This window comes from Drosophila innubila (assembly GCF_004354385.1).
Source record: "Drosophila innubila isolate TH190305 chromosome 2R unlocalized genomic scaffold, UK_Dinn_1.0 1_C_2R, whole genome shotgun sequence".
Taxonomy (NCBI): Eukaryota; Metazoa; Arthropoda; class Insecta; order Diptera; family Drosophilidae; genus Drosophila; species Drosophila innubila.
Window position 1 is genome coordinate 16,920,318 of NW_022995374.1, and position 72,089 is coordinate 16,992,406.

General features: G+C 37.5%; 1 protein-coding gene across 1 annotated transcript; it reads right to left on the reverse strand.

Moving 5' to 3' along the window:
• Positions 1-34,259: 34,259 nt before the first annotated feature.
• On the reverse strand, positions 34,260-35,340 carry LOC117784281 (suppressor-of-stellate-like protein). The gene is made up of 3 exons (XM_034621977.1): positions 35,313-35,340; positions 34,698-35,243; positions 34,260-34,640 (listed from the first exon to the last, which is right to left on the reverse strand). The coding sequence occupies exons 1-3, from the start codon at positions 35,321-35,323 to the stop codon at positions 34,460-34,462; spliced, it is 738 nt and encodes a 245-aa protein (XP_034477868.1). The 5' UTR covers positions 35,324-35,340; the 3' UTR covers positions 34,260-34,459.
• Positions 35,341-72,089: the final 36,749 nt, after the last annotated feature.

Consider the following 72,089-nt stretch of genomic DNA (forward strand, 5'->3'; position numbering starts at 1 on the left):
AAAGTCAATTCGAATTAAACAACGCATTTGATTGCCATAAAAACGGACGACCGTCCATATTTATGGCCCAGACTCGACTTGAATTTGCGACTTGCAAGCTCAGCAAATGCAGTTGTCTGTTGTCCGTTGTCAGTTGCACGTTGCACGTTTGGTGTCACAGTTGTTGTATTTGTTTTCCCTTGAGTTGAACGTGGACACACCCCAAAACAAATAAATAAAATTGAAATAATTGTTCGCAGAGGAAAAAAAAAAAGAAAAACCGACAAACGGAAAATTAGTCAAGGCGGGCCTTGAAAATGTTGGAAAAAAGATTTGAAATAAAAAATGAGAAATAAATGGAAACATGAAACATAGAGTCATAGAATCAGGCGGCATTTCAATTAGCTGTCTGATGTTTGTCCAGCAATTAGGTGTGTTAAACTTGGCTAAAATGATTTTAATCGCTGTGTGTTCTAACTTAGATACTCTTAGACAGGCAGCATGAAACATGCACTATTTGTTTGATTAAAAGACCCAGATATGACAATTTTAATTAAGGTTAATTTCGCGCTCGATTCGTACAACAGTTTACTGTTTTGAAACTTGAGTAGCATAGTCGGTATATCTTTCTTTTTGGAAGAGTCTTATTTAAAAATAATTATTATTTTATTTTCAATACAAGAAATATTCAAATAAAATAGCTGATCAATTAAAATATTTTAAATAAATATAATTTTGCCAGCAAATATATATAACACAATTAAAAATTGCATATTTAAAATATTACTTCTGTTAAATAATTTTACAGGGTATTTTGGCAAGCTGAATTAAGCTGAATGCTCACAGTATTCTTGGTTTGTTTTGTTTGTGTTCTCCTGTTTATCTGAAATTGCAAATCGAATGCGATGCATTCATTGGAAGAAGGGCTGGCCATGCCCCCATGCCCCCATGCCCCCATGCCCCCATGCCCCCCATGCCCCCATGCCCCCATGCCCCATGCACTTTGTGTGGCTGTGTGAAAAGGTCAAAGCATTCGATTAACTTTAATTTGCGCGGCTTCGAACTTGTGTGTGTATCTGTGTGTATGTTAGCGGTCCATTGTTTGCAGCAGTTGATTTAGTTAGCAGAACCGTTGATGTGTTGCCATAGTTAACAAAGTTCAGGTGTGTCGCTGGAAGGCGGCGTGAAAGCCAAACCTTCTGCTGGTTTCGGGCCAATAGCATTTGTGGCGCATCTTTTGTGCCAACACATAGACGTATTACAATGACCTGAGCTGCGCTTTGATTTATGCCGTGTCAAAGTTCAGGACAAGAAAGAGAGAGATAGAGAGAGACAGTGAACAGTGTGGCCAAAAATAAAAACTTTGCTGTAGACCGTGTTAACAAAATGCTAATTGCTGTTAGTCAAGGCACGCGTCGGCAGCTGAAAACTTGGCCAAAATGTCACTAGCAACGGTGAACAGCAGACATAATTGTTAGCCAAATTTGGACTTGCAAGTGACGGGTTTTTCTCAAGTCGAAGTGGAAGTTGAATTCGGAGTTGAAGTCGAAGTCGAAGTCGGAGCTGAAGTGCACTGTGGGCACCGCTCATAAAATATACATAATTGATACTGCAAGGCAGTAATCGAATGTGGTTCCACGTTGCCAGATTGCCAGACTGCCAGTTAGTCAATTCGTCAGTTAGTCAGTTAGTCAGCTTAAGAGTCAGTCGACGCTCTCTGTCAGTTAGTTGAAATTAATTTGCACAGTCGAGCAAAATAATTTACAGTCTCGCAAAGCCAATCACTTGAATCCCCCCACCCCCTCGTCAGCTCCTCTTCCCACGAGTGGCGGCTCAGCACTGCAGGCAGAAATGTGGGCAGGTTTTATGGCTGCAGATACGTTTTTTTATGCACCTCAGCCACGTGACATATCACGAAATTCTGTTAACAGCATTTGTAATGGCCCAAACGACCAAGAAGGCCGAAAAGTCGGAGACGACAGACTGCCGCCCCACTGGAAGCTGTCAATTAGTTGTAGCTACATCACTCGGACACGGTCTACTGCAATTCTTTTTATATCTTGGCCAAAACCAATTGACAAACTCTGCAAAAATATTTAATTTTATTTTGTTTGCCAACTGCTTGGCTAAAAGATGCCGACAAGTTTTGATTGTTTCTTGCTAATTTTAATAGCAATTACGTAATTAATTTATTATGTTGTTTTTAATTTGTTAGTTATCGAATTAGAAATGATTATATAATTTGATTCTTAATTTTAAAATATAGTTTTAGATATTTTTATAATGATTGTATTAAAAGACTGCCCAAATTTGTATCTTATAGTCTTTATTTTAAATGGCATCAAATTTTATTAAAGAAATAGTTTTTAAGAAGACTATTTCCTTATTTTGCTTAAAATAATGTTAAATTCATTTGTGAATTATTCAGTTAAATTGATAAAACATGCTTGGGACATGTTTCGCATTGATTATGGCAAATGTTTCCATTTGATTATTAATAATAAATAAAGGTGGCTGTGGCACAGTCATAAAGAATCGCTACTATTTTGAGATAGCGAGTTGAACGTGTTGCAAGCAGCTTCCCTCAGATAACACTTGCTCTTGGCAGAGTTACAAATACTTGTGGCACAGCTATACATATACATACACACATATTTACTGATTGCAGCCAGGTTGCAACGTTGCGTTGCATTGCAGTCACAAATCTTGTTGGCAAAAGACCGCCCGCAAAATGCAAATATCTACGCAACATGCAACTAGGACGGCAGCATTCAGCATTCAGCTGCAAGTTGCAACTTGCGGCAGAGTGGCAGACTGGCAGTTGGAAGTGGAGGCTGCGTCGGCGACATTCATTCCTCATTTGATCTTTATCGCCTAGCAACATGCAACATGCAACATGCGGCATTGCATCTGCGCTGCTCCCATTGACTGTCGACTGATTGTAATCAAGATTGGCTCTTTGCATGCGCCCGCCCGACTGCCAAACCGATTTGTGGCATGAAAACTGTTTCGCTGCGTTTCGTTTATGTGTGCGACATTTCAAGGTTTACCATTTTTTTCCATACCAACTCGTTTCGCCCGACTTTGGGAGCCTGGGGGCATAAACACCGACACCGCCCCACCCTGCACCACCGTGCAACACTTTTGCGCAATTTGCAATTTGTGAGCTTTTAATTTCCACTCGCTCCACTCATTAGTGTGTCATGTTCCAGATGGTCAGACAGCCCCTAAAGAAACCCAATCGGTTTCAGGGACGACTCTGTTCGAGATAAGGTCAACTTATAATATAATACTCAACCGTTAGGCGAAACTTAAGCTTTTCAATCTGGATAATTGATTTCAATCAGCGTTGGCTTCAGAACAGTTAGAGTAAGTATTAAAAAGAGTATGAGTGTGCTGAATTCCTTATATTTTATCCGAAAATTTCACAAACAATGACTGCATTTTACTATTTATTGATCTGCTTGATTGTGTTTCAATACGACTTGTATCAATGTCTATCTAGCAGTTACTATATTTCTTTAAATGTTGCTTTTAATCTTACTGTTTTTGTAACAATATATATATTTTCTATTCCAAGCATAATTGTAATATTTCCAATTTATTACTTTTCCCATACATGTATCTACTTGATTATCCAACTATGCATATTTGTTTTTACAGTCAAAGCTTTTAATTAAAATTAAAAATATTTATGATATCGCAAAAATAAGCAGCTATCGATTGATTATCATATCGTTTAAATTGTTTTATTTATGGCATAGAAATACGATTTAATATAAGTTATTTTTTTTTCAATTTTAACTTTTTTTTTTTTAGACAACAAAATCTTAATCAACTTGAGTTAGAACATGTATTCAAATTTTTTGAATGGTCAGGTAAAGTGAAGCTCCACAATTTGCGACATTTGGAAGTGTTGTGCTTGTTGTTGCTGCTGTTGTTGGTGTTCTGTTCGTGTTCGTGTTGTAGTTGTTCTTAGTGTCTTCAAGAAGTGTTCAAAGTTGACTTTTCGACTAGACAATATGACAATGGATGGGTGTAAATCATGTTTGCATTGCTGCTGTCTAGTTGCCTGCCTCCGACTTGACTTGTGGTCAATGACTTGCACATAATGTCTACCCCAATGACAGCAACAACAGCAGCCGCAACAACAACACCAATTGCTATGGGGCATTTGCAAACAATGACATTATGCTGACGTTTATTAATCGCATTTACAGAATTAATGTCGTGACATTTTCGGTTTAATGTACTTGTAATAAATAAATGCGGCGTTTAGTAAGAAAAATCAATAGACAGTGCTGCAAAATGTGTTGTTGCTGTAGGTTTTTTTTGGTGGTCAGCATATTTTAGTGGTAACCAAATAAAATTGTGTAATGCTACTTTGCATATTACAAATGAGCTCAGATTTAACATGAGTCGTTATACCCTACAGAAGAGTATGATAGCTCTGTCGTTAAATATGAGAAATACAAATATAGTACATATAATGTAATATACATGTTGTTAATCAATATGACTTTCATTATTTAAAATAGGCTTGCCTATAAATTTAATTAATTAATTTAAAAAAAAAATAATAATATTCATATTAAAGTGTATTAAGCATTCGGCATCCTATATAAAATTCTCCGTCTTGCTTAACTTTTGAGCTGCACATTAAATAAAGAAATTATTTGCATAACTTGACAATTCATTTAAAATGCCAACCCCCTTTGACCGCATTATTAAATTTAAAATAAAGATAGGATGGCAAATTGAAAGCTTAAATTTAATAATTATTGTAAGCAAACTCAAAATGTTTTGACTAAAAAAAATACAAAATGTCTCTGAAGCTAAATGTAAATAGAAAGAGAGTATTTAATCGGAAAAACTAAATCATAGTTTATAATGCTAAAAATAAAAAAAGCTAATTTACACTAAAATACAACAATTAAGTAATTCCACAATAAGGTATCTATAAAGTGTATGACCAATGAAATAAGATTCTACAAATATTCGATATTTTAAAAATTAAATGTTAATTATAAGAAAATGTTATTTATGCAATAACTTTACCAACTATAAAATGTGTCAGCTAAATTACTTAGTAATTGTCGTTTAGTTTTGCCAACATTGACATGACCCTTTGCCGCACTTTGTTGCATTCCACACAGCTTGCCACACATGAAGACAAGTACTTTAATAGTTTTGCACAAGATCTCGCCTCCTCAGCTCTTTAACTTCCCTTTACTTGCAACTTGGCATTTTCCATTAGAGTTTAGTTTTAAGAGCTTTGCGGACATTGTCTTATATCGATTACAGACTTTAACCGCAGCTATTAAATGGCAATCAGGCATTTGATGAGCTGTCAAAACGCCGCTTGACATTACGAGTACCCCTCGATGCCATTAAATAGGTGTGTTCTGAGTGCAACACAGGCCAATCCCAGCAATTCCACTCCATTGCATCTGATTCAGAGTTGAAAGCTATGTAGTTTCGATCGTAAATTCACTTTCGCCAAAAAAAATACAACAACAGCAACAACAAATATGCAGATAGAGTGAAATATGGCAAATTGCCCAAATGGCCAGCAACTTTGTGCCATTTTCAGTTTTCATAAGGCCAAAGAAAAAAGTACTGACACATAAATGTTAAATTGCACTAGTGGAATTGACTTGACTGGAAGATTCCCAGTAATTAGTCGTTAAAACGCATTCTTTTTTGAATAAAAAAAGGTCTTGTACATTTTTTACAAAAATATCGAGCTTAAATACTATTTCTGTTAAAAATAACATGGATTGCGAGAGAATTTTTCATATAATGACTTCAATTGAATTTTAACTTTCTTCAGAGAATTTAAAAAATATTTACACTTTCTTTTACTGAAGTCTGTAGGACACGTTTATCCTGTACAGGGTATATTTAAAAAATTGAAAATATAAAAACAGAGAAAATGCGCAAACTTTTCATAGTTTCATTTGTTTTATGATGCTCGCAAAGTTCAGAATGTGCTCAAGGTTAAAACATGGACGGGGAATGTTGAATGATGCAGGGGCAATGGTGCAGGGGCAAGGGTAATGGGGCCCGGAGCTTTTGTCTGTTGCTGTTTGGGGTTGCCACAAATGCTCATCATTAATGCAAATTCATTGTTGCAGCTGCTGGGAGAGTAGAGAGAACCGCGTGCATTAAAACAATTCATGTTGCATTTTTGATATGCAGACAACAACAACAACAAGTTGCAACTTTTCACACACACAAGCACTCAAACTTAACTGGAAAAAAGGGACGTAAAAAAGCACAGTTTTGCTGTAAAATTAATGATGAGTGCTCAGAAAATGTAGGCCAGGCACAGACCGCATTTAAGCCAAGTTGGGAGGAGGCAAAAAAAACATGGAAAACTAAGCGGAAAAGCAGCGCAACTTTATGAGCATCTCGCTGGCATTTTGCTTAATTGAAAAAGGCTCGCAATGGCATGGGTAGGTGCCTTAAAAGGATCTGCAGTCCCTAGCCCAGGCATGCAGTTCATAAAGCTGACAGAGCAACGTAGACGGCGACTGAGACTGCGACGGAGACTGAGAAGGAGACTGAGAAGGAGACTGAGACTGGAGCCTATAAAAGCACATGACCAAAGCGAGCTGGCCAGCTCAGCTAAGTTCAGCCAAAATAGACCGACAACCAACAACGAACGAATGAACAAAACAACAACAACAACAGCAAATAACAAACAACGAACAACAAACAACGAACGGCGAAAAATTATCAACTCAGATTATGTCGAGATTAATTACATACGTTGAGCGCCATTGTCTTGTCAATAAATTGTCGTCGTTGTTGTCTTTGTTGCTGTTGTTGTTGTCGTGTGTAGCACAGATAAGAGTGAAAGAAAAAGCCAAGCGATGTGCAACTTTGTAATGGTAATGGTAATGGTAATGGGAACCTACCGAAATGTTAACTGACTCTTTTTGCTTTTTTTTTTTTTTCGTTGGCTGATGCTGTCAAAAATTGTTTGCCAAGCCTTTTGGCCAGGCGGCTAATTAATTGAAAATGTTGCCAACCGTCAAGGGAGCGCCAACAGTAACAACAACAGTAACAACAACAACAACAATCACATCGACAACAATAGCAAGTACTCGTAATAATGAAATGATACGGTATATGGTATATGGTAGATGGTCTATGGCATATGCTCCTCTAAGGCATCTAAGCCCCTATGTTAGACCGATAAGCATCTTTTGGCCAAGTGCGCGTAAATTAATTGGCAGCCAAGCACAAGGAAGCCATGGCCTAAAGCCAACCAGTTATAGCTACTGCATCCCGTGCAATCTGCTCAAATCCTCAGCTCTTGGCCATGTTCATTCACTCAGTTCAGTTTAGTGCATGTTAAGCGGCAAATGGCCAATGTAAATTTTCGGCCAAACATGAATTGGTCAAAACCCATAGACATGGCAACTGGGCAGCTGGGCAGCTCTTGTTGGTTTCTCTGCTCTGGGCCACTTGAGAAGAAACGTTAAGAACTTATGGCCAAGAGACTGGCATACTGCTAATTAGAATATGTTAAAAAACAAAAGAAAAGAGAAAGATGGATGGTTGTGAATATCCAAACGAAGAAATTCTTTTGCTGCTTAAAATTGTAGTTAAAGTAAGGTCAAAAGAGTTCGGCTGTCGGTTGTTTGTCCATGAGAGACTAACGTTTTATGGTAAAACTTTTTTAATCATATTTAATTTTAATAAAACATCAACAGTTACAACTTTTGAAATGACTATTGCAATTGAATATTCATTTCATTTTTAAATAATAGTTTTTTATTTTTGACCTAAGATTATCTCTTAGGTAACTCTTTGTTAATTTCTTGCTTCTTAAAGAGGTTTGAAAAAGAGCTGCAAATAATCCACAAATATTTGAAAATTTCTGTTTAGATTTTCGATAATTTAATTGCATTAGCAAATATTCAACTAAATAGGAATGCAATTGAGAACAGGTCAAAGCGAATAAATGCCATGCATTTCACACTTGGCAGCAGCTGAGCCACAAAATGAATTTAATTAACAAATATTTACTGTCGCATTACTCATCATTATTATCAAATAGAGGTTGAGGTTCGGGTTGAAGTTAGGTTTGAAGTTGGAAGCGGTGTGTGTGCAAATGCAGCTGAACTTGTGCTTCTACTTTGCAGAAATAAGCAGAAATAATTATTTATAATTGAAATTTATGTGTGTGTCACACTTGTATCTCTCCTCTCACCAAACAAATAAATTATGCTCCTGAGCCATGGCTAAAACGATTGCAAACCCATGCTCATAAACTATTTTTTAAAGAGAAACTTATCGAGTCAAATACAGATCAAAAATTTTTCAACAATTTTTATTATTTTTTAGTTCTTAATGAAATTTTTAAAAATCTGTATACAATATTAAAAAAATCTGTTATTTAAGTACAGTTTTTTATTTTTTTTTTTATTGTTTAAAAATTAAGATATTTGTTGGTCTTAAAATTTGTTCTTTTCTTATTATTTATTTTGTTGAGTGTGGACAGTTGAAAAGTTTTTGGACATTGCATGCTACTTATTTACATGCCACTGAAATTGTCATTGCCATTGCCACTACCATATTCACACACACACACAAACACACACGCACATGTGAAGCTCTTAATTTCCCAAGTGTGCGTCGGAAATGCGCCAACGTCAACGCCAACGTCAACGCCAACGCCGACGTCGAAGTCAACGGCGACGCCATTTCGCTCGCGGCCATTTTTCGGCAAGCATCGCGTGCCGCCTGAATAATTGATGCCGACTGTCATGGGTTAAGAGAGCTCTACCAACCCTCGCACTCCTCAATCCCTTTTTACACCCTCTCCCCTTTGCTCTACTATCTTTCGCGCACTTGCTATTAATGAGTTTCGGCTGCCTATGTACATAATATACGAGTAGATTCGCACGTGTGTCTGTGTGTGTGTGTGTGGCAACTCTTTCCACATTGTAGTTGACAAATAAGCGCTTAAGTAATTTGCCACCGTTGACAACAACAACAACAACAACAACAACAAGGATATTTCAGGCAGTCAACTCGCTTCATAAGTGAATATTAAATAAATTTTCCAGTTATTGCCACCGCATTGAAGGCCGACACTAAAGCGGGCAGAGTGGGCGGAGATTGGGTAAAGGGGTTGCTTGGTTAATGTTGTAGGGCTGCATTCAACTTGTAATTAATGTCAAATATTTACACATTCGCCGGAGATCAAAGGTCTGCTCTGACTTGGCTGCCAGTCTCACAGCAGCGCTGCTAATTAAATGAGTATTTATATTTAAATTACACAAAACTACTTAAGGCCCCCTTCCACTACCCTGTATAAAAAGAGGAGAGGACGGGGAGCATCCACTTGTATCTGCCTCTAGATGGACTTTATTTGGCTATTTCTGACAACTGTGCAAAGATGCCAGCAGCAACACGAGCAACAGGAGCAACAGGAGCAACAAGCGAAGCAATCCTTCAGCTTGGCAAACACCTCATCATCATCGTCATGTGAAGTTCAAATCGAGTTCCCAGGACTTTTGATGCTCTTTCAGTCCATGTTTGGGCATTAAATCTGGCAAACTTTTGCTAACAGAGCACCCTTAGGCAGAAAGCTTTTGATCTCTATGCAAATAAGGGTTGAGAAAGATATAGTAAGTAAGGGAATTCATTTTTAGTTTAGAAATAATAATAGTACACTCAAATATAATTATAAACATGAATGTGAACTTATGTGTTGATCAGTTAGGTAAACTAAAATTCTTGAAAGTGTTACACACTTCCTTTTCTTTATTATAATTAAACATTCTGCTAAAATAGTATTAAGCATTCTTTCAAAATAAACTGGAAAGTCTCTCACTTCGTATTTGAAATAATATGTACATTCATGTTGAATCTATTAATTTCATATGTTGTACGACTTTTTGACTTTTTAAAAATAATAAATGTATACTTAATAAATGGTTTTTAGTTGAAATTTTTACAATTAGATTTTTCTATAATATTTGTAGTTTTATTTGATTTAAGTTGATTTTATAAATCATATGCAAATTTCAAATCCATTTGAGTAAACTCTCTCTGCTTTATTTCAAATTTTTAAGCAATATTTTAAGTTATATTCCCATATTATATTTTTTGAGTCTACTCACACTTTGAATCTAGCTCAACATTCATCCGAATAAAATATGCATAATGTTTAGCTGAGATGACTTGAATTTCTTACAAAATTTAGTCGGGTATTCAATTAGTTTGAAACTGTTGTACTTGGTCACAACCTGAAGCAAACTTAAGGCCACAGATAAAATATAGAATCTCATAAAAGTTCTCTGAGTGTTCTTAAGCTCATCCGAGTCGCAAGTGTTGCATTCCATTTCTTCTTTCCATATTAAATAGTTTTAAAATCGAAGTGATGTACAGTTATCAATTAGGAGTACTTGAAGCTACCGTTAATTGCATTTGAAAATGCACTCAATGCGTGTGCAGCGCGCCCTTAGCCTGGACAAGAACCCAACTGGTGAACAGCTTGAAGCTCTCATATGTGTGTGCTATTTTTACCGTTATGTAGGCAACGCATGTATGCAAGTCTGTATGTGCGTGGGTGTGTGGGTGTGTGAGTGTGTGTGTGTGTGCCAGCCTCTCTGTTGTCTTGACCTAACCGGAACCGGATTCTGTTGTGCTCTGTTGTGGCTCTGTTAAGCAACGGAAATGCCGGCGCACATACGAGAAATGCATTTTGTAACCCAATTTCCTTTTTCCGGTATCTTTTTGACAGTCGTCTCACCTCGACTCGACTCGACTCACCTCATCTCACCTTAGCTTACCTCGTCTCACCTCCGCACAGTCAGCTCAACGCATCGTGAGAGTCGTGAGCGCGTGGGAGAGTGAGCGGAAATGAGCTTATGTGCATGCACGAGTACAGTGTGCAAAAATTAACTCACACTCATCGGAGCTTTTTTCCCACACACACATGTGTTTCGTCCAATGGTCGCCGACTGAGCGACTCAGCGACTGAGTGAGAGTGCGAGTGTGAATGAGAGTGAGAGAGTGTGTGTTGAGAGTCGCTCGTGAGCCGTGAATCGTGAATCGTGCGTCGTGCGTTCGTGTCTTGTACAGAAGCTTCTTGCTGTTGCTTTCGGTGCTTTTAAGCTTTTATGCTGTGCTTTTAACGTTCGTCGAGTGCATTTGCATTGCATTCGTATGCGAACTTTCGGATCGACTGTTGTTGTTGTTGTTGTTTATTTATTGTTGTTGTTGTTGTCGTTGTTGTTCTTGATGTTTGTTGCTTCTGCCTCGCATATTGTTTACGAGCTGTGGGCAACTCACGTGTGCATTTGATTTGATTTGATTTGATGAGTTATTATAATGATTGCGATTCGTGTTGTTGATTGATTGGGTAATAAAGTTATTAGACAGGTGTGACTGCCATTCACAAAGGTGTGTGAATAAGTACAATGCTCAGTCAAATTAAGTGGCTCACTAGACATTAGACGGGTTTAATCATGCCTTATCAATCGAAATTGTATTGGACTTAATTCAAATTTATAGAAATTCAGTTGACGGAATTAAAATTCTTTTTGATTTGATTTAGGGCAATATTATTAAAGTATTAAGGTGCAAATTCCAAGGATGATTAAAGACAGTTTGAAGTTTTAGAAAAAAATTCAATGGGCGTCATTGATATGATGCAAAAGTTAATGCCAAATAATGATAAAATTGACATTCCGCAAAGGAATTGGTTGAAAATTGACAAAGCTATGACAGTTGGAAGTTTTAAAAATATAATTGGGAATGTTTGAAAAAAATAAACAGTAATGGAGAATTTTTGATGATACTTCTCATTATTTGTATTCGAAATATGAGTGATTTTTTCCTTATTTTACACTTTTCACGCTGTCATACTCTGCTTGAGTTCAATGTTCTACGGTTTTTACTCGCTTAATACGCGACATGGCTTAATCGCTTTGTATATATCGAGCCCGAAAAGGTGGAGGAATACTTATGATAACAACTGTGGCTGCTTGTCACTTAGGCTGACAAGGTCACATTGTCAACGTCAATGCGCGTGCGTAAACCAATAAAATTTGTCTAGCTGCAGTCATCGACGGCTGCTGTCGTCGTTGGCTAAAACAATGGCCAAATAAACAAAGCTAAACGGTCCGTACCAGGTCGGAATCGGAGTAGAAGACGGGGACGGAGACGGAGAGGGAGACGGAGTCAGTGGCCAGTGGTTAGAGCATGAACTGGCTTTAATGATTCAATCCATTTATGGGTGTCAATAAGTTAACAGACAGACAATGTTGCACTTGCCGCAGCCATAAACCGGGCAATGGTCAACGGTCTAACCGTAGCTGAAAGTTAGACACAGCCACATGACAGAGCCATACGCTTAAAGAAATTACTGATTACCTGGAATATAGACAAATGTATTTAAATTAATTTTATTTTAATTAAATATCGAAAATAATTGGACAGTAATATAAGTTAGCATTTTAAAAGTTTTGCAGCATTAAAAGTTATTTAACTATCTCCACATATGCATATTAAGTTTAATTTAAATTAAAAGTACTCAATTAATAACCACAAACAAAATAACTTTTACCGCCCAAGGAAATTCAGTTTGAGCAAATTCTCTTACAAAATATATATTTTTTTGAGTGTAGTAACCGAACCATAGCACGATCCCGACTTTTACTTGGCTTCTAAAATTATGAAATGCATTTAATTTTGTTGCGCACTTTTTGTGCGGGCTTTCTGAGTCTTTGGAAAATCTATAAAAATTCCATTGACCATATTTTAAGCCATTGGCATTGGACTTGGACTTGGACTTGATCTTGGTCGTGGTTGTGGTCTGCGACTTGGTCTTGGTCTTGCCGAGTTGGCATCGTTTGACTGTTTAAGGAAGCAAATGTTTCCGTGCAGCTGCCAACTAGCTGACAACTTGTATGGCCTGTGTTTTATGTGCCAGTTGCAGCAGTTTGTTGCACAGTTTCGCCGGCTTTGCTCGTATATTGCAATCTGTCTGCAATCATGTCACATCATTGGCCATAACTGGTTCTACTTGCTGCCACTGATGCTACTTTAAGCCTGGTTAGTAAGTCGCCTGGCCATGGCTAATGAGCGTTCGAGGGCGTTGTTGCATTACGGTTCTTCATATAAAAATCTTTATGGCAGTCATTGGCCAGCGTCAATTGGGGTTGGGATTGTGGCAGTAGCTGTACCTGGAAATGGGGATGGGGATGGGGATGGGAGGGATGCCATAAATCTCAAGTGTATGCATAAAACTTGCAACATAAAGTGCGCAAGTGTGGGTGCCACTTGCCACCATCGGTGGCAGCTTCAGCGTAAACAACGACAAGTAATGCTGCAACACAACTGGCAACTGGCAACTGTATTTGCTGGCAAACAAAGAGCCAGCCAGAAAAATTGTAACGCAGTCAACAAGGACACTGTCATAACTTTTTTAATGGTCAAAAGTAAGAGCAGAGATTGCTCCAAGAGCAGTAGAGGGAGAAAGAGAGGGGGATAAGGGACAGCTGACAGTAGATAAGTAGTGACAGTTGGCCACGTTGCGTCCTGACAAATCGCAGAGCCAAAGCCAAACTCAAAGCTGGCCCAGAACAAAACCTTAAAAAAACAACAATAGAAAAACACCCGTAGAAGTTGTTTTCAAAAAATTGCTTAGTTGTTTTAAGATTTTGCAACCCCTTTGGGGAATTGTTTTACTACCAACTCATAAATCATGGTGGGCTACTTAATTTTTCAGCAGTTACCGCTTGGCCAAATGCATTTCATTATCTACTGCCAGTCCCCCCTTGTGCCCCTTTCCACTACCTTTCCTGCTGGCATTTAGCCAAGTTAAGAAGCGCTGTTTGAGTTGCGTTTTTTCCGAAATTGACAATTGACATAGTTTTCGAACTTTGACATGCAGACAAATTGCAATCTTTTTTACAGTGTGTGTGTGTGTGTGTGTCTGTTGGCTTGAGTTGCTGTGGCAGCTGCATAATTGAATTTGTATTGTCTGTATCTCAAATTGGAATTTCTTCAGTAATTAAATACTTTTTTGCTGCTATTTAAATGATGGGTATATTGGTTCCTCAAATGGTTATTGAAACATTTAAGTATATTGAGTGAATTACGAATAATTTCCTATCTCGAATTTGCATCTTATAATAACTAGCTAATATACACTTAACATTTAAATTTGCATCATTAAATTAAAAATGTTGCAGTTATTATATTAATATTAATAATATTAATTAGTATATCAGTTTCACCACACTGCTAATCTAAACGTTACCAATTAAAGTGCAGTAAAAAATTCAATTTAGTCGCATGACACAAACATTTTGTTATGAAGTCTGCAAGGCCAGACATACTAATTAAAATTTTAATATAAATAAACAGTTGGTTAGTTAATTAACAGCTTGATTGATTGATATTATTTCTATATTGATATAAATATGCCAGACGGGAGAGGAAGCATCAAAGGGCAACTGGAAACAATTTCGACCAAAAATCACGTGCATAATAATTACTATTTATGCACATTACAATTTTGTATAGGCATTTATACCGATTTATGCATATAGTGTTATATATTTTAATTACTGCATCAAATATTGAGCTTTGCTCATTATTTTGCAATTCGTTTGAGGCAGCGAAAATGTCGGAAATATCGTTAGAGGTGTAAATTGTTAAAACCCTAAATACACATTATGAAATTGATGGGCTGGCAAATTATATAGGATTTGTATGCCTAGTTACTTATTGCCAAACATGTGCACGCATTTTCCATTTTCCATTTACCATATACCATTTTCAACTTTGCATTTTCGCATTTGCAATTCAATTATAATTTTATTTGTCAATTATTACACAGACTACAACTATAAATTGGTTTTGTTTTGATAACTTTTGATAGCCAATTGAAACAGGTCAGATTCTCTGTCATGTCAATCGATATTAGGTATACTTTTCATTGATATTTGATAATTACAAATGCCAAAATAAAATGACTGCAAGGAAAAGTCTGAATTAGCTAATTATGAATTTTAAACATTTTTATTGCTACAATTAGTTTGAAATTAACAATAATTTTAGACAGATGATTTTTTTGAAGAAATATTAAATAACTGAATCTTAATAGGAGATTTGTAGGTACTATTTAAGGAAAGAATATTATTTGGTTTAAAAATGCAATTAATGAAGCACATGGTTTAATAAAAACTTAACAAAACTGGTAAAGTATAAAAATGCAAAGTTATTATATAAAGTATGTTTTTCAACTTCCTTTAGATGAACAACAAAATGGCTGCCTGAACAGGCCGAACACCTGAGAAACATGCGGAGGACCGATGATGATGATCAGCATTAGCATTTAAAAGAAATAAAATATAATTTATTATCAGTTGGTTGTCAATTGCGAATGGGCTGATGGCTCCGCCAATTGGGTGTTGATGTGAAATTATTAATTTTGCCGCATTGGTGAGGAGCTGCCCTTCCACGGACTTGCCACGGCTGCGGCGTGGCATGGCGTGTGAATGCCAGTGAGTGTGCAAGTGAATGCCCATAGTATGAATGCGAATGCCATTTGGTCGCATCATTACGATAGCAATCGCAGCTAAACGGCGACTGCCGGCAATATAACTAACAACAACACGAGGAAGAACATTGATGATGATCATGATGATGAGAATTGCGACAAGAACATTTCCGTGGATGGCTCGGTTCCGTCTCGGTCTTCATTTAAAATTCCAGACGTTGCTTAATAATGCAAGATGCATGTCGATATGTCAATGCGTTTGCGCGCAATCGATCATTTTGGAGAGGGCCCAATGGTCGTGGATCCGTCTTGGATCCGTCGATCCGAGCATATCACACGCTGCTTGGTCCTGTCCTTGTTTGACATAATGTCGCCAGATTAACACAGTTGATAAACTAACCCGACCGGGACAGGCCAAGACAGTGACTTGGCCAACAGTCCCTGCTTTATCAATCGCAGTAGTTGGCAATTTTATGGCGTAACTCGCAACACGTTGTGGTCACGGCTAACGAATGCAGTGATAAGCTGAATACGAATACGAATACAAGTATGAGTATGAGTACTTTGTGAATAAAACAAAAACTCACTTATCAATTAAGACTGATGATCTACCTGACTCTTCTACCTGTCTCTTCACCTGCATCTGTGTCTCTCCCTCTGATAGCTACTGTCAAATATGCAATAATTTATTGTCAGATCGTTCCAGCATCGATCCGCAAAGAGTACGTCAACTGCAACAACTACAACAGCTACAACAACTACAACAAGCATTGATTTATGTTTGACTGTCCACACTTTTTGCGGCACTTGGACAAAGTTGTCATAAGGACAATAACAACAGCAACATCAACAACAACTAAAAATAAGAAACAAAAGATCAAAGTTGCAGTTGAACTTTTTGCCCTTCCTTTTGCAGCATTTTTATTGCAATTTTATGATAATATCCTGAGTGTACAGTGTACATTGTACACTGTATACCAAATCAGAAGTTTTCTTTTTGCATTCCAAATCGCAATAATATATATATATATATATCCACATCTAGACTTAAATATTTAAACAGACAAGCAGTGTTCTTAAATTCTTAGATCAACAATTATTGTACATGAAATTAAAAGAAACAAGGGGGCTCCGCCCCCTGCTCGCTTCACTCGCCTACCCCCGGCTCGCTTCGCTCGCGGTGAGGTGCGGCTACAGTCGAGCACGCTCGACAGTAGGATACCCTGAGCCCATGTCCTCTTTATAAAGTTGATTGCTGCCCATTTTCAATGGGCTCAGGGTATCAAAATTACACACGCGAAACTATGAACAACTTTCGGTTTTCTGAAGTCACTGTGCTTATCACTGCAGACTACGTTATTAATGCCTCACTGAACTAATATATCATTCGATTGACTTCAGATTTATCAATTTCTAATTAATTTTAAATAAGTTTAATATAATAAACTTTAATATAATAAACTTGTTTAAAATTAATTAGAAATTGATAAATTGGTAAATCGCAAGTCGTAATCGTAATCGCTTGCAATCGATGTAGCGTGTGTCAAGAGTAGCCACAAACTACAACTTTGCTCAGCCTGCAATCTGGCAGCACCCATTTTCCTCTCTCACTCTCTCCCACTTACGCAACAAATTCAAGCCTGCCAAAGGCTGCTGCAGTGCGCGCGAAATTTGAAATAAAAGGCAATGTCTAATTTTATGAGATTCTTAAAGCGGAAAATGCTAAGTTTTTTTTTCAAACGATAATAAGCAGATACTTATTATATATATGTGTAAGGAATCGAAAATATTAATAACTTAAATTATTATTTTGCAGCTTTCAGTGCTCGGCAAAGATGCAAGAGTAGTGCTGCAAAATGATCGCTATTTCTCTCATGCAATTTCATACATACATAGCTATTTCTGCTGATTTTGCCATGCAAAAATACATATTTATATATTAACACAATTATATTTTAATCAAATTGTATATTTGTATATACATAAATTATACATTAACATTTTCATTACATGATATCGATAATATTTTTGCTTATCGCTTAATTCTTATTTGGTACCAAAAAAAAAATGGGTACTTATTCGTTCTGTCTTTGTGCGCGCCTTGCATACAAACGTGAACATGCTGTCTCGCTCGCACGTTTGATTTGCCATCCAAATGTAATTATTCAACTAAATCTAAATTCCGAAATAACTTCTTTATTTATGGGTCAATCGCTTTGAAATTTTCAGGGTCGTTTAATACGCATACTTCTCAACTGATTGTTCAGTTAGGAGTGCTATGGCAAAATTGCGCCTGTAAATCGTTATTTTCAATTTGTGGGCGAAGGGGCGTGGCATCAAAATTGGAAACAAACTTGACCTGCGTATGGTATTCACAAACCTGCATTCCAAATTTGAAGTCTCTAGCACTTACAGTCTCTGAGATCGACGCGTTCAAACAGACGGACAGACGGACAGACGGACAGGGCTAGATCGACTCGGCTGTTGATCCTGATCAAGAATATATATACTTTATGGGGTCTGCCACCCCTCCTTCTGCCTGTTACATACATTCTGCCAAACACATTATACCCTTTTTTGCCCATTTTCAATGGGCTCAGGGTATAAACACATATTTTGGGCAATTATTTTGAATATCTAAAACCCAAACTCATGTACAGAACTCATTGTTATGCACTTTGGGTAAATGCACATACTTTTTATTAGTTTCAAGGTGTCAAATAATTATGGATATGGGTTTTGGAAATTTATTTATTTATTTTCATTTACTTTATTCACCTTTTTAGTTTCTCTCGCACTTTATTTAAATTTTCTGGTGTCACAAAATTAATTTAATTTTTGTTTACATACATTTTTATATTTTTAAAACTCTTTTTGGGTTATGATTATAAGTGACAACTTGTGTGAGTTGCTTCTATAATGAGGCGGAAGGTCAGAACCGCAATTAGGCCTAGACTTGTCCGCATTATTGCAATTCGTCGTAGTTATTTAAATTTGAATATTTTCAATAATTCTTAAAACTGTTATCTGTGATTAATTCTAAATATAAGTTTAGCTAAATTAAAGTAAAACATTATTATTTATTCAATTGCTCCAATCCAAACCCGAATCGACAAATAGGTTATCGATTACAACAATATTTGTATTTCAACTGGAATGTCAAAACGTGAGTTGAGTTCTGTCACCTTTCGGCCAAGTGTCAGAACTCAACTTGTTGACAAATTTCCAAGGCGTATCATTGCCGTATTAATTTGTTTGACTCGTTCGCATAAATTTCACATAAATTCACTAATCATTTTCGTCAGGCTCTGCCCGGTTTGCCCAAGCCCAAAAGTCAAATGTAGCATATTAATTTCCATCATAAATTACCAAAACGAAACAAAAAAAAAAGAGTTGAAAATAAAAAGAGTGTGTGACGTCCATTTATAACGCTGTGCGCCCAAAAATTCTATGTGTAGCTATCTCAGTGTGTGTGTCTATAAAATATTAAAATTATATTTCATTTGCAATTGTCGGCGACAGTTTTGCCAGGCTGCCAACCTATTCTTTTTGTTATTTTTTTTTTGGCTCATTTCTGTTCCATGGCAAACATAATAAATGTCTTCGCAAGGCGCGCAAACTGCCACGCCCAGCATATGAGCCAAAACGAACTGAAGCTGGCCAAAATTTATGTGCCATATGAGTTTTTATGAATTGTGCCGTGTCAGCAGCTAAGCACTCTCAAAGTTTTCACACTTTTTTTCCGCTGTCTATGTGAATTATATGTGAAACATTTTTGCTGATTACAAAAATATCTAGGCTTATTGAAAGACGGTAGAGCTTTGATCTCAAAAATTGAAAAAACTTGAGAGCTGAAATTTATTATGTGACTTTTCTTTAGCTACTCTCAAATTTTAAATATTTTTTCTTTCACTTCTACAGAACATAAAATCAATTTCAATTATATAGTACAAAAAAAGTTTAGTATATAAACTATTTAAAAACTAGATTTTTATCCACTCTAAATAGGAATAAATATACAAGCTTAGGTTAGTTAGTAAATATCTACAAATACTGAAAAGAAATAAAATAAATTTCATTATGTAATCGCTTCAATCGACTTGTGGTATCCACAAAGTCAATTACATGTTGTTAAAGTCACATTAAATTCAAGCTCTAGATAATAGTTTAGTGAGTTAGATTCGATAATTTATTGTCAGTCATTTTAGTGAGCTGATGCATTGATCCAACTGATTGGCATATGTTATTGCCGTGATTAGCCTGAGATTACATAGTATATATCCTACTCAAATGGATGGCCATAAATTAAGCGAACTGTTGGTTAAAGTGCAGTTCACTTTCACTTCATGCCACAGACAAAATGCCAAATGGCCAAAAGAAACGACTTTTCATTTTCAATCAGCACTCAACACGTTGCCAAATCTGATAAAGTGTAACTGCCACACGGAGTCGACACCTGGCGACACCTGCCGCCAAGCATTTCTTAACACATCAGGCCTCGGTTGTCGGTCTGATCAATTAATTTGACATGCAAGCCAGACTCAATTCACAGTTCCAAAGGGTAACAAAGCCAACCACAACAACAAAAACAACAATAACAACCATCCAATTGGGGGCTGGCCATGTTAATCCTTTCACTTTAGCCGCTGCCAATAAATTTGTATCGCCAAATGCCTGCAGTGAGATTTGAGTGTTGCGATTATCCCGCTCTTAAACGGGATATCAAAGGTTTATCATCATGTATGGCACTGTTTAAATAAGCAGATGATTTTATACAATATTTTCAAAAAATCATACAAAACACATTAAAAATGCCTAACTTAATAATTCTCTTATTACCTTTATTAATTATCTTATAACATTAAAATTAAATGACAGATCAATGAATTTCAATTAACACCTACACCTGATTTATTTATATAACTTTGTAGTGTATTTCATGTTCGGCATTCTTCGTTTAACTGTTCTTTCTTCTTTCATTATTCATTTACAAGTCGTGTCTCTCATCGAATGTTTGCGATTATCTGTTGTCAGCGCCTCAGACGATGATCGTCAATCAATCAAATGTCAGTCAATGCAATTTTTATACTCATTTCAACGGCGGCAACAGCTACTGGATATTGTACACGTATTGAAAATTCAAAATAAGTATGAATTCAAATTGAAAAGCGGCTTGAGAGCGTTTGAAAATCCAATGAAAATGCAGCTAATAAAACGCCCAACAAATTCAATTAAAATGCCCGCTAAGCTGACGGTCCACTGGCATTGGGCAACTGGTAAATCCGGCCAATCTACTTGATAATTATATTTGCCAATTGCATTTGCAATCGTTTTGTGCGTTGTGAGTTTTGTGTTCGCATTATGCGGCATTTCTGCACGTATATTTTGCCTGCGGGTCAGACGCGGCGTATGCGCGATTTTCGCTTACCCAAATCGGCAAATCAGTAAATCGGACTGCAAGCAACAAGCAACAAACGACAAGCGACAAACGACACACGAACATACAGCAAGCAGCATGCAACATGGCATATGTGGCATGCATTTTTATGTTATTACCCAGTCGACGTCTAGTTTTTTGTCTATTGATCGCTCTGCGGACAGAAACATTTGTAAAACATTTTAATAACCATTGACAATAACAATAACAACATAGATAACGATATATACAAGTATGCTGTATGTGAGTCGCTTTGGGGAATTGCGAAAATAACAAATAGCAAAATCCAAATTGTTGCAGCTGCTTGGCAATTGCATTTTTGATTGGAGAATTTTTGTGTATATATTTCAACTTGCGGCGATTGCGAAAAACTCAAAACATGAAAGCTATTTAACAAAGTCAAAATCAAATGAATTTGATAAACAGTCTGAAATCAAAACGTGATCAGCATTAAGATTGATATTTTATTGTATTTTAATAAGCAAACGAAATAATAATAATTCGCCGAATTATAATAGCTTTCAATTGGCAATTCATCGCGCGTTGAATGAGTCAGATTCAAATAATTTTAAACCGAAAACCAGTCAGAATTCGAATTAAATTACAGTCATGAAGCAATGCAATAGATAATGATATATAAAACTTTAAATTGTCTGAATAATAAAAGATATGAAGAGTTGTCGTCGATAGTATCGTAGTTGACATGACAAAAATATTTATTTCTATTTAGCTTTAATTTTTATTTTGAACTGCTGCAGAACATTCAACACAAAATACTAATAAGAATTTCCTGAAATGGATTTAAAATATTTTTGCACAAAAATATTATGCTTACATAATTTTCCATTCGTTCAGCTTTAAGCCAAAATAAATATATATTGATTGTTGTCTTAAAAATTTGTATAATAAATTTTAATTATTTTTTGGTCAACTGCTTATAATTGGTGGTAAATGAATTAATAAACTTGATTAGCTTTTTATTTACTTTGATTTAATTACAGCTTATTAGCTAATCATAAAAAGTCACTCTTCAAAAAGATCCACAAGTAGCTCATTAGCCCGCAACTTCTTCAGGAGATACTTAAAGCTTACTTATCTACCGAGCAGTCTTAATCCAAGGAACAAGTGAACTAGTAAGGGATGATGTGGGCAGATAACTTGCTGCGGAACTTGTGGTAGTTGATAATGTTGCAAAATGTTTTATTACTTCCACCTATGGTAACAATTAACATAAGAATTTCGAGTTGGCTTCAGCCAACTGTCGAGCAAACTTTTGGCCAGACATGCAAAAAGTTTTGTAGTTTCACATATTTCAATGTGGAGTGGCTGGAGCATCCTTAGAAGTACACACTCCCAGTTGCTGGCTGACTCTGCTATCATTTACAAATGCACTGCAGTTAGCTGAAGTCTTTGTCGTCGTCATCGTCGTCGTATTCATCCTCTTGTGACTTCCGCTGGCACGCAAAGAACTTTTCACTTTAGCATCCAGAAATTTGTCAGGACATATAATACGAGAACTTGGCAAGCAGTTTTGAATTACATCATTTTGTGGAGTTCCTCAAGTGGGTTATGCTCCTTGCTCCTTGGTCCTTCAGTTCAGCTTCAATTGCTAACCTCATGTGGCAGCTGCAGGTGCAACGAAATTGAAAGCCGACAGCCAATCAATTTGCATCTAATAAATAATTGCAACTTCAATTAGGGAAAAACAATAACAAAAACAATTGCCAATTACCAGACGAAGCGATGCCGAGAGGGGTGGGAAAGGGTAGCGGGTACTTTGGCTAATGCAAATTTCAATTGAAAAACAAATATGAAAAACAATAAAACCTGCAAACAATTTTACGTTTTTCTTTTGATTTTTGAATCGAACTCAAGTAGGAAAAAAACGCAGAAATAGGTTGAACATTAAAGTGGCTAGAAAAGTTTGGAATATTGCAAAATGCGACTGTAAAAGATACCCTATGATTATAATAGTATTATCTATACAAAATTATACAGAGGATATTTAAATTAAAATTTATTAAATTAAATAAAACTATTTTCTTAAGTATAAATGATTTTATTACACATTTAAAATATTTATTAAATCTTTAAATATTTAGTAAAGTATACAAAATAAGTTTTTATAACCGGTCTTATAGTACCTATAGCCAATTCGTGCATACCCCTTTTGCATTAATATTTTTCCAGCTTGGCACAATGGAAAATATCACTCAAAATTGTGGATGAAAAACAATAGCAAAAAATAAACAAAAACGACAGCAACATTTGTTTGTATTAAGGCATAGGGTGTGTGGTTGGGATCGGAGAGGGGATAGAGTGGCAAAGGGGCACAGGGGTTTAGCTTTTGTATTTGCGCTAGTTATAATTGGCATTTTAGAACGTCAAGGTTTCGACTTGGTCTGCTGCTTTGGGCCCGTTTTTCAATTGCTTTTCATTTCAATTTGAGTTTGGCCATTTTTGAGTTGTGTTTTGCATTTTCCTCGCATTGTTTTACTTAACATTTTTTTTTTTATCATTATGCGAAATTCAAGTGAATTTTATTTAAATTTGTTTTGATTTTTATTCTTTGCTTGGTATTTTTGTTTTTTATGGGTGGTCCGAGGTCAGCCTAGGGTTAAGCTGTTGAAATACTCACAGCAATGGGGGCACTCTGGGGCGTGGCAGCTGCAATTTGCATAGCATTATGTAATTAGACAAAGTCCATGGAGTGCACGCAAATGCAAGAGATGCGCCCGAAGGCCCCTTAACGGCCCATGGGACAGACTGTGGACGGCCGGCTCATAATGGGCTTTCATTATGTCCGGGCCAATCTGGCTGAGACCATGGCCAAGGCTCACTCTCGGGTTCTGGCCAACCCGAGTTCATCATGGCAGCGGCATCTCTTTCACTTGTTTGCCGCCTCACCACATGTGCTCCACACGCAGTCAGTCCACAGTGTGTCCGTCTGTCTGTCTGTCTGTCTGTCTGTCCGTCTGTCTGTCTGTCCGTCGGTCCGTCTGTCCTGGCACTGGTCATGCATCATAATCAGCGGCGTTGATGGCCGAGCCGGCTGCTTTGCACTGTACGAAATGGGCGCTCAGTTAACACCTTTCAGCATTTATTATATAAACTGAAATAGTTGCGCTCTATGATTTCTTACTTTTGCCATGCGATTTCAAGCTGTGCACAGCTCAGCTCACCCCGCTCCCCTCCTTCCCACTTTCCTCTTCCCATTGCCTGCAGGCAGAAGCGTTGGAAGCTGCCGCCGCCGTCGCTGTCGACGTCGCTGCCAACGTCGCGCTTGCGCACGCTGAGATCGCGATTGGCAGGCGCAGAACCTGAGATGCCAGAGTTAGAGCCAAGACTTGGACCATCAGCGAGTTCAATGTGCCACAAAGAATCGCAAATGCCCTTTAAATAAAAGGATATACATTAGAGTGGGTCAGTTTTGAAATTGTAAATTTTTGTACGTATAACTTCTCCTTAAAAAGTGGAAGCTCTATATTTATTTTAGACCCATGGTTTCTTCAGCAATTCTTAAAATTTATCGTAGATTATGATTTTCATAGCCGAGGAGTGGAAACTATTTTACTCCATACAAATTGACTCACTCTAATATACATTTATTAATAACAATAATAAGAACAATAAGAACATTATTTTAAAGACTTTTTATTGTCCTGAGTTTCATTAATTTAAAATTTGTCTTTTACTCGATCTTAAGTTTCAAACATTTGTTATCGAAAATGGGTATATTTGGTATAATTGGTAAGACAATTTTTTGATAAAATAATAAGTTTATTTATTGGTTGAATTATGTGCTAATCAAAGCACTTTCGTATCTTGAACATGGAAAACTAAGCAGGGAAAATTGCAGGTTAGTGAGACATTTGCAGTCACAAATGGTGAATGTGCTTTCTAAAAAGCTTTTCTAGTAATATATATTGGCAAATATGCCATTGCATTACTTAAATTATCAGCTCAAAATCGTTTTTATCTAATATTTTGGATTCAACAAACATAACAGATAAATGTAAATAAATACCGAGAGAAATCAATTTGATAAATACTTTTAAAAGTGTAAAATAAATGCGATTGGTAACACTTGAAAAATAAAAGAAATAGGTGTGCCAACTTTACTATTGATTTTTGACCATTTTAGGAGAATGCTATTAAATGCATTAAAAAATACACAAACACAACAGTTTATTTGCTTGGCTTTTTAAGGCTTTTTTTACAACATATTAAATTGCAAACATGTTGATGTGTGCCATAAAAACGGCATCTCTACCGCCAATCAGTTAGGAAAGTCTTTATGCCGCTCTTGGCCAAGTGTATTAAGGCCACAAGCATAAAAGTGCAGCTTAGTCGCTGCCATTTGCTCACGTTCGCATCTTGGCCACGTCTCGCATCAAGTTCAAGGCGTTTGAACTCTTGACATTTGGCAGCAGCAGCAGAGGTAGTTGTTGGTCCGTAAATGTAACAACTCGATTAGCGCGAAGTATTCAGCCTCCGGGCCTAAAATGCAAACTGGAGCGTTAGCGGTGCGAGGGGAGTTCGAGGACTTAACGTTAACGTTGCCCCATCGACTGTTGGCACTTTCCTCTCGCTCTAATTGGCCTGTCCGGCAACTGGCTTTTTACTGCATATTGACTGCCCTGCTCCCTTTGCATCCTCCTCAGTCCAGTTTCCCTCAGCCATTTGGCATTTACCGTTGTGATGCGCTTATGACGATGACGATGATGTTGGCCAAATCTAGGAAATGGAAATGGAGGCGAAGGCAGAAGGCAGTTTCAAAATGCACAGTCACAAAACAGAAATCGGCAAATACTCTTGTTATACATACTCGTATTTGCTGTTCTTGTTTCTCTAGCTGTTGTTATTGCTCACGTGGCTGATTGCAGAGCACTCGGCGCAATAACAGGATTACATGGGAACCACCAATGGAGCTGGCGCTCGACTCAGCAGCCAAACAAAACGTGGCAAATATTCCAATGAACAAAGAATGGAAATACGAGTTGAAAAAAACGTAGAAAACACAATTTTGGCCTATGATGCCCCATCAAATTGTGGAGCACACGCAGCGGCAAATAAAAATCCTTTATGCATTTGTTTAGAGGCCGCAATGTTGAGCTTATGGATTGGAGAATTGTTCAAGGGATTGCAATGAAAATGGAAATGGAAATGGAAATGGCAAATAGAAGTGCAACCCAAAGCTGATGTGGAATTGGAATTGAACGTGGAAAGTAAGTAAATCGATGTTGCACTGCCACCAAATCGACTTGTCAGCATTAGGATTGCTCTTGTTTAGGGTTTATACGGAGTTCGATAACAGGAAAAGATTATCAACATGTTTCGAAGTTACAAAACGATTGCAACTTGTTCGATATCTTAAAATCTATCATATAATCATCATAAAAATAATTTTAAAAATAATAATTATAATTTTAATAATATTTCTTTAGATATTTTGATATATATTTTGAAAGCACATAATAATTGAAATTTTAAATACTCATGTATATTTATTTGAAAAGTATAAATTAGCATAAATATTTCTCAAAGCTACCAAAATGTTTTTAAACAAGTTTTTTCTTTTTTTTTTTTTTATCTAGTAGCTATAAATGTTTTGATATTTATTGTCAACGATTAATTCAGCGAACTTAATTAAATAAACACATGCAGGCAACATAAATGTAATCGTTCTCATATGTGCAGTAATTGAAATGCAAAATACGTAGCTTTATCATCATTTTGTGCATGTTTCCAGAGTTGTCGCACCGCATAAACAAACGCATTTGTAATCATTTGAGGCCGCTTGCAGTTGCCACAAGCTGTGCCAAGTGTTGCCACAGAGCTGCCAATTTGCAGCAAGCACAGCACAAAAATTGTCGCACAATGCGAAACAAATCTGACCAAATATTCAACAGCAGCAAAAAAAGGGAAATGGCAAGGCAACACAGGTAGCCAGAGAGGAGCCACCTACGCGCTGGCTGGCCACGTTAATTGACTTGGCTTAGATGGTCTAGCGGAGACAGCAACCACTTCATCAACTGCCAGTAGGCACTGTGGAATCCAGAGTCGAGTTATGATAGGATAGTTTGCCGGGCACGGACTAATTTTGTAAACGTGGCCAATCAGCGATGCCTTGGTCCTCGGTCTGCGCCTGGACTTGGGCCTGAACCTGGGCTAGTGGCATAAAAAGCCATTTGCAAATTAACTTGAGGCTAGACTCGACTCGACTCGACTTGCAATCGTCTTGGCCGGCAACTAAATTGTATTTAGAGCCGCTTCAAGCTGCCTGTTTGGCGAATTAAATCACGTACTAGATTAAAAATTGCGCATGAAATTAATAATATTGCAGCAGTGGCAGTTGGAGTTGGAGTTGTGGAAATGGAAGTGGCAGGACAAACCGGTTGTAAAGACCCTTTTGCCACTCTTAGCCGATAAATATCGGACCTTAACTGTAATCCAACTGGGGGCCAAAAGCAAAGCAGCTTTTGTCACTCCATAAATCGTGCGTTGTAAATCGAAGCCCGCATGCAAACTGCAACAAACAACAAAAGGAACAAATGCAACAACAATAAAATGAAATTGTATATTTGGAATTTATGGAATTGTCAACAAGCTGATCTCAAGCTGCGCGCGTTTCAATAAAAATCAATCAGCGAAATTTATAGAACTCACCGGACAGCTGTTTAACACTCAGTTCCTTAACCCTCCCCTGCCCACTTCTCTCTACTCACTTTCCCAACTCAATTCTCGCCTGCTTTGTCCACGCGTAGGTGTTATGTAATGCATTTAAAGCGCCAAGAAACAAAAGCCGCAATCGCTTCACAGCAGGCGGCACCATAACAGCGCTGAGTCACGCCCCCGCCCCACTTGCACACCCACTCACCCACACACACCCCGCAACACCTTGCTAAAAAACCACTTAACCCATGACTGCCCATAGGAACCATTCCCTGTTCGGGACCTGTCTACTTTATGGCACACACAGCCCGTAACTGACAACCTACTCGAATATATCTGAATATATATAGTGTATGCATATTGGAACTGTTATATATATGCCATATATATATATACATATATATTGATTTATCATATTTTGCGGGCGCTGCAATTGACAGGCAGCGATATAAGCAAAAGTCGTGCATTTACTGTTCAACATGTTGGCAGATTTATATACCCTGTAAACATAATATAGAGCATGAGGAATACACCAGACTCACCTGAATATCTGATACCTTTAATACATTTTCTTGTCACTCATCTTTTTATAATTTTTTTTAAATTATAATTATGACAATCACATAACTAGAACTACAGTTTGAAAATAACTGGGTTCGAACCCTGCCATGTTAAAACAAATCTGTAACTTACTTGTTCTGTAAATTCTTGAAATTGCACTGGAAATGCTTTAAGTAGCATGCAGCGTGCTCAAAATATTAATAAAATGCATCAAAAATAAAAAAAATACAATTTGTGAGAACTTTAGAGACTGATCAGTTGGTTGAATTGCTTATAGGGTATTTTATAACCGACCAATGCAGTCATTGTTCTTTCTTCTTTTATTTTAAGCTTACAAAAAAGTGGGTGCTGTTAGTTCGGCTTGTTAACCCTTAATTGGATTAAAAGTTATTCAAAACTGGGAGATACAACGTAAATAATGTATAGAAAATACAGATATACGTTAAACCAAACAAAATATTGCAATTTTAAGTAAGTAAACAGAAGTGAGCAGCTTTTATTGAGTTTCACACAAAAAGTAGTTAAAATTGGATATTGAGATTTAATATGTTTAAGTGTGAAGTATCTTTAATTGGGCATCTTTCTATCTCTGTCGCTGCCTTGGCCTCTCTTTTCAGCAACTGATGTTGATGTTGATTACAATAATTTGTCATGTGAGAGCCATAAAACTGCAGTTGCAGTTGCACTTCGATAGACAGAACTTCGTGTGTGGTTACTCCTTCCCTTCCCAATCCCCTGACGAATCTGTATACCGAGTACAATGCATTAAAGTATTAATAACGTTTCTGTTGGCGAGCTTAAACAATAAAATTTGTCAAATTGCCACCGAAGTTGCAACGAAGCAACAACAACAACACAACAATAACAACAACAACAACAATTGGCTGGCAATTTAATGCGAGTGGCAAATTGCATTTCGAATTGCTTAATGGGTGTGGCACCTACCCAGACCATATTTCAACTTCAACAGTTGGCTCAATGGCTACAGTCGACGTTGGCCACGTTAATTGCTAGCTGCGGGGCAAAGATGAGAGGGGAAATGGAAGGGTAAACTCGTAATCGAAATCACCTGAATGGCCTCCAATAATCTATTTTGAACTGCATTTAGACGTGGGTCGACCTGAGGTCGGATATTTGTGCCATTTAGAATCTGGTAGCATTTGCAGGCACATTTAACCCAAAGAGCTTTCGCTTTTCCGAGCGCATAATGAAAACATTCCACAAACCAATTCAATATTTCCGCTGTGAAATACGAAAAACGCAAAGTGAAACGGTTTTTTCATGACCTTTTTGAGGCTACAACCCTAACAGGGGGTGGGGTGCAGGGCGATATTGGAAGCACAAAATTTTCAATTTAATTTTAGGAAATTGTCCGTCCATTTGCCTGGACCCTCGTCCGGCCTCATATCAAATGCACATGAATTGACCGGCTTCATGTTTGGAATTCGTTATCAATTGCTGGCTAACCAAGGGCGGATTCTGCCCACATAAAGTCCATGATAGCCGCAGCTCTCTGTCTCTGTCTCTGTCATTTCCTGCCCCTTCGCCCCTTTAGCCACCCACATGAACGGTAAGCATAAATTGTTCAAAAGCGCCGATAAAAATGGAGGCAACTGCAAATGGCCAACTATTAATTAGAGCAGCGCCAAAAGTCAAATTATGGCGCAACAAACGGACAGAAAATGGCCGATAGCAACAGACACAGCTGCCCAGCAATGAAACTGACCCCTTCGACAGCTCCAGGCGCCCCAAATGACACATACGAGCTGAACTGACGGGACTCGAACTCGGGACACAAACTGAGGAACCAGAGGCAGAGACTGAAAGGGAAATGACGCAGCAATGACAACGCCTAAGAAATATTGCAGCTGAACCATTGGAACACAGTCTAATAAAGTCTAAAGTCTAACTAGAGGGTTACAAAACTATTAAAATTAGTATTAATAAAGTTAACAATGACATTCAAAAATATCTTATGTATAAAAACATTTTTTAAATGGTTTGAACAGATTCACAATATTTTTTTTGTTATGTGGATTAGAATAAATAAAAGAAAATGACTTAATTAATAAGTATTGCAGTAATAATTATAATAATCAGAACTATGGCACACACAATCATTTTATAATTTTAATTTGATAATTATCTTTTTTTTATTTATTTCTTTTACTTAAACTATTAGATTAAAATTTTCTAGCTAACATTTTTGTTTAATTTTTAACTCAACTACCAACTTTCAATTTTGCATATCCCGAATAGGTAACTTGGTCAAATTTGGACTCAGTAATTAAACATGGCACTGTCTGGATATAAATTTACCACCCATGCTTGACCTATTTAATAATGCGACTAGAGTCTGAGCTTAGTTTGTCTTTCAGTAGTTCGGTTTTTGTCTCTGTGTCTGTGTGTGTATCTGTGGTGTGGTTGTCATTTAAAGCCTTGGCAAGCAATTTGCATATCAGTTGTGTGTCTGGGGCTGGGAGAGTCTTGTGATAGGCATGGAACGGCATTTCACGTCTGTCGCTGTCGCTGTCGCTGTCGCTGCCCAGTTACCAACTGACTGCTCATTGTCGTTTCAGTTGGCCATATTTTGGCCTGACTTTATTGTGGGCCAGCTGGCGGCTCTGCTCGACTCGGCAGCTCGGCCAGGTCAGCGGGAGGAACTGGCCCCGGATCTGGGTCTGATCTTGTGCACACGCCCAGCCAGCTTGAAAAGCCCAAAATGTCAACTGCAGACTACAGAGTCGCATTGATGGCAAACGCGTTGTTACGCATAATTTCGGTGTCTACATTTAAAGTGGTTTGTTGCAACACCAGGCCAACAAGTTGCATGCTTGAATTAACAAAAATTGCTAGTGATAATAGAAATATTAAATTTAAAAGTATTTATATGTATGCAATTAATTTGAATCAGCTAAATAAACGATTATGCTTTTTAAACACAATTTTTTTATTCTAAAAATGTAGGGAATTATTCTATTTTAAAAATTACGTTTAAATAGACATACTCTTATATAAATCTGTTAGTTCTAATGTGTTGCTATTTCCATAATTTCTATTATTTATTCACTTTCTTATTTTTTAAAATTCTTCTAAAACTTTTAAGTGAGATTCAGATTGTATTTTAGCTTTATCGCACCTGAGCATTGGAGAGCATTTGGTTTTCGTTGCCACATTCCACAGTAGTTGGTAACTGAGGTTGAACGTTTTTCTTGTCAACAGCTTTGGCAACAACAACGGCAACAAACTGCGTCATTGTCACCGCTTGCAGCTTTGACACATAATTCTCAGTTACATAAATCGCATAACTGTGTCATGTCCAATGCCCAGAGACTGTAGAGACTGTAGAGACTGCCAGAGACTGACCCAATGCCGCTCAGCATCGCACGCAACAGTCAGAGTGAGCTACAGATGCAGATACAGTATGTTTGCAGATACAGATACTCATTCTGAGCCAATGTCCAGCACGTAACTCGAAAGCGCGTGACTGAAATGCGTGTCACACTTTGGCCACTTACTGCTCAGTCGCCCCTCTTGGCTGGCTCCCCTGTCGTTAGTTGCACTACTGAAAAACTGGACAATTGCCCCGCTGACATTCAAAGCGAAATGAGTTTACGTGGATCGCTCATTGTTGGGATTGGATTTGAATTCGGATGCGCTGAGTACTCGTACTCTTGAGTGAGTATTTGTGCATCCTGTGGCCACTTTCCTCGGACATTGGCTTTTATTATGCTAATTTTATACTCCCATTGTTTGAATGTACGCATATCACTTTATTACGAGCAGCATAGTTGGATATCTTGGATAGTTGGAGCGTTGCTCATTTGCATGGCGGCTGCCATTTTTGGTCAGCAAAGACCTCAACCTCAACTGTATGCAAATTTCTTTTTTGGGGCGCTGCAACTCAACTCGAGCAGTAAGTCAAATCACAACGTCGTCGGGCAGCAGCTTTGAGTTTCCTTTGTGCTGTCAGCGACGAAACAATCATCAATAAACCGGGCACAGGGTCCAAGAGCTGCACATGGCCCACCAAACAATGTCGAAATCAAACCCAAAAAACCATTAGCACAAAAGCCAATGACAACAACAGAAACAAACAAGTTGATACTCACTCGAAAAAGAAGACCAATTTTTTAATACACTAGCAGCAAGAAAAGCTTAAAATCAATGGGAAAGTAAATAAAAGCAATGAAATAAAAATTTAAAACCTTTTCGAAATAAATATATATGGCTGAGAATATGAAAAGACAATAGAGATAAACATATTTTTATAAGAAAAAGTTGTAATAATATTCGAAGAATATGTAAAATATTCTTTATACATTGAAAATGAACCATCGAATAAAAATATTGAGTAATAAAATATTAAGGTCGCTAGATATAACAAAAACATTCTTATTCTTTACATGAAAAATTTAATTACACTTGGGTAAAATGATGGAAGACTGTCTTGACATTATTTTTATTGCTGAAAATATTTGAGCATACAGTGGTCACATATTTAATCCAAAAGTGTACATACCCTTTGGTGTTTGCAGTTTATGGCAAACTTTACATACTTTGCGGCAATTGAACATTTGTTTTCATTCAGCGCAAAGTTGCATTGAAAAGCGTACCGAAAAAGTGATTGATGTCGTTGCTGCTCTGTGCCAATAAATTATCAACGAGAAAGAAACAAAACTTCAATAAAATGGCAAACAAAAAGGAAATGAGTAAAAAAATGTTTTGCTGGCCATATGCTCGAGTGGTCGAGTTAATGATTTGGCAATAATATAACATTTGTGCTGAGCTCAGAAACGTTTAAGTGGCAAGCGGAAAATTGCACACGAATTCCACGCGGTGTACGCGGCGTATGAGTAATGCGCGTTGCAGCTAACAGCGAGACCAAGGCGGCAATTACAAGCTGACAAAACGACAAAGCGACAAAACGACAAAACGAAAACAACGAATCAATTAAAATCAAAAAAATAGTACGTTCAGAGATTTCAAACATCTTTTGTGTTTATGTGTGTGTCACAACGCCCACAAGACCCAGCATTGAGTTCAAAGTGTTCACAGAAAAAGTTTTCCTATTGGAGAGTTGCAGGCAGGGAATTACACGATTTACGATGGCATTGAGGCGACAATTGTGCCTGTCTTCAGGTCGCAGTTGGACTCTCCAGTCTCAGTCTCAGTCTCCTTCTCTGTCTTTGTCCCTGTCTTTGTCCCTGTAGCTGGTATCTGGTACCTGGCGAAAGGTGCGCCTGCGCAATTTTCACAAGCAACACGAACTGTTGTTAGAGTCGGTTGCATGTCGCCGTTGCCGTTGCCGTTACTTTCTCGGCCCGTTTGCCACATCCGTTTGCCGCCTGTCAGTTTGCCCAAATTGCGTATGCGCTGGGACAAAGGTGCCAGACCAGGCAGTCGGTGCCAGTTGCCAGTTGCCGGTTGCCAGTTACCAGTTGTGGATGGGAGTGCTTGGTTATCTATGTATGTGCATCTTAATTGTCAGCTGGTGTGTTAGTGGGTAACTGGGCATGTTGTGCCACAATTGAAGACCCAGTTTAGTGCCAAGTTGCCAAGGTGCCAAGGAGATGCAACAGGCAATGCAACAAACGAAATGTAACCACAATTTAGTTGTGGCTTAGTTCATGAGCTGTCATTAATCGAGACAGCCACGATGATTTAGTGCTCTGATATGCCCTGCAGTCAATTACAGATCAATACAAGCCAACTACTGAGAGAGAACTCTACACAATTTACAATTTACAATTTACAAGCAAAACTTTCGTGGTTACACCCTGGGAACGAGGTTAAAATGGAAAGAACACTTCAGTCTCAGTTATCTGCCACAGTGTCAAATTAACGACTCTTAGCTGTCTTACCACAACCAATTAGAAATTCGATGAAGATGTACGCAAAAATGTAAATTTAGGCAACCAACATTTTGGTTTGCAAATTGAGTTAAAAAGTCGATTTTTTATTATCTATTCCAATTAAATTAAATCAGATAAATAAGTAATAATTTTATTATTTTATTTTATTAATTTATTTTCAGCTGTACAATTTCTATTCTCCAAAGCAAAGATTGCATTTGTTTTTCTGTATTCTGAATTACTTTATTTTAATTATAGTCTACAGTTCAAATAAGTCTAAGAACTAAGAGTTAGTGTATCTTCTGCTTTAAGGTATAAATTATAATTTTCTCGCATGTACACGGATGTAAAAAGGACGCTGCTATATCATAACTTGTTCAGATTTGGAATCTATATTAAGTAACACATGTATTTCTGCTAATTAAGTGCAAAGCTAAAACGACGCATTGGGGAGCGTACGTTGGGGGAGGAATCCATAGTTTTGGGCGAATATTTGACCTTTGACGTGAAAGGGGAGATGCTCATGTTGCTCTTGGTGACAGACGGTTCCATTGAGGGCGGCACCAGAGCCGAATTGTGTATCTTAAAGCCATAGATGCTGTGAGTATATTGTTATTATCCAAGTAAATACTAAGGTACTGAATAATGCACTGACCGTGGAGTGTATTTCTCAAGTGGCGGTTCCGGCAGTAGATTCGGCATTTGCATGAAGAACACGTGTGGAAAGCTGCATCCAAACATTGCCCCATCGAGCAGAGCACAACGATCGTGGGGCTGATAGACGTCCCGGCACCTCGGACAATAGACCTTCACATGCGACTCGCCAATGCGATCCGTTAGACCCACGGGCAACATGAGCTGACCATTGCAGTAAATGCGAGGACAGATGCCAAAATCGCCACGTTGGTACTTCATGCACATATCGTCAATTCCTCGGGGACTGAGTATATATCGGGCATGAATCAGGCCGTATAACTGCGCCGTCGTCTCAGAATCCGTTTCAATTGGGCTGAATCCGTAATCCAAATCGTATTCCGTATCCATTATCGCGTCCAGCGACTGCTGAAAATTCGGCACCATCGTCTCCAGTCCAGTCAAATTGAATCTGTCGCCAATATATTCGTAGGGCACACGACACAGAAACTCGTTAACTTGGAGGTTAAGGAACCAACCTATCCAAGAACCATCCGGCATGCGACTGCTGCAGTAAGATATTGAGAAGGCTTTCTATTTAAATATGATGTCGGATAAATCAGACCTTTTCACTTACTTGTAGGACATATTTCAAATATCTGCTAACAATGTATTTTAAAATGTGAAAACTCGTTCGAATAATAATATTCTATGAACGAATTATGAACACTGCACTAAGAGCTTACTATGTTCAAAATCCAAAGAAATTTTAAAACTCTTTTTATATAGTGATGTCAAATTATATCAAAATATCGAAAACTCAATTTGCAACTATTTTAATCGAGTGAATTAAATCGATAATATTAAACTCAGTTCTAATTTAATTTAACATCAAAATTTGAAAAAAATCACTGTTTTCCGTACATTTTTTCATATATCCCCTCGAAGCTTTTTTTACAAATTTCAAACTCTGATAACTTTGTCAAATCTTTACCGATTTTCTTGTGGAATGTCAATTTTATCATTATTTGGCTTCTGCTTTGATTCTACATCAAATTGCAAAATTTAAGTTTTAACATCTCTATTCATTTTTGATACATAGTTTGAATTTACATCACTAATTTTGAATTTGTTATTGATCATTTTCAAAATGTTTATTTAACAATTGTTTAATATTCTTCTTGCTTACTTTTTGCCTTTCCTCTGTCTTAAAATCTTTAAACTATCTTATTAAATTTAACAAGATTAAAAACTAAACTTTAATTTGCAAAGCTTTACGGTTTGAGTCTCGAATTATAAAGCAGTTGAAGCAGCTCTAAGGATTGATTTTAATGCCAAGCATAAAAGGTAAAAATGTAAAAAGAATATAAGCGCCGAATTGTCAAAGTAAATTGCGCTACTTTAACTAATTAATGTATCTGTTTACGACAGTCAAACGAAGACATAAAAGTATAAAAACTGGACGCAGAAAGCACACCCAAAGTTCACCTATTGTTTGTATGGGAGTTGACGTATAAATTCCACGTTAATTTTAACTCAATGCCGCCCTAGTAATACACAGTTTGGGAAACTGAAACTGGAGGACATCTTTAATTAGGCCAACGCCAAAGACACACACAAAGTCAAAGTCAAGCACAAAAAATGCTTCTTTTTGTTTTGGGCTACAAGTGAAATTTTTATCGTGATGGCAATTTGTATGTGTGTGTGTGTGTGTATACTGGTGTGTGTGTGTTTACTGGTGTGTGTGTGTGTGTTAAGCTGATTATTGATCGAAGTGTTGCAGCAGCCATTACATTTCCGCTCTGCTGCTTCGATTCAATTGGAAAGCGCCTGAGTGCGCCTTTAATTTTAGGAGTGTTGATGGTTAGGTGAGGGGTGGGGGTGGGGATGGGGAGGGAACAGAGGTGCAACGAGGCAACGAGGCAACGTCATTCATTCATGCACTCATTCGTGCACTCATGGAGTGCATTCGAAGTTGGCCAACGCTTACTTGTCATTTGATTAATGAGACCACGCTCTGCCATCGATCTCCATTTAGCAGGCTCAAAAGCTGTCTCCCCCTCCCTCTCTACACCCCTTGGGCAGCTCCAGCTGGACAGTTGGCAAACTGAAAGCATGAATAATGGGGGCGTTGCCAGTTTGGTTGCAGGTACGAATATTCGCAGCAACGGCAACAACAGCAACAACAGCAACAACATTGTTGCCCCTTTTAATGGCGTTCTAATTGCGCGAGTTTCGTGCCTCTCCTTCGGCCATGTTGCCACACAACTGATGCGTGAAATTTTTCGTCAGTGTGTTTGTGTGTGTGTGTGTGTGTGTGCGTGAGTGTGTAGTTACTAGGGCAGCCAACCAGCCAGGGGAGGGCGTGCCCAGTGACATGTCTTAACTGACCAATATATAAAGCCAACACAATGCAACGCAACGCGTCAATGTGCAACGTGCAACGTGCTAAGCCCCACAATGTTGCAATGCTGTTCACAATGTTGTTGTTGTTGTTTCTGTTACTGTTACTGTTACTGTTACTGTTATTGTTGTCATGGCTGAGAACAGCTTCAGTCATTGGGCTGGCAGCTGCTCATTGGCTCGTAACTGCCGCTGAGTGTGAGACTCTCAACATGAGCTAGTCTCTGAATTTTGGCTGCTCGCTTCATCGAATTGACATAAATAATGAAATACTACTGCTGACTTAACTCGAAATACCCTGTAATTATATCAATGCAAATGAACAGCTGAAACGCACTCAATTATGTGTAATAATGTACCGAATATCGACTGCAGTTCTAAAATTAAACATCGTAAAATATCGAAAAATAAAATGACCAAAATAAGCAAACTATAGTTAAATTCCGAATCAATATTGATTTTCAGAATATATTTTTTTTCTATTTTTTAAAAGTAAAATAATTGTTAAATTATCCAAATTAACGCTTAAACTTCTTGATAATAATGTTATACTTTACACTACAAATTTATCTGATATTAATATACTTAACTCGAAATACCCTGTAATTATATCAATGCAAATGAACAGCTGAAACTCACTTAATTATCGACTGACGTTCTAAAATTAAACATCGTAAGGAATAAAAACTCAAAAGAAAATTAAATCCCCAAAATAAACCAACTTTACTTAAATTCCAAATCAATATTAATTTTCGAAATATATTTTACTTATATTTTTTAAAGTTAATATATTTGTTAAATTATCCAAATTAACGCCTAAAATTCTTGATAATAATGTTATACTTTACACTACAAATTAATCTGATATTAATATATTTCCAACTCGCAAGAAAACTAATCAGTTTCCTGTTAAATGGGTTGTTTATACACAAAGCGCCATCTATCAACATTTTCCGAAACTATGCTGAAACTATATTGCACTTGTTTACTCCTCACATAGATCAATTGGATGTTCAGCTGTTGCTGCCATTTGAGACTAACACCAAAAAAAAAAATGAAGAATGAAACTATACATTAATAAGCGTATGGTAGGGTCCTCTCACCATCCCCCTACAGGAAGAAAGTGGCGACAATAATGGCCCCTTGTGAGAAGTAATTAAAAGGGAAAACCCTATTTCGGGTCTGTGTCACAGTGGGACGACAAATATTAATTGCATATGAGTGCGGAAGAGACATGAAAATGAGCAGCAATTAATATGCGGAGAATATTACTTTGGATACCATGTCTCCTTTCCCTTCTCTTCCTCCTACCTCTCCCTACAGACCACTCAAAGCAATTTGCAGCAGAGAGAAAAAAGACGAAAAAGTCGCCCTAAACGAAATCTAATTTACAGTAACGCTCTAGCGTTTGTGGTAGATGTAGATTCTTTTGTATCTTTTTCTCTATATGTATCTTTAGTATATATTGTGCTGCTATTGTTGTTGTGGCTGGTAAACAAATGTGACGCGGGCATATCATCGCTGAATGTCATAAGTTTGACAGCATACAATTTACACGTTGATGGAAAAGGATACCGAAGCGAGTGAGATACAAAAACCTTCTATAGATACAGTACACTGAGATACAAGTGCTCGCACGCTACAGATACTCGCTGACGAGTAGCGAACGCAAAGTGTGAAAACTCATTTGTATCAAATTTCTCATACATGCCTGAAATCGTTATACAGCAGGCGAGGGTGAAAGGAGAGGGCTCTGGGAGAGGAGGGGAAGGGAAGGGAAAGGAACTCGCACACACAAATTGATGTAATAAACTCTACGCGAGTGCCGCGCTGACAGGACAAACTTGTCGATGTCGATGTCGATGGGAATGAGAAGGGGAATGGCAATGGGATTGAGGATGAGCGTATGATAGGACGACGACCCTTCGGGTTTCCACAAGGTGCCATGCGGGGGTGCAAATCCACAGCCAATGCGGGCCTAGACTGGACTACGCTTCTTTTAACAGGGTAGCTAAAATAAATGTTATCTTGGATCTCTTGAAACTTCAGAGAATTAGGTCAAAATTCAACAGCCTACTTGGATAAACTGAAATAAATTTAATTTCTTAATATATTTTTAAGTAATATCATATTTTTAGTTAAATATTAAATGAGCCAAGAATATTTATTTTTATTTTCATTTTAAACATTCTTTGTGTATATTTAAATTTTTTCAATAGTATTTGCTGCACACAATTGTGAATGTACCCTCTGCAAATTCATGTACAGGGTAGCTCTGCTTTTGAGCTCTTGCCCGTGCGATATTCTCACTTATTTTGTGCCCTTCTCTCATAGCCAGTCACTCACAGGGTTTGACATTTTTGACATGGTTTGTAATTGACACTTGCACTTGCTACAACAACAACAACAACAGCAACAACATCAAACTGTAGCTATATCTGTGTAACGCATCTCCATCTCATCATCACGTGTCTATATCTCATTCTGCCACTCCCGAAATGATTTATTTCATCACTTGCGACCTCCCTTCAATAAGCAGCAATCGAGAGACAGCAAATTTAACATGATGGCAAAGGAACTGAGGGGGATTTCTGGGAGAGGGGCGGAGTATGTCAGTCAAAATCGGTGCGAATGAAAAATATGCAGAGCCATTACAAAGCTGCTCTCTCGTTATTATATTATGCCAGCCGTATGCCGAAAGATTTGTCATTTCTGTTGCTCAGGACCCCAACTTGAATCTCTAGACTTCTCTCAGTTCCGAAACTTAGACAGTTCTCGTCCTTGTCTGCGTCTCACTGTCTGCCTGTCATTGACGCCCAATTGATGGCTACAAATGGTGCGTGGTGATTTTTATTAGATTTGATGTGGTAAACAAGTCGTTTGTGTGTTTGTGTGGGTGCAATCATTATTTCGGAAAGAGGGTTGCCCAAAAAGTTGACTAGATTGTAATGCAGCTCCGTAATATATTCTGAAATGGTTTGAAATAATCAATATAAGCTTAGAAAATAATAAACATAACTTTAAAATATTATAATATTTTGTAAAGAAATTCACACCAAGTTATTTGGCTATAAAAAAAGTCTTTTTAGATCAATCCGTTCAATTATCTCATTTGACTTCCTTTCAAATAAGACCGCTAATTAATGCGTCGAATATTAATCAATCCAAGTGTCTATAATAACTAATTTCTTGATAAAATCTGAAAACAATCTGTCTGTTACCTGAACCTGGCAATCTGGCTGCTAATTAAACTATTCTGCAATCTATGGCCATCAATCTAAGGCATTCATCTGGCTATCTGGTTCTGTGCTATCTACATATAACATATCTGGCAATTTCTCAACTATCATCAACTGGATCGAACTGCATCCGTAAGATTCCCGTTTTCAGTGCAACTTTCTGTTTGCATTTCGTGCAGACCACAAAGATTATTCACAAATTAACACGAGAGCTGAGAGATGAGAGCTGAGAGCTGAGAACAGACGTCGAGATTACCCGTTGGCCAACAGTCCAGGCCAACTCGTAGTCTCAGTCTCAGTCTGAATCGCAGTCAATCGGAACTGCAGTCGCAGCGCAGCTCATAAATCAGTTGAACGAACTGTACAACAACAATAAACAACAACATAAAAAGACAACAAATGGGAAAACAAAACATTCAAAATGCGCCACGCACTTTCACACACAATTTTCTGCACGCACTCAGCCAAAAAGCGTTAATTACACTAATTATGTGTTGTTAGTGTTGTTCTTGTTGTTGTTGTTGCTGGGCCCATGATAACGAAAATAAATATGGAAAAATAACTAAAATATCATTTCGATGCCAACCCAGCGAGAGAAAGAGAGAGACAAAGCGAGACAGAGTGAGAGAGAGAGCCAAAGCGGAACACTTTGAAGTGCTCCAAATAAAAATGCAGACACACCTCGAACCAAACAAAAAATACAAAACTCTACCAAAGCAATTATAGGAGCCAAAGGTTCTGTTTTTCACAAAAACATATTACGGATTGAAGTGAATACATAAATCTTACTTAAGGTCTCTTGGGGTAACTGTTTTAACGGAAACCGAGTCCGGAAGTCGAACTTAGATAATACATTCGGGGGCAAAATGGGTTTGCTTGGGGATCGCAATTAGCATAATCTCTAATTGCTTAATTCGATTGAGCCTCTATTTAAATGATGGCACATTTCTTGCTATTATTACATTCTATTGCTTTTGCTTTTGCTTTTGTTTTTTATTCCTTTTCTTTACGCGCTAATTGCCACAACACCCCAAACAATTTTGAAGGCGTTCGTTTTGAATCACAACAAACAAACAACAAACAGAAGGAAGAGAATTAAGTCGAAGCTTTAATACTCTGAGCAAAGACTTAAAAATATTAATAAAAATATAGATATACAAATATATATAAAATGATACATTTAAAAATAAATGTATAAATATATATATATAAATATGGATGTGAAAGGGTATCCACAGTTTAATTTGACTTTATCCATTATTTGCCGACTAATTAGCTTTGTTTTTTCTGGCCGCCGACTGTTGCTAATTGTTGTTGCAAGTGTTTCTATATTAATTATGGCCAACTCTTTGTGTAAATGTATCTGTATCTGTAGTTGTATTTGTAGCTGGGGTATGGCAAAGCGTGCCTAAAACAACAGCAAACTGGCAACAGCAGGAGAAACGCATCAGTTAGCCAACTGTGCAAATAGTTGTCACCATTTGTGGCAGCCACATGTGTCTTGCAATGTCTCCCAGAGTCCCTCTCAGAGTTGCCGTCGTGTCTCGCATGGCCTCAGAGATTTTACGTTAAATTATACGGTCTGACTGAAGTGATAAAATGTTGCACACGCGGCATGCGACATTTAGTTGGCAGCATTGACAGTCAAAATGGTTGCAAGGTGGAGTCGGGCCCAAGCAACGAAGATGAGAGATGAGATACATTTTTATCATCTCTGTAATGATGCGACTGGAAAGGCAACTCAAAGATGCCACAAATTAGATAGCCTCTCTTGAATGTTAAGAACTATGGACAGGTTCTCCAACTAGAGAATTTCTTATATGAAATAAATATGGAAATATCTCAGAATTCTTATGATTTCTCTGGTTGGAAAATTCGTTTGCCCTAATCAATAGAAAAGGTGTGCGGCTAGTTCCCAAAAATGACAACAGGTGGCGCGTCAACTAGAACAGGAATCCAACTAAGGAAATGTCTTAAGAATTATTTTCAAAACTAAAAAATATATTAGTTTGCGAGTGATTGATTCAAATTCATGTTGAACTGATGCTGCTCATTGTCTTATGCTAAACGAGCTCTAATTGTGTTGTCAGTTCCATTTAGAGAGGTCCCATATCATTGAAATGACCACAAAAAACAAGTTCACAGCTCAATTTGATATACAGAAATGCTGCGATTATTATCAAATGCTTCCAGACATATCAACCATGGGACGCAACTGAGCAGAAAAATGCCAAGCATTTCCAAAACTAATCCATCATAATGTCGTTTCATATGGAGACCCGCCCTTTAAAAAAAAGCCCCGACTATATGAACGAAACTTTCAAAATTTATGAGACCGAACAAAGTTGTAAAGCAGCGGATGAGTTGACAGCTGACCGAAAAGAGACAGAGACAGAGAGAGAGAGAGCGAGATAGAAATGAGACAGAGAGAACGTTTGCTCATCTGTCATAACTTAATTTCTGACATATGAAAAGAGAATTTTCGACTACGTAGAACTTAAATGAAACTATCAGAATGAGGCTCCAAAATTATGCATATAGCCACATTTGTTTTGATGTTACAACTCATCTATAAATTAAGATTTATTATATACATAGTATATATGTATGTGTTCTTTATTACCCCGCCCCCATTACAGCTTTCAACGCCCTCACCCATACATTTGATAATTGTTGTTTTTGCTTTTGTTGCACTTGTTCAATTGCATTTGATGCTGTTGTTGCATGTACTTAAAATTTGTGTTTCCTCTGCTCATTCATCAAATGTTGTGGGCTTTGCATCTTGTATATGTATGTGTATCTGTATCTGTATCGGTGAATGTATCTGTATCCGTATATGTGTATTCTGTGTTCGCTGCATGCATAATTTGTTCTGTTGTTGTCGCTGACATTGTTGCAACATGCTGTTTTGCATTTTGTTGAGACAAATTTGTGCGTGTCATCAATCAAAAATTAAACATTTCACATTTTGATGGAATAATTAAACAAACATGACGCCTTGACATGCTGAGAACAGAATCTTTATTCGGGATTATTAATTGAGAGTAAATGACAAATTTGAACTTTTGATCTGTACTTTAGCAATAATTTATAACTTAAATTTAGAAATTTAAATTTGTATTTATAAAATAAACTAATATAATTTCAAAACATAAATTTTAATTTATATAAAATGTAATGAATTATTTTTAGCTACAATAAAACTAAATTAAAACCATAAATTATAAGCAACTGATAGATCTTAAATATTAGATTGTAATTTATAGGAAAAACTATTTGTATTTTTTAATGAACACTCCTTTAAAGTTAGAGAAAACGAGTTGTAAACGATGAAAACCTTTCTGGGGTTCATTAAAGACATGTTTTTTTGAGGCAGGTGCATTTGAGGACAGTAGCCAAGCACCTGTAAAGGGCTACCAAACAGTAGTTGAGGATGGAACTGCCAAAACAAGGTAGTCAATTTGTTGTACGCCCCATTTTCATAAGCCAGTCGAGGTCTGAGATACGAGATATTATGTGAGATCATAAACCTGTGATAGTGACTTTGTCAACGCCCCAAACGAACTCGATGTGGGTTTAAATTATGCGAGTCTTGGGTTAGATACTCCTATAGCATCCATTGCAAGGAGTGGTGTCCTGTTTTGTTCTGTCGTGTCCTGTCTGAGGTCTGAGGGTGAATGTTAATAGCAATGTGCGCGCCTAAGCATGTGCTTCAATTTATTTTGACAAGCGCGTTGTGTGCACTACGTGTCCTTACCAAGCACTTGGACAGAGAGAAAGAAAGGGAAGAGAAGCGATCAAGATATGAAATGTGTGTCATCATTAGTACGCTGGCAAAGCCAAGTCAAGGGTTCTGTCCAATGGACGCTGCCTGATGTCCTTATTATACGCAAGGACCTCCATGCTCGGCCACAAAACGGTTATGCAATAAAAATTCTATTCTATTCTATTCTATTCCATTCCATTCTACGTATTCCATTTTACTTTACTCTTGTCCAGAGTCGGATTAGATGTGCGGGCGACCAACGACAGCGAGACTTCAACAGGGACTGTAATACTTACTAAGTTCTTACCTGCCCCTTGTACCCCGTTCCCCTTATCCCGTCATCGGGCAGTTGCTTGTTTTGTTTTGTTGGGTTTGTTGTGTGTTTGTTTGTGCCTGGAGCTGTCCTCAAGTTGGTGGCATGCCACAGCATAGACACATATTTATTTATTATTGACGACAGGACAGTTCGAGAGGCATCTGACATATCCAGCTCTAATGCCTGGGCGTAAGTGCTTCGTTTGCGCTACTTATGAGATACTTCAGGCCACAACGCGTGCAACTATTTCCTTCGTTACGGATACGCGAATTGCTGGAGAAAGCGGAGAAAGGGGAAAGGAAAAAGAGAGAGGACAGAGGACAGCTTTGTAAGATGGTCACTCACTTGCAGCAGGCAGCAGAATTCTAAAGGCAGCTGCCTTTTGGCCCGCTGCTGTTGCATATTAAAGCTGAACGAAAAACTTTGGCCAACCATAATTCATTGGGGCACGTGTTGCATGCTGCACGAAACTCAGCACAAACTGCAGCCTAATGGTATCAATTTTCAGCAGTACTGTTAGCCTGCAGCCCAGTCAGCCAGTTCAGAAGTTTAGTTAACAGTTTATCGAAGGCGTTGATAATATGCATTGATAACATGCTAACGGTGTTGGTTCTCAGGTTGCCTCTAATTGGCCAGCACTTCATTGAGCCCCGTTATCAACTATGCCAATGAATACAAAGATATATGTAAATTAAATACTTTTAATTATTAAAATAGTTATAAATAAATAAATATTAATTTAGCAATAATTTTTTAATAAAATCATAATAAATCAACTGTGCCAATAAGTACAATAAGTACTTATTAAAATAAAAATAGTTATAAAGAAATAAATAAAATATTAATATTAATTTAATAATAATTTATAAATAAAATCATAAAAAATTCTGCAATAATTTATTATAAAATAAAAATAAATAATTAATTCATATTAAACAATAGAAAATTAAATTTTTGATTTTATTTATTTAAATAATTAAAATATATTTCTAAAAGGGAGCCATCATTAAGAATACTGTCTACAGCTGCTTATATAATTACTTACGCCAACAATGAAATCCTCTGAAGATCGCAGTCGAGCAGCTGTAATGAAGATCCTTGCGGCAATCACAAAGAGATTCGCTCGTCTCGATGTCAAGCCGAATCTAAGCCAAAACACTTAACTGATTGCAATGATAGTGCACTTGGGCGTAGTTGAAAGCGTAAATTGATATTTTCCACGCTTTCAGAAAAGTTGGGATGGAGATTTCAAATGATTCCACAATTCTAACCACGTCCAACGACAGCGTTGACAAAAAGATGACATAGAGATGTATTCAAAATGAGACAGAGCTAGAGATTCTCAGTCTCCGAGTTGTTCTCAGGTGATCTTAATCGCAATTGCGGCTCTACCTGTTTCGACAGATAACCACAAATTGTTTGCTGCCGCTCACTGTTATTGTTGTTGTTGTTGTTATTGTTGTTATTTGTCTTCTCTCTTATTTTCCTTCAATATTTTCCGTGTGCGTTCTTAGATTCTCATCAGCATGCGTTGTTGTCCTTTGGGCTTGTCTTGGGCATTGTCAACGACCCTTTGTCAACTGCGGGGCTGGCTCACGTACTTGCCAAGGTCCAAGAATAAACTCAAACTCAAATTCAAACTCAAACCCAATCTCAAACCCAGGGACCAACCGCCAAGACAGTCAGTCGGTCGGTCGAGCGACATTGTCTATGTCTCTTCGCTCTTTGTTCTAGCTGATATCGATCATTAGATAGTTGCCCCATTGTTGTCTCTTACCCCAACTCTACACACACACACACACACACGCACACACATTGTGACATGTACTACGTGTGTCCTATGTCATCAATTATTATGTAAGTTCTCCTCATCTCTCGACAGTTACTCCTGCGCGCACTTCGGTATTCCGGGAATCTACCCATCACAGGACCCAGAGACATGAGACATGATTAACTGGAAATATTTAAGGCGTGTGTATTTGGTTTGTCTCTCTATTTCCATCTATTTTTTGTTTGGTTTTTCGTGGATTCAGCTAATGTTTGGGTATGCTGTTGATTTTGGGGTTTTGTCTAGACCGAAACAGGCTGATAACGGATTGTATTGACTTTGGACTAGATGGCTTATAAATCTTGAATGTTTGTTTTCCAGCACTTAGCTTTAAGCTTAAGCATAGGACTATTTAAACGTCTATTATATTAAACCAATCTCGTATTAATATAAAAGTTTACTTAAAAATAAATATCATTTTGTTTTTGTCTATAAAAGAAATAGTTTCCCTTTTATAACTATCATAAATTTTTTTATTATTTGTTATTTAAAAATAAAAGAAACGAATTTTATTATATTATATGAGTTTTTTAATAAAACATATATTCTAATTAAATTTTCTACACTTGACGGTTCATTTAATAATTTTTGTTTCACCTTCTAAAGGCTTTATTTAACTTATCTTTTTTTTCAAATGAAGATCACCTTGAAATCTAAAAAAAAAAGAAACAATATTTTTGTAATTTCAGATGTGTTTCAGCATGAAATGCTGTGAAACGAAAATCATATACTAAATGGTCTTGCATATCCTCAAGGCAAGAGACCATAAACATTATAAACTATATATTACTGCGTGTATATGACGATTTAAGGGCAAGTGCTTTAATTGCCCGTCGGCGCCATATCACAGCGCGAGAAATACTTAAATGCATAACAAGCGGACGGCAAAAGGCAAAAGGCAAAAGGTGTTGGCCAAGGATATGCTTAAAGAAAAACATGTGTTGCGGTGGCTTGAGTCTTTTTAATTAACCAAAAAAGCGAACCCATAATTAAAGAAAGAGACAAAAGATTCAGTCAAAATCGAAAAGTATAAAAACAAAAATAACGAAAATTATTTGCTTGGTCGAGTTGAGAGTTGCAGCTTCTGTTGTTGGCCAAGGTGGCAGTGCCTGCTGCGTTTGCCAGGGCCAACGAATTACAGTTAACGCCTAGAAAATGTGTTGGCTAAGGGCGCCTCGATATGAGCCAACTCACGCAGCGTTAAATGCCGCCAATCAACAAACTGTAAACTGCACCTGCAGCGAGCCAAACTGCGACTGAATCCCAGACACAAACCGGGACTGGGACTGGGACTCAAACTGAGACTGAGACTGGAAATGGGACTTAGGAGTGTGTTAGAAATTATATCAAATGATATGTTATATGCGTAGCTCGTATATGAGTTCTCTAATTTTTATTTATGGCTTCCTGTTTGCCACTTTTTTTTTAACACAAACCCAGTGTCCGAATCCGAGTCATATCCAAAGCCAGAGTGTTGTCTGTCGTGTCGATTTTGCCGCCTTTAGTCTGACTTGCAATTTTGTGCGTGTTGTGCGCGTGTTGCAGGTGTAAATTCTGGTTTATATGTATTTTTATGTATTTTTGGCACCTCTGCAGTTGAGTAGGTGTGACTACAAACATTAATCAGACGTCATTGCAATCATTGCCTGGCTTTTACTGGGTTAGTTGGCTGGCAACCAGCGAGAGAAAGTCAGCATCGAAATAATTGCAGATTACGAGTACCAATTTTAAAGAGGGGTGATTGAGAGTCATACTATCAATGGCCGAAACAAAACAATCTCATAAAAAACATTCACAATTAATGAAAGATGTGCTGATAGTTGTCTTTCATTCCATAACATTAATGCAGCTGAAATGAAGTCAAAGTCATTAAGTACGAAGAGCTTATAAAGAACATTCAAATACTTATTTTTCTTTACTAAATACATTATCATCTATCGAATTTATTTAGAAATACAAGCAAATTGATCTCTTAACTTTGTGAATTTTCACACTGTTTCACAAAGTATATTTTTATTCTTATTTTGGCTGAGTCTAAGTTGGCTAAGAGGCCCTCAAGTTGCCAAATCGAGTCCAATTCGGAGTCAGTCGCTGTCGGTTGAGGGCCTGTCAAGCGGGCCAAGTGGCCTGTTAACAACCAAATGATTAATGAAGGAGCGCGAGGCTATCAACTTCACACTTGCTAAATATATTTTTGTTTTTCGACTGCATTTCGTTGACTTTGACTGACTGATTGACTGACTGACTGACTGACGGATTGAGCGAGTGTTGCGCTCACATAATTAGTGTTAAAGCAACTCGGTTTGCCTTTTATTTTGACTCGGACTCGAACTCGGACTTTGGTGTTTGAGTGCCTTCTGCCATTCTGGCTATTTTGCATGATGCCCTGTGCATATTTTGACACGTTGAGTGCAAGGTGTTGACTATAATTACCGTTAATTGGTAGACGGACAGTGCGAAAGCTTCTTCTCCATCCCTCTGGTATCTCCTACCCCTTAAAACTCAAGTGGATGTGAATGTGGATGTGAATGTGAATGGGGATGTGAATGTGGATGTTAAGTAGGCGCCTAATTATTTTGACACCTGCTTACGGACGGAAAGTTGCGGCTCGTAATTACAGGGTAAGTTGAGCTTCTTTCACACCTCGATCAAGGCCAAAAGATTTGCTTTTTTTTGGCAACAACTGTTGAGTGGCAGCAACAGGAACAACAGCAACAACAACAACAGCAGCAACAGCTGCAGCTGCTTCCTGCAACTGCTGCAAGGTATCATTGATCGAGTTGAATGCTTATCAACTTATTTCCTAGGCCCATCTCAAGGTCCTAGCCGATGCTCGATAAGGTCTCTGAACGAGCTACCAAACCCGATCAAAACCAGCCCATATGTGCAAGTGTGTGTGTGTGTGTGTGTTTGCCCATTGTCAACGCCTTACGCATTTTAACAACGCAATTTGGGTTTACACATGTGCTAGAAGAAACCCACAACTCGACAACTGGCGCTATCAAGATCCAGAGACACACACACACACACAACACACACACAACACACAACACACACACACACTGCAGATCCTGATCTGAGCCAGAGATAACTCTCAGCTCTTTCCCAGCTTCCTTTGCTCGTTTTACAACATGTGCAGATTTGTGCCTTGTTGTCCTTAGGTTGTAGGTGTCAACCACATGATGATCCTTTCGATAGGCATCTACATACATATATATGTATATGTTTGTACATACGTGGTCTTATAAAATCATTGCCTCGTTTGTGGTTAGTTTCTAAGGCTGCTTTGATAGTCAAATGCACAATCTAAAGATTTTCTAGTAAAGATTGGGAATGTTAAACTAACAGATGGCCAAATTAAAGCAGAATTTTGAAATATTTAGCATTTACTAGTATTTTATTTAATTCAAGTTTTTCAGTAAATTGAAAAAAAAAATTGGTAGATAGATATTGATACTGAAATAAGAAGATACCCCTTTAAAAAAGCTTTCATAAGTTTTCAGTAACTGGGAATTCAGAATATAGTTTTAAGAAATATAGAATGAATAACTAAAATAAATTTAAAAAATAAAACATAAATTACAAGTTTTCAGTAACTGAGAATTCAGAATATATTTTTAAGAAATATAGAATGAATAACTAAAATAAATTATAAGAAATATTAACAAACTATAATAAGTATATTAAAATATTAAGAGTAAAAGAATAAGAGTGTATATAATTTTTGTTTTTAAAATTTTGTTTTATAAGCAATCTTAAAATCATGTCTCTCATTTGAAAGCAATCTTCGATAATTTATATTAGCTCTGCTTGGTTTAAAGAGAACAAAAGCAATTTCAATTCCGGAATGAATTTCGTGATCTTTTGGATGCTTCCATCTCAAAAACAAAAGAGTTGAATGAAGGCAAAAAGAGCCGATAGCACTTAAAATATCAACCGCAAAATGTCAAAGAGTTGGACACTTGAGGCGAAACATTTCACCCACATGCGTCGTTGGGTAGAAGTTGGAGGGGAAAGCATTACTTAACATTTAACATACCAAATTGCTCCCAAGAATTTTGCTAAAAGTGTCTTTGGACGTGGCATGGGGCATACGATAATTAATTGCTTCAATACCAGAGCCACAAAGCAGAAGAAGATGTAAAATAGGAAGAAGCAGTAATACAAGTACAATTGTGGCAAGTTAAAAGAGCAGAGTTTAAGCTCGTCTGCCTTTTGGCCTGATGGACAGACGTACAAGAAAAGTTTGACAGGGCAGCTAATTGAATTGTCTTTCCACAAAAATAAACTTTAAAATAACCACAAGATCTATAGACAAAAGAGAAGGAATCTAAAAGAATAACGAAAAAAGCACAGAATTTTCTAGGTTGAAATTTATTGAGTTGCTGCTGAGTTAGTACGATAATATTCTCAAATTATTTTAATGCCTGACCGATGATGTTTCGCTGCTTTTGTATTCGATTTTATTCCGTTTTGTTGCTGACAAAGTTGGCACAACAAAACGACACAGCGAACTCAGACCGCCCGCTAATAGTGTCAAAAGTTTAATGATGAGGCCCGACTGTCACTTTTGGGGCCGAGTGCCGTTAAGTAGTCAGCTAGGCAGCACCCAACCCCACAACCCCCGCCCCATCCAAGATGTCTGCCATGTTCGTGCAGCGAACAGCTGTCAGTGGCAAAATGACAGCGACTGGCGGCCATATTGCAGATGACGCTACAGATGGAAAGGGGGGTGTTGTGGGGTATAAAATATATGCAAGTATATCTGCCAAAATAGTGAAAATAGGGTTAATTACTGACAAGCGTATACAAGTGTAAAAATGTAATTAAATGAGCACAATACGTTATAAGCAAAAAAATTAGAATTAATTTAATATCAATTTCAAAAAAAATGGTGATCGATTTCTACATTTCCCCCTTAAAAATCAGTATATAATTTAATAATTACATTAAGATTTTTCTATTTTGTTTTTTAAGTTAAGTTTTATTTATTGATAAATTTCTAGCAATTTCTTAAGTTGTTCTGAGTTGTTCTGCACTGCATTCAACCCACTGAGTCATTCTTTCAACATGTTTTTCACATTTTCACGCTATATACACAGATGCACAGATATACATGAATAGATAGATAGATCGTATGATCGGCTGCACTTAAAACAAAGTGCACGCATTTGGCCAGCAACAAAGAAACAATTAGCAGGAACTTGAGAATTGTCTGGACACACATATAGTAAACATAAAGAGCGACACAGAAAGAGAGTGAGTGAGAGAGAGAGAGAGAGTGAGTGAGTTACAGAAAGTTTATTTGTTCGTGTCTTCGAACTGCCGCTAAATTTGAGTGTAACTTTATTTCTTGTGTTACCTTTTGTACTTTTGCCGCACACCAAAGGCAAACAACAAATAGACGGGCAGACAAACAGAAAAGGGGCCAAAACCCCAGACAGGGACTGGGTCAGTCTAAGGGATCTGAGACTCAGTTAAATTCTCACAGTATCTAAACTTAACTGTTCTACTAAGTACAGTAAACGCTCACCGGGCGTCCAGTGCAATTGCTGCCAATTGGAATTAATGTGTTTTTTATGAAACCAGCTTAAGTTTCCAGACACTGTCAACAGCGAACAGCACCCACAGATCACAGATGACAGTCCCCAGTCTGACTATCCCCCTCCCAACCCTCTGTAACGTTTATCTTCTTCTTCTCTTCAAAGTTTAGCTTTAACGTTTCCCCATCGACTTTAGTTTCTGTGTACTAAATCATCATATTGACTTGTCCTCATCATTGTCTCCTGCAGCGCTATTGCTGGGTCTCTGCCTACCCCATTTTTCCCTCTCCCTTCTCTTCTCACCACTCTACTGCCCCCTCCCCGCGGACACAAGCAACGTGAACTGGCTCAAGTCAAATTGCCAATTTGTGGACGCCACGCGGCTACGACTCCCGATAATTGTGCGTTTTTCGGAGGTGCAACGCCAACGGTTGCACAATGGGCCACAAATTACTTGAAGCAGTGAAAAAAATCATAGACTCACAAAAATATTCTTTCAATACAATGCTCTTGCTTCTGTTCACAATTTGGTTTGAATAGCTTGGAAATTTCCTTTGCAATTTGAGCACTTCTTTCTTTGGGCTCTAAAAACTGGACTTTAAAATTCTAAAAACTATTCAGAAAATAGAACACGGCTTTAATTGAGATACTTAATTATAATGTTGTGTTTCATTTCCTTGTATTCTGAAAGATTTTTATTTGATAATGTTTATTATACCCATTACTTAAAAAATATGTAAAAGAGTATATTGTGTTCGTTGGAATTTATGTAATAGGGAGAAAAAGGCGTCTTCGACCTCATTAAGTATGTATATTCTTGATCAGCATCAACAGCCAAGTCGATATAGTTCGAGTTTGTTTTAAATTTTTGACACGTCCGCTTCCGCCCCCGTAAATCGCGAAAAACCACCACACTCACAGTTTTTATGGTACTTAACGTTATCTATTAATATTATATATAATATAACTTAACCGCAGAGAGATCGGACAAGTAAAACGGAAGTAATAGCTAACCAAAGTTATTAATAAAGTTATTATTTCAATACAATCACCTAAAAGTATGCAGTACATTATTTGGTAGTAATTTCTTTAAAGTACTTTTATATATATTGAAATAACTATCTCCAGTCTCGACTATAGCATTTCCCACTTGTTTTTTTTTCAATGTGTAGTCAGGGTCTTAGATAACTAATTTAAAAATAGATTTTTTTTTTAATTTTAGATATTATTGTAAAGTGCAAGAAAACCTCTCAGTTGAAATTTATCTTGCCTATTAAAGAACGGACATAATTAATAGAATATTTTAATTAAAAATGTTATAAATTTGATTATCTTTTATGAATTTTATATAGATATTGCTCAGTAATCCCATTGTATGAAATATGAGGAAAATTGAGCTACTGCTGTGGCTCTCTGTTGATGCCACAAGCTCTGCTTCTGCTGCTGCCTCAGTGCCTCCCATCGGGGAACTAACTCTGCTTCCTGTTGTTGCTGGCTTATGGTGCTCATGCCAATACCAATGCCAACAACAGCAACAACAGCAACAACAACAACAACAACAGCGTCAGCAGCTGGGTGCAACTTTTTGACATTTACAATTGCAGGCGTAATAAAAGCTGTTGTTGTTGTTGTTGTTGCCGCTGGGGCAGCAAAATTGTCAGCTCGTTAGGGGCTTAAGTGTTGTTGTTTCTATTATAAAGCAACAGGGCATAATTATGCCTGAATTGCTGATATAAACGACACTCCCTCTCTCTCTCTCTCTTTATATATCTTTATCTCTCTTTAGCTGACCTGCATGTGGTAAAGTCCCGTTGCCATTGAAATTAATTAATTAAATTATAAGCTAGTTGCAGGGACATGCATGTCAGAAAGTGCAGCAAAAGCTGCATAGGAAATACAGCTGTCAGCGAGATATACACACACACACACACACACACACACACACATTGGTCTGGTGATTGGCTTGACTCGCTTTTGTTTTGCATTCGCACAAATGGGTCAAACCCCAAAAACAATCATGTGACGAACCGTCAGTCCGTCGAATCGACCGATGCGTGTTATGGCCTCGCAATGAGCTGAACACTAATTAAGTGGGCGTGGCCAGGCGATGGTAATTCGCATGGAATGTGGGCGTTTGTATTGCACAGTATCGTGGTTTTCCATTATGGTGACTGACAAACTTTTTCCAAAACGTCAGCGTTGACGTTGATGGCGACGGAGACGGCAACGGCGACGGCGACATCTGCGTCCGTCCATTTGTCTGACAGGCTTTTTGATTGAACGCCGCAACACGTCAGCTGGCTGTCAAGTATACGCACCGTGGCCCGGCCACTCTCACGCTCTATTGCACAGAGCTGCAGTCGTCATTGCGCATATAATTAAACTGTAGGGATCCAACTTAACCCACCTGCCTGTTGGCCAGTTGCCACTGCACCATGCAAAACCCACTAAACGTTAATGCTGGGCAAATTTATAGAGCGAGTTCTAAAGCCTTCAAAACACAATGAACCAAAATCTCTATTGTCATGCTAAAAGCAGAGGCGAAACCTGTAACGAGAGCTGAGCCAAAAGTTTCTAACTTATTATTTAACAGGAAATAAGATAAAGTAAATCTAAAATTAACAGCATGATAAATTTTTAGAAAATTAAAATAGAATATGCAATTTTTTAGAAACACTTAAATAAAACTTAATAAAAAGTCGAATATATTTTAATTAAATAGATATTAAGTGCACAAAATTCTAAATTTTAATAGTCAGTTTATCAATTAGGTTTAATTTAAGCATATAATTCACTTTAGAATTAAATATAGTTAAGTGTATAATAAATTGTAATTTATTTGAATATATTTTTTTTTAGTTAAATAAAAACTGAGCATTTATTAAAATTGTACACAATTTGAAAATTAAGTTTTCTGCTTTAGATATGAGTGTATGTATTCTTTACCATTTTAATAATATTTCAAAAAGTTACTCTCGAGTAACCCTCGCGCGTAGGCGTTGACCCTGTGAACAGTCAAATGGATGAGCAGTCAGCGGGGCAACCACGCACACATATGTCATTCAACAAAGGAGATCCCCTCTAGCCCCCTCCCCCTCGCCACCCTTGACGGATAGAGAATAAACCCCGCCCCATGCTTACTACTTACAACTGTTGTTGTTGATGTGCCTGAGATTGTTTATTATCAACTGGGAGCGATAAAAGTGTCCTGGCCTTATTGTATGTCATTTATTTGTGTCCATAGTGGTACCTTTTATTGTTGTTTCCATTGTGTTGAATGCCACAAGATTTCTTTCTAGCTGCTTGTCAACACAAAATGGACATGTATCAATTAATCTTTGCTGGCACAACGGAGACGGTGATGAGCCACAGTGGGAGCCAACAGTTGTGCCTTGTCCATATCCTTATCCATATCCATATCAAAATTCAATGTGCATGCCACAACACACGCTTCTCAGGGCAATTTGTTTGATGGCGCTGCGTGTGCTCTTCCCCCCTCCCTACTCCTCTGTTCGCACCCGCTACCCTCACCCTACACAATCAGATGGCATCCATTAAAGGTCATAAACATAAATTACAACATAAGTCAGTCGCCGAGTCATATAGAAGTATAAATTCCGAGACACCTTCAATTTGAAATGCCACAAGTGCAACAAAAATAATTATTTAATGCTCCAAGAGAGCGAAAGGGAGAGATATAGTGAGATGGGAGCTGTGATAACTCATCCAAGTTTTATTCGTAATGCTCGAAATATCAAAAGACAAAGTGCGTGAGTCAAGTTTTGGTTTCAGTTCGTGTCCTTGTGACATGTGCCTGGCCTTTTAATGCCATCGAATAACATATTGTAGTACAATTTTGTTATTTGCTTTTCTCTTGGCCCCCTCGACACGTACTTGGTTAAAAGGAAAACGTTAGCTGGCACAAATGACGAGCATATTGATTAGCTGCGTGCTCGCCTTTGATAGACATGTAAACACGAACTGCTTGATGGCTGATAACATGCTTTTAGCTCTCAAAACACACTCGACCAGCATAACTCCCATCCTATGCTAGTTCAACCCCAGATCCAAGCCAAGCTGTTATGCTGGCTTGAACACACTTAAAATTGGTCATAGCACTTGGCTGCAGTGCATCAAAAAGGTATGGAAATGGGCAAGTTCAGAGTGAGAACAAAATAAAATTGTTATTTTATTTAAATTTGGATTATTAATTTACAAAAATAAAATATTCAATATGCCCTCTGATATACCATTTATTTATCACTCCCAGTTCACTCCGAGTTGAAATTCAATCACATTTTAACTCACCTAAAATTCAGTCAGTTTCTAAGCTTGAATTAAAAGTTGTAATATAAATTTATTTTTTTAAATGTAAATTTAAGAAATAATAAAAATAATTTAATTTAATATTTTTATTCAAATCAACTCCTTTTTTCAGTTTTCATATGAGTATTCAAACTTAACTTTTATTTTATAATAATTTAGTTTCCCACTCACAGTCCCCTATGGTAATCCAAGAAAGCAACGAACCAGAATTTTTCCACCTGTGCCGTGTTGAGTGACACATCCTGGACACGCACATGGATCAAAATTAGAGACAGCTCCTCGCTTGTCCGAGAGACGTTTCACACTTATGAAATGGGGTATAATAAATCCATCAAAATGTTTCATATGCTTATCATAAAATAATACGTCATTCGATGGTCATTGTCCATAGTTATTATTTGGGTACCCCTTTTGGAGAGCATTTAGGGTTTCGATTTCCACATAATTTGATTTTTATCATGGCATTGTAATTATTTCATTTTCATAGTGGAAAATATGATGCATTTTCTTCATATCATTATAGATAATTTCTTCATTAGAAACGAAATAGGGATAGGAATATGGAAACTGAAAACTGAAATAGAAATTAAAAAGGAAAAGGAAACTTGTTCTGAGCTGTCAGAGTTTGTGACAAGTTGTTATCGCGGTGCATGCATCTGAAAATGACAGTTTTTCCCGGAAAATTCGAGTTAGGTGTAAAGTGCATTTCGGTCGGTTTTTAATTGCAAAGTTAAAAACAACACGCGGCTTAGCCAACTTTACAGTCAATGCGATTACAGCAGCTGACGCTGATGCGATTTTCATATTTTTCGTTAACATTTCCAGTGAAACTTTGCGCAAAACAAGCTGACGACTGGCAACTGAAGAGCATTAAAATGCGGCTTTATTGGCGAGCAAACAAAGACGAACCTGTTCTAATCGGATGCAGCTCGGTTGCACTTGAAAGGATTTGCTCAACGGCGTCGCCTGGTGACAGACAAAAGCCCATTAAAGGATAAACGCGTGCACTGAGAGAAAAAATAAGACACTTTGAGATACGATTTTGAAATGTATTATTAGAGTTTTTCTTATGGAAATATTTTTTTGGTTTGTAATTTTTTTGAAGTGCATAATTTTGATAATATTTTTATAATATTTTTATCAACTAAAAATATACATGAAAATTAAATTAAATTTTACTTATTTATTTATTTTTAATTATATATGATTATTATTATAAATTATATCCTATGGCACTAGTCACTATTAGTTATATTATGTTTAACAAATAATTTTATTAACTATGTAATTACATTTTTGCATTCTTAATTACTTATAACTATACAATTTTATCATTACTTCAAGTTCATGTTCATGTTAAATTAGTTTATGCGCTTGTTTTTGTCAGTGTAGCCTCAGCCAAAGGCAGCTGCCCAAATCCTCGTTCTCGTCCTTATTCTCATCCTGTAAACTCATTCGCGTCGCGGTTTTTGTTTGTCCAAGCTGCAAAAACTGGGCACAGTTGGGTTGCCGGGTTGTTGGATTGTTGGGTTATAAGTAGATAGAAGAGCGCATTGTAATGCCATTAGGGCTTAGCGTGACAGACACTTTTGCGTGGGCTGCGATTATCGATCAAAGCCGCAAAATGCGCACAGGTAACAGGTAAGAATCCGAATCGGGTCTTCATATATTTAGATAAATATGTATAAGCATAAAGCGGAGACCCGTGCTGTTGTTGCACCAGGTAGAGCCTGTCAAAATGCATTTTTAATACCTCTGTCTCAGTAACTCATCTTTATTTTTTTATTTCTTTTCATTCTTGTATATATTTTGACAAGTGTGTGTTTATTGTTATTGTTCTTGTACAGTTTCCAAATATAAAATGAAGAGATTTTCACAAGTTTCCTCCAACCAACTGAGTTATATAACAATTAGGCTATGTAAACCCCAAAACTCAACCTCAATTAGCGTCTTTTTGGTTTACCCAAGAAATTTAATCAGACAATTTCAAGTCTTCTGGTTCTCGTGTTTCTAATTTTAAGTTCCTCTGTTCATATTTTCATAATAATCGGTAGTTTGCCATGCACTCTAATTATTCGGCATTTCTCATAGATATCTGCCAGATACGGGGCAATTGTTCATTTAATTTGTTAATTATTTTGGGGTAAGTGTAACTAATGTCGTTCATTTGTGGCTTTTGGCTTTTGGCTTTTTCTTGGCATTGCGGTTACAGAAATTCCTCAAGACTTTGCGTGGGTCAATGTCAAAAAGATGCCGCCAGCTGTATTTCATTGCGTAGGTCGCACCTGCTCTCTGTTGTGGCATAATTGCCACGCTTTGTGGCATGTAATCATTTAATTGTGCTAATCAAATTTTGTTCTATTTTCTACGGCCTTTGATTGTAGCGTTTAGCGGCAGGCAACCAAAATTATAGCAACAAAGAGATAACATTAGATATTTAAGCTCTCAATTATGACATCCAAATTATTACATGGAATGTCTTCAAAATAAATAAATAAATCTTTTGTTCTAGATGTCTTTCAAAAATATAAAAGAAAAACTCTGTCTCTTTATGTAACTAAATTAATTAAGATATTTCAGAACACAACCTCATTACATGAGTTGTAAAATCTAACAGCTTCTCTCTTCCTGTAGCTTCGCTTATCTCCATATCTGAAGCCATCTACACGTAATCTCTTGCTCCAAATTCAGATTCAAAAATTAAGTTTAGTCACATTCTAAAGACACTCCGAGGTATAATTACCGCGAACCAGTGCACGTGATTAAGACCCAACAATGCCAACCGAAAGATATAGAGGGAGAGCAGGTCAAAAGAATCTCAGTGAAATTCCCAGGAAAGCAGAAAAACATAAACAAAAATCTCGCACAAACAAAGTAAAAGATAAAGTCATAAATAAAATTGGAAGTGTGACCGTGTTGGCCAGTCTCATACCGACATACTCGTAGACCCGTCCCCAACCCAACCCAAGTTGGCCCAATTCATTCCCATAGTGCAGCACGCATCCTTTTTTGAGTGAAATGGCCCGAAATGGTCTGAAATAGTCTGAAATGGTCTGAAATGGGTTTTAGAGCCAGGAAGCATTTGATTATTTTTTACGGCTCTTTGGGGCGTCCGCACGCTTGCAATTACAGGAAATAATTCGGTTAAGAGAGTGAGAGATAGAGAGACAGAGAGACAGAGAAAATATTAAGAAAGCAATGTCCATTGTGCGATAAGACGGTGTAGATAAGACAAGAGTAAAGTGAAAAGATACACAGCAGCCACCTCACAGATAGCAATTGCGATAGTGTTGAAGATGTGACCGGGTTCGGGTCACGTATGTATGATGATGCGTAGATGGAACTGACTCAGCTCTGCCACAAAAGAGAAGGACGTCCAAGCGTGAATGTCACGTAGCAAGAGTTGTGCAATGTGCCCACTGTAAATAAATAAAAACTGAGAGACAGAGACAGCGACTGAGAGAAAGAATTGGAGAGTTAACCTGGACATTCACACGGCCAAATATATATCAACGATAATTTATGTGCGTGCTGACATGCGGGACTTCTTTCCAGGGGTCGAATTCACTCCACTGTGCGTCCCAGCTCCCAACTCCCCAACTCCTCAGTTGCCAGTTGCCAGTTTCTCCTACCTGATGCTACATGGCAGTAGCTTGTATGCTTTGTTAACAATTTAATGGCATAAACATTATGATTTCTGTTATTTCAATAAGAGACAGACACATGCGACAGCGACAACATGGCAGTCCCCAAGAAATGCACTGCGAGAAAATTCTAGTTAATTCTTAAGTTTTCTTATATTCTATTTTATTTACTATCCTTATAATAGAATATTTTTGACTGCCACTTTATGCATTTTATATGCTTAAAATCACTTTCGATTTTTACTTGCATAAATAATTTCAGCAATAGAATCATAATAAATTAATAAATTTAATTTTTTCTTATCAACTTTATAAGTAGTAATCTTTAATATTTTTGAATTTCATCTCAACGATTTTATAAGTAATACTCTTAAGCTCTCACCTCACAATTTATCTTATATCACGAACTTTCTATTGTTTTTCTCACAGTGTATGCGTCTTATCAACCAGGTTGTTCCTCGCTCTTGGAACTGAGCGTGAGCGATGCGCACTCCAAGATAAACTGCATAAAGTTGATGATGAACCACAGCAACAGCAGCAGCGGCACCACTACAACCACTACAACCACCATCACCACTACAAACATGAGCAGATCCGCAGAGCACTGAGTGGAGCAACCGTTGAAAGATTTATACGAGTGTTGGACGCACTGCGAAAATTATTATGCGTAACACGTTCGGTTTGTTGGCTTTTTCGGCTGTGGTTGTGGCTGCTGTGACGCCGACGTCGACGTCGACTGCGCAGCTTGGCCCCCAGCAGGCGGTCAAAAATGTTAACAAGCGCAATTTGAACGCCTCACAGTCCTCGCTGGGGGCGGGGGCATGTGGCAAGCTCACAACAGAGTCAGATACCGGTCCATTGCACCCGTCGCTTTACGCTCTTTTTGTGTGTGCAATTGATTTTTGATGGTTGATAAATATAGTTATGAATACGTTAACTGGCCCTGTTCAGGGCCCACTCTCTCCATCTCTGTCACTCTGCCTCTGTCTCTGTCTCTGTCTGACTGCTGTTGGATAGAAATGATTTTCGTTGTCTTGCCGTCATAATTATGCCTGGCCAGAAATGGCCACTGGGCCAGTTATCATTTATCTGATGAGTTTTTAATTAATTCTCAACCCATTCGATCTTTTTTGTGGGTCGTTATCGATGTCAGTTTTTATTGGGCCAACATGAAAATATTGCTGTGAAAAGTTTGCAAAATTAATAATCAATTTAAGGACAAAAGCAATATATAGAATTTCACTTTATCCAATATGAATGAAAATTTTGATAGAAATCAAAATTTAAATGAATGCAAACGAAATTCAATCGATTTATTTAATGCATTTACAGTTGTTTGCATCCATATCTTATCAATCATACAATTTGACAGACAGGCTCAATTTGCAGCAATTATACATTAATTGCTGAGCAACTAAGCGATAATATTTAATTGATAGCTAATCAATAAAATCGATAACTTGTCTGTTTTGATGCAACAGTTGCTGTCAACAGCGCTGCACTTCTGCTTAAGTAAGCGCCAGTCAATTAGCTCAAATTAGCCACAAAAAGCGGAAATGCGCCTCGTTGCAAGTGCAACACGAACGACAACAACAACAAGAACATTGGCAAATACCATTAGCTGCCACTTTAGGAACAACATTGAAGCGCCAATTGCAATTGGCAACGTCAAACGCAATTTACAGCTGTCAACACGTCCAAGAATCGGACATCTAATGGCAAATGGCAAATGACTTTGGCCCCGTCCGAGGTGTTTGAGGTGTTAATTTGCGAGGCGAATGAGGCAAAGTTGTCAACGTCAGAGCCAAAATTAAAATGGCCTCAAAGATTGGCAACGATTGGTAACTGGTTCTACACGCTAACCTATCCAACTGGCCCGTACTGTACATATGTTATTTGTCATATTGCATTTTGGAGAGGCTGAGACTGAAGCTAAGATTGCGATAGATTGGAGCAATCTTTGCGTTGGTAGTTTGAGATTGAGTTTGAGATTGAGATTGAGATTGAGACATAACAAGGCCTAGGCCTAGGCCTTAGCCTTTCACAATGCCGGCCAATTTAATTACCACTTTAGTGCGCTCAATTCCCCAGTGCTTATTAAGCTCGTAAGGGGCACAGGCTCATTGGACTTGAAGTTGAAGCTGAAGCTGCAATTGAAGCTGCAAATGTTGATGTCGATGTCGATGTCGAAGTCGATGCCTATTTCGATTCCTTTGTTGTTGAGTTGTGCCGCGTCTTGGGCAAGCAATAAAAGTGTCAAAAGTAACACTGTGTTATATAAGACATTCAACATTGAGAATTGAAAGCGAACAAACAAATCCCTCAACTATTACACACAATAAAAACTCGAAAGAGGAGCTGCGATCGCTCGAGTTCCTGCGGGATTAGCCACGACCAGCCATAAAACAGGCAATCACCACAAGCAGAGACAGATAGAGAGAGGGAGAGAGAGAGAGTGGACAGCCTTACTCATTCCTGATCATCAAACAAAGGGTTACGTATAAATAAATAAAATTTCATCAATGTGTCGAACGCAACTGCATCAATAACTTAAAGGATTAGGCATCGAAATGGAACTGGAACTCCTACTTCAACTCCAACTCCAACTCCTACTCCTACTACAACTCCAACTCAAACTCAGTCTGGGCTTAAATCGTACAAAGACTTTGGGAGACTGAAAAACTCGGAATCTTTGAAAGACGCGCATTTGACTTGCACACAAAGCAAATCACACAATTTAATGGCTTTCTTGCTTCGAAAACGAATATATAAGTATCTTTTATATTCTTTCTTTTGCATTTCCGTTTTAAGTCCAATTTATTTGAACATTTAAAAGCCATAAAATATTTGTGGCCAGGGCGCGTCTTTAAAACTGCAGCTGTCATAATTGAAATTCATTAAATTCATTCCAACAAAATGTCACACAAAAGTCTTTGGAACACATTTATATATTGTACATCCCTGGGGGTAATTGCTTCCATGAACCACTAAAAATTAAAATGCTACTCCAGTAGTTGAACTCCAGCATCGGACTTCACACTAAGCTAAAGTTCGTGGAAATTCTCCAAAGATTGCGATAGCGCACTGATTAGATGAGCTGAGGGAATTGAAATTGGTTTTGGTTTTGGGTTTGAGTTTGGGTTTGGGGCAGTTGCAGGTAATGTCCAGCATATGCTCAAACTGTGCGTGGCTGTGGCATGAATGAAGCAATTTGTCTCAGACTCAGAAATACGTGTGGCAGAGAGTCTGCTCAAAGAAATTGTAATCGTAATCGTAATCGCACTCACTCGTTATCGCTGCTCGGGCATCACACGTCCCATCACAACGCAGTCGACCGAGAAAACGCACCGAAAATTAGTGGGCAATTGGCTCAGTCTTCCCTCTCTCCCTCTCTCTCTCCCTCTCCCTTTCTCTTTATACTTTCCTCAATGAGAGGAAAAAATTAGATTTATTAGGCATATGGCACAGATCTCTCTGGCACGATTAAAGCGCCTTGACTACGTGTTGTGCATCAGGAAATACCTGTCCATTCATAATGTGCCACACTGCGGATTAGAGTCCCATGAAATGGGATTTATTTTAATACTCCTAATAAACAACATCAAATCAACATTAATTTTGAGGGACTAAAAAAAAGCTTTACCGAATATCCCTATTATTGAAAAAAAAACAACTATATTCTTATAAGGAAAATAAATTTGTTTCAATTTATGGTAGTTGGAATAAAAAGGGTTTTCAATTTTTTTAATGATATTATACAGTGTCGGATTGTAAAGTAGCATAATAAATATAGAAGAATTTTCAATTCGCTTACAGACGTTTTTTTGTTAATATTTTCCTGTTTCAAATTTATCGATTTTTATACACTTGAATATGCTATTGAGTATTGAGAATCCTATATAAATTGGTATGTTTAGAAATTGTATATTTATATTGGATATGACTGTTTTAATTTGCAATTTTTCAAAAAGTAACCACATGAAGCAGCTACCAGGTCAGCTGCCCCTCTTGACTGGTGAACACAGTTCACACACAGTTTCTAAATGCCCACATACTCCACATAAATATGCAAATTAAAGCGAAAGAGATACATATTTAAATAACTAAGAAAATAAATGATAGCTCGACTAGGCGATACCCTTTATTTAAATAGAACATATCTTTATCGGTATACATATTCCTGAAATTAAAATGCAAGCAAACATTCTTTATAGACATAAATTAGAATAAAATGTGTGGGTGAAAAGCAATATACCCCTATTCAATTACAGGGTGTTTGTAGAAATTAATGTTGTTGCAGTTGCAGTTGCACTTCTGTTGCAGTGTCAGTCAAAACTGGAGCCGAACTTAATTTACAATCGCAAAAAAACGACATTCATTCATTTGGAGCAAACACCTGCAAGTCGTGTATGTGCGAGTGTGCGTGGTGTGTGTGTGAGTTTGCATATTGAAATGCAGCAGCGTATAAGATTTTTGATTTATGATCTGTCACAAAAATAGCAGTCGTACACCCTACTCTAGGTGCGGTTAATAAAAAACAAAAAAAAAATGCGTGCAATGAAAAAAGAAGAAAAAATGCGAAAATGCGAAAATGCTGAAAGCCACTGAGGATGGCAGTAAAAGATATTTACGATGTCCATGCCAAAGTTATGCATAAAACTTTCTATAGAACTCAAGTTGAGGCTCAAAACTGAGGCTCGGGGACTGTTGGCTGTTTCCTTGTGCCTGTTGCTATCTTAACACGATCAAAGCCAGCCACAACAACAGAAGCAATCAATTTTCGTTGTTGTGATAGCCGCGGGTAGTCAGACAGCAGCAGCGGATCCCAAAGCACCCAAACCCCAGTTCAACTTCAAGTCTCAGTCCCTGTTCCAAGTCCAAGTCCAAGTCCAGGTCCAGGCATTGGCAAAGCTGCAGGCGATGCGGCTGCTTAATAAATATGATAATGCAGTGGACGTGGCCAGTACCCAAACAGGCTGCTCTACTAATTAATGTAACAACTACATGGGCAGTCGTAACTGAGCCATAGACTAGTTCTCATCCTCATCCTCATTCTCAACCTCATCCTTAAACTCATACTCATTCTCAAGCTCAACTGCATTCTGTTTATGTTTCGGTATTTCTGTCTCTGCCTTAACCCTAATAATAATAAATAGTGTCAGGATTAATTGAATCGTTCGCACTTTGCAGCTTTTTGCGCCATTCCCGAACCTGTGACACATGCTGCGACTCATGATATATTATCGTTTTTCAACTTTGCAATTTATTATAAATTTATTTATACCCCTTACACTTCAAAGAACACACTTATGTACACATACTTCTCTGGCAACAACAAGAGGCAACCGCCTATCGACTTGGCACTGGCATTTAATAGTTCATTAATGTGGCAACTCTGGCATGATTTACGCCCAAATCCATTCAAAATAATTCAAGGCAAAATAGTAAAGAAATATAAATCCAAGCAAACAAGCAGACATGTTTGCAACTGGAAAGGAAGTGTATTCAAATTGAAAAGACTCTGCTGAACTACTGAAAAATTATTTATTAAAATAATTTATTTAGTAAAATTAATCGAATTGATTTTAAATATATATGTATTTCCTAAATATTTCTGATATGAAAAACGAATCATATTAGTGGAAACTTTAAACATTTTAAAAGATCTTTTGTTGCCTTCCTTCTAAATTTCTTTACGAAACTTTGATTAAATGAATGATAGTCTGCATAAAGGAACAATGTCTAAGAGCGTACTAATAAAATTCTTTTCCTTTCTTACTTTGTTGCCAAAATTCCTTGGTTAATTAGTTCGTCTGGCAGCGCAAAAAAATTACTTCAGTCATTAAATTTGGTATTAAATTGGCAAAGGAGGAATACTCATACTTAATATGGCAGAAACAATAAGTCATGTGTCAGGAGATGCCGTTAAGCTGCAAAGATGCTTAAAGCACCGTAAGCCAAATGAAAAATCATAAGGTAAGGTAAGCATTTAAAACAACAGCAGTAACAGCGGCAAAGTATGGCAAGTGTCTGTTAACGTGGCCCAAAACGAGGCACTCAACGTTTCGACTCAGATCAGCTGATTGCTGCGACGAATTGCTGAGTGAAATGGAAGTGCCAAATCCTCTGAACCAACTGCAGGAGAGACCCTGAATCAGTGTGCTGAGGATAGAGGGGGGTGAAGAGAGGAAAGGGAAGGGGTTGAAGCGGGGAAGCATATGTGAAAATAATCGCAAGCCTGAGCATAAATAATGGACTTAAGTGTCAAAGGGGCATATCATCAATTTGTTTTTTGGCGGCGGCAGCGGCAGCGGTCAACCCCACAACAACTACCCCTCTAGAGAGAGAGAGAGGGAGATGCACACATTCCCCCATATATATATATTTTTAAAAATAAAACTGGAACTGAAACTGAACAATGGTCTGGCATTGAAGGAGCCAGCTCCAGATTTTCAAACAAATTCGCTGAGTGCTTAAGTGCTTCCGAAAGTGAAACAAATCTGTGACATGTGTTTCTGTTTCGACTCCCAACTGCTCCCCCTCCCCTCCCCGCCCCTCCCTCCCCACTCACATAACCGCCAGTGTAGTAAATTTGCCTAAAGTGCCTCTTCCCCCTCAAGCGGAAACTAAACTGCAGCCGCTAACTGAGAACTGAAAACTGAAAAGAAAAATGTGCTTCCCCTCCACCCCCCTCTACAACTTTGTTGCATTTTAATTCAGTTTTCTTTCTCTTCATTTTTAGACCCTGTACTTAAAAAAAGTACAGGGGTCTATTATGTTTGTTTTAACGAATATGTGCGTAACAGGCAGAAGGAGGCGTGGCAGACCCTATAAAGTATACATCATCAAAAGCCGAGTCGATATAGCAATGTCCGTCTGTCCGTCTGTCCGTCTGTGTGTCTGTCTGTCCGTCTGTATGAGCGCCTAGATCTCAGAGACTACAAGAGATAGAGACACCAAACTTGGTATGTAGGTTCCTCTATATTGCTTTTTTGTTTTGTGAGACATTGTAGTCAATATGATAGAATATGTATTTAAGTTAACTAAATATTTTTTTAATTCTTTCCATTATTAGTTTTTGCCATAGTAAGTACGGGGTCTCCGACAGTCGAGTATGCTCGACTGTAGCACCGGCCGACTAGTTTTTTTTTGTTTTTGTTGCGTCTCCTGCAACGCGGTCGCTCTTTTAAGCGGATTTTGAACGCCGCTTCCGAAAAAAAGGTCCCAACACAAAATTGGCTAAGAAATATTGTCACAGTCGAAACAGAAACCGGAGATGGAGTCGGAGTTGGAGCTGAAACTGAAACTGTAGCTGGAACAAAAGTAGTCCAATCTCCAAAAACCTCCGTCTATCTCTCTCTTTCTCTCTCTCTGATTTTGACGGGGCACGTAATTTATGTGAGCTGCTTTGGGAGTGTATTCTCAGAATGATATGTGATTGTGCCTACGAATTGCTCCACTCCAAATAAAAATAAAACTTTTGCAACTTAAAAACTTTGGCAAGGTCAAAATAAAGAAGTTATTAATGCTATTTATTTGAGATTATACTCTTTTGATGTAAAGTTTAAAATTAAAAGTCAAACAAAAAAATACTTAATTTTAAGTTGATAATATTTATTTTCCATAATAGATTATAACATTATAGAATAACTGTCATTCTGCTTAACTAGCTGGAATCTGGTATCAGAATCTGTTATTATCACTAAATATCAAAATATTTGCTTAAACTTTCATTAGTATCAAAATTTGTTATTACAGTTGTGGTAAAATGTTTTCTTATTACCCTTTGGTAAATTGTTCACCTGGTCTTTGAACAAAAAACCTTAATCTCTCTATTCTATAGTCCTCAAGGAGGCAGACTCTTGGTTTAAGTCAACTAATCAAAAAAAGGGAAAAAGAAAATATAAAAGGACAACAAAAAATAGAAAAACTGCTGCAATAACAAACAAGGCTAAACAATGAGTTGGAAGAACAAAGTCCTGGCAATACAAACTGGATGGGGACTTAGTGCCACAAATTGAGCAATTCTTGGCATATGTATAACTATTCCGTCTCTCTCTATCTCATTCTTTACTTCTGATTGTGGCCAACACTAATGCAGCTATTTGAAAACTAATGAGTGGCATGGAATAAAATGGAATCCAGCAACAGCAACAACACACAAATAGCACAAAAAAGCAGGCGGCATTCAGAAATCCGCTTACAGCGATGAGTCCCAATGATAGTACAAGAGAAGAGCACAGAGCGCAGAGAAGAGTAGATGTGGAGAGAGGAGAGGGGAGAGGGGAGAGAAGCGATGCGAATGACGACAGAGCTGGGATATAGCCGAGTGCAAATGAATGCGCATTTGAAATTAAGCCCTAATCCTTTTGCAATTGATGCTGTGCAGTCAGCCATATACCTGTATGCACATGTCCCTGCCTTTCTCGGTGTCCTTGCCAGGACAACGCTGCAACTGACAACCAATTGTTGTTTCTGTTGTTATTTTTTTGGGCTAAAGCAATATGTTTGTGTTTGCCAGGGCTTAGAACCATGAGTACATTGCCAGCTAGGTGTGAGGAAATATTCCTTCTTTTTCCAACTCTGGGGCTAACTTCGACCTACCGCGGTCAGCCGACCAAAATATATATATATAACATTATTAAATTGTGAAATATCTTCTTTTAGAACCAAATTTAAATGCAGAATCAATTTGGAGGTCAAATCATGTTTAAAATGACATTCCGCATGAAAATCGATTTAGTTTTGACAAAGTTATGAGACTTCAAAGTTTTTGAAAAAATGCAAATTATGGATGATGATGGGCTAATACTTAAAAAAAAAATCAAATTTTCTTAATCAGTTGTGGCTTTTTAGTTTTTCAGTTTTGGCAAAGTTATGAGATTTCTAAGTTTTTCAAAAAATTTTAAGTTATCGATACTGGACAGCTTATAGTCGAAAAATATTAAATGTTCGAAATGATCAAAATTTAAACGCAGAATCAATTTGTAGGCCATATCATGTTTAAAATGACATTCTGCATGGAAATCAATTGAGTTTTGAAAAAGTTATGAGATATCAAATTTTTTGAAAAAATGTTAAGGGGTTGGTGTGCAAATTATCGATACTAGACAGCTTATAGTCGAAAAATATTAAATTTTCTAAATGATCAAAATTAAAATGCAGAATCAATTTGGAGGCCAAATCATTTTTAAAATGACATTCCGCATGGAAATCGATTGAATTTTGAAAAAGTTATGAGATTTCAAAGTTTTTAAGAAAATTTTAAGGGGTTGGTATGCAAAATAATGGATAGTGGATAGCTTATAGTCGAAAAATATTAAATTTTCTAAATGATCAAAATTTAAACGCAGAATCAATTTGGAGGCCAAATCATGTTAAAAATGACATTCCGCACGGAAATCGATTGAGTTTTGACAAAGTTATGAGATTTCAAAGTTTTTAAGAAAATTTTAAGGGGTTGGTGTGCAAATTATCGATACTAGACAGCTTATAGTCGAAAAATATTAAATTTCTTAAATGATCAAAATTAAAATGCAGAATCAATTTGGAGGCCAAAACATTTTTAAAATGACATTCCGCATGGAAATCGATTGAGTTTTGACAAAGTTATGAGTTTTCAAAGTTTTTGAAAAAATGTTAAGGGGTTGGTGTGCAAATTATCGATACTAGACAGCTTATAGTCGAAAAATATTAAATTTTCTAAATGATCAAAATTAAAATGCAGAATCAATTTGGAGGCCAAATCATTTTTAAAATGACATTCCGCATGGAAATCGATTGAGTTTTGAAAAAGTTATGAGATTTCAAAGTTTTTTAGAAAATTTTAAGGGGTTGGTATGCAAAATAATGGATAGTGGATAGCTTATAGTCGAAAAATATTAAATTTTCTAAATGATCAAAATTAAAATGCAGAATCAATTTTTAGGCCAAATCATGTTTAAAATGACATTTCGCACGGAAATCGATTGAGTTTTGACAAAGTTATGAGTTTTCAAAGTTTTTGAAAAAATGTTAAGGGGTTGGTGTGCAAATTATCGATACTAGACAGCTTATAGTCGAAAAATATTAAATTTTCTAAATGATCAAAATTAAAATGCAGAATCAATTTGGAGCCCAAATCATGTTTAAAATGACATTCCGCACGGAAATCGATTGAGTTTTGACAAAGTTATGAGTTTTCAAAGTTTTTGAAAAAATTTTAAGGGGTTGGTATGCAAAATAATGGATAATGGATAGCTTATAGTCGAAAAATATTAAATTTTCTAAATGATCAAAATTAAAATGCAGAATCAATTTGGAGCCCAAATCATGTTTAAAATGACATTCCGCATGGAAATCGATTGAGTTTTGACAAGGTTATGATAGTTTGAATTTCTTTAAATATGTAGAAGGCACCTCGAAGTCTGGCTGCTCCGACATCCCCCTCTGTTATAAAACTACATGTGTTTCAGCTCCTGATACACCTCGTTAGTGTCTATAAGGGCGAAAGACACATTGTCTGGTAAGGCACACATCTGCCGGAGGTGGACATCGGGCCGGGGAAGAGGGGGACTACTTAGAAGCATTTGAAAATCGAAAAGCGTTTCGAAATGGTTAAATTTGTATTTCCTACATAAGTTAACACACTGTAAATGACGAAGTGCGCACAAAATCAAATAAGAAATTCGTTACAGGCGACGCATGCAACGAGTCGCAACGCAACGCAACACAACGGAACACATTTAATTTCAAACAGGATTTACGAGGTTGACACACATTTAACGTGCCACTGCAGCTAAATGGGGCACACAAAGGCAACAGAACACACCGCGTGTCGCTCCTATATTCGTGTATTGCCATCTCTGTCGCACTGTCTGTTGCGCCTGCGCAAAAGGAAAACTGTGAAAAGCGCAAATCGCTTGTGACGAAACGAAATTTTCAACGCTCGGCTGAGTGCGACTTAAGGGACCCGAAAAGATGCAAAAAGTGCTAATGAAATGTCCTTTTGGCTCCGTCTCTGAATCCCTCAGAGATGAATCTGAGTCCGAACTCGGATCGAATCCGGTCTATAGGTCTCTAGGCAGCTGGCAAGAGTCTCTGCTATTCCGTGTGTGTGGCATGGATAATGCTTTGAAGAGAGAGAAAATTGCTTGCTCGATTGGATTTTCTGAAGAGGAGAAACGGAGCGATAGAGATGGAGAGAGAGTGAAAGAAGAGGGAGTAGGAGTGAGAGTGAGAGGCATGTTCGTAATTTGTTGCATGCAATGCGTTGCAATTTGCCTGGACGACTTCAAGTGGAATCTGGCATTAATATTCAATTTTCCGAGTGTACTTAGTGCAGCTTAGATGAGCCTTTATGCATCTGCCCCAATTAGTTGCAATTGTTGCAATTCGCTTCGGGCTCAAGTGCCTGGAAATCCATAGCAATCATCCATCGCATCTGCCTCTTGTTGTTTTGTCTATTAGCTCAATTAGAGTCGAGTACTCGAAAGTTGCAATAACCTAAACATGCAACAAGCTAAATTAGTTGCATAACTGATGCAAGGTATTAACTCGTTGTACTCGAATTGTTTAGAAACAACTCACAAGGAAGTCTTATCAGTCTTATCGACTTTATGATCATAAATATATATTTTTGAACGTTATTTTATTAAACGTTAATTTACGATTTTCTTTTGTCTCGCTAATCTTAATTTTGTTGTTAAACATTTTTTTTAAAGTATTGACACTATATATATTTTAAATTATAGAATGATATCTCACAGTTATCAAAAAGTATATATATTCTTGTTTCCTTAAGTTGACGAGGTCACACAACAAAATGTCCTTCGACAATCTATAAAAAAAAAATGCATAGTATTTTCCAGAAGAGTTTTCTCTGGCATTTTGCAGGCAATGCAAACATGCTGTGAAGAGTGCTGAAGTTGCAGCTTCTGCAGTGGCAGCTGGGGAAAATCCTGGAAATGGGCTTTTGTTTTTCTACTGTTGGCAGCTGAGGCTGCACCTGAGCGAAACCGCAAGATGAGCAAACAACAGTTAGTCCCTTTTAATTGATAAACAAAGCACTCGGTGGCAGCAGCAATAGGCAGCAGCAACAGCAGCAACAACACAGCACGAGTCTGACACAGGACGATCAATATGCCACATGCCACAGTGCAGCAGTGCAGCAGTGTGTCGATGTCCCTGAAGGCAATTTGACGCAGCTTGATATTTGTTTAGACCAAAATATTTGCAACGTATGAGCTGCAGATTGACATTGTCGCATGCCGCATGTCGCGCGGCAAGAGGCATTTCCATGAAGCAAGCACACAAAAGGATGCAGCAGCAAATGCAAACAGCACTACCGAAACGGCAGCAGAAGCCGAAG

Coding starts and splice junctions, on each gene's coding strand:
- LOC117784281 (XM_034621977.1), bottom strand. Junction 34,641..34,697: donor CTTGAGAAATACACTCCACG/GTCAGTGCATTA, acceptor ATATACTCACAG/CATCTATGGCTTTAAGATAC.